At 41.1% G+C, this 72,089-nt stretch overlaps 2 protein-coding genes and 1 non-coding gene across 3 annotated transcripts; 2 read left to right on the forward strand and 1 right to left on the reverse strand.

The window, feature by feature from the left end:
- Window positions 1-20,673: 20,673 nt before the first annotated feature.
- Window positions 20,674-20,778, reverse strand: LOC143576169 (small nucleolar RNA R71). The gene has a single exon (XR_013142903.1). It is a non-coding gene; the product is annotated as a small nucleolar RNA R71 (small nucleolar RNA).
- A 1,105-nt stretch (window positions 20,779-21,883) lies between these two features.
- LOC143576154 (uncharacterized) lies at window positions 21,884-23,053 on the forward strand. The gene has a single exon (XM_077060317.1). The coding sequence runs from the start codon at window positions 21,884-21,886 to the stop codon at window positions 23,051-23,053; it is 1,170 nt and encodes a 389-aa protein (XP_076916432.1).
- A 5,614-nt stretch (window positions 23,054-28,667) lies between these two features.
- LOC143576165 (uncharacterized) lies at window positions 28,668-31,330 on the forward strand. Its single transcript, XM_077060323.1, has 3 exons — window positions 28,668-29,184; window positions 29,455-30,948; window positions 31,038-31,330. Exons 1-3 carry the CDS (start codon window positions 28,668-28,670, stop codon window positions 31,328-31,330), a joined length of 2,304 nt encoding a protein of 767 aa, XP_076916438.1.
- Window positions 31,331-72,089: the final 40,759 nt, after the last annotated feature.

Consider the following 72,089-nt stretch of genomic DNA (forward strand, 5'->3'; position numbering starts at 1 on the left):
AAAAAAAAAAGTGGGTCCACTACCTACACCATCACATGAGCGCACACACATTCATTATTTTTTCTTTTATTGAATTTCTTTTTGTTAACAGACAACACATTGTTGAAGGGTGAGCCAGTTAAAATTCACTGTCGTAACGAGTGACGTGATAGGACATGAACCATGATACACTTTTTATTAAGCCGTAACGCATAGCCTAAATATCGTATGTTGTATCTACTGTAATATTGTAACATATCAGATATAAAATAAATATACTATAAATTATCTGCTTCGGGTGATGGTAGCCATATGAATTGTGACCGATTAAAATTAGATTTTGTTTTTCAATAATGCAAACTAAAGCCAATAGGTGCCGGGTTGTGGTTGAAATTAAGGAAACTAACCTATGGGCGATGAAGAAACACTAAGTGACCCCGGCAGACTACGGATAATCTGGGGGTTAAATAGATGTTTCCCACGAGGGGTTAGGTCCGGCAAGATGGTTCTTCTTCTGATGACCTGCAAAACAGACACCGTGAGCTCGTCACTGAGAAGAGGGGGGGGGGGTACCTCCTTGTGACCACCCTCCGGCGTGAGAATCAGACTAGATTGCTCTTGAATATAAGTGTATATTAAGAGAAATGACTAGAGCAGATATCAGATAATATATGAAGATATAAGATGTGATAAGATAATGATACCGTTCCAAGGTATTGGAGTATTTATAGCCGAAGGTAGGTTTCCAAGAAGGTACAGCCGGCTGTATAGTATTCCTGTTCTACCAACTGTGGGCTACGCACGTGCCCTGCTAGTGGTTGGTGGGTAGGCAGCGGCTGATAGTGACATGGCCGGCTGTGTACTATTCCTTTTCCACCAACTGCAGGCTATGTACGTGCCACGACAGGGGTTGGTGAGTAGGCAGCGGCTGATAGTGACATTAAGTATTAGAGCGTGCTGCTCGTCGTACTGTTGTCAGTGAGCTGTCGCTGCTTCGGTCAGATCTTTTGTCCATACCTTGGCAGGTACAGTACAAAAGATCCTCCAGTAGCGTACGGACTGGCTCATTTGGGCGGGAGTTTTCCCGGCTTTGGGCGGGAGTATTCCCGGCTTGCTCATTCCTTCTTCAGGTGACATTACTGAATTATTTTGAGAGTTAGTGCCTTGTGCGTGTAGCCTTGCTGCGCGGGTAGCCTTCCCTGATGGCTAGTATCCGCAGCTGCGGGAACAGGCGGAGTACGTCGACCATTGGGAGGCTTTTCCTGCGGGAACAGCTTGCGTACTGCGCGTAAGGACGTCATCTCTCTGAGCGTGGTGGGTCCTGTAGATCCAGTTGGTCTTTGCGCAGACGTCCCTTTTTAAGGTGAGTCTTGCGGGTCCAACTGCGCAGACGTCCCTGTTTAAGGTGAGTCTTGCGGGTCAACCGCGCAGACATCCCTGTTCAAGGTGAGTCTTGCGATTCCAACTGGGCTCTGCTGGGACCTACCTCTTCAGGCAATGAAACATATTTTTAACTTAATTTAATTTGTCAATATTGATGGTTTTAAAAAGTGATAAACTTGTAGTACTTTTGAAATATAGTATGCCAACTATGAGTTTTAAATTATATTATATTAATAGAAAAATAGCAAACAAGTTAATGTATTTACAGGTTACTTTTCATTTAATGTAACTGTGATTAAAGCTAATTCCTAGATAATATTATTTAGTTTGTTACCAGCATATTTTAGTAGGTTTATAATGGTTATTAAAATATAGTTACTTACTTATATGTATATTGGGATGTTTGATACATAGCATATTTATTCACATATTTTATATGGTTTTCATAGTTTATTTATTTAACAAACTATAACCAGATATCATGGTTGTATGCATCTTCCTATCAAAGGCAAAAACAAGATGTTGGAAGCTATTATCCTCACTACTTGGTAGGTTATTTTACAGTTCCAAAAAATTTTAATGTTTAAAAACATTAATGGGACATCAAAAAACATTTTTATAGTGTTATCAATTATTCGTGTTTGTAAATACTAAATGGGATTGTAAACTATAAACAGGGGTGGCTCTTGGGACGACAAAAACAAGTTAGGTCTTTAGGTCCACACTTAATTAAGGCTCCCCAAGTCTAGAAAAAACATTATATGTAGATATATTATAATGGGTAAACTAGTAAAGTAAGCTCAAAGTAATGCATTGGCGTGGTGGTAGGCTTAGTTGTTAATAAAGTATAGGTTATCAGTTCAAAACTTGTAATAAGCAAATTTTTTTCCCTTAACAATTGTCATAAAAATGCCATAAAATCTTTTTGATTTAGGCTTCCATATTCGTTGAGCTGGTTCTGGCTGTAAAGTAAATATTTTATATTTTTATTAGTGTTGTGATTGCAAAACTCTTTATTTTTTTTTTAATATTCTTTGTTCCTTGTGACTAATCAATGTGCTATAAATATCTAGCCACTCAAATACTCAATAAAAGAAATAACAAAATCAAATAGTTTTAAAAAGTAATCACCATATTTTCTCAAATTGAAGATACAGGACTCACCTTAATTAGAAATCCACTTATTGAATCGTACGACAGCAGCTACTGGAGTTTATCCGATAACATTTTGTCGTCACATATCCAATAAACGACAAATACTACTACCAAATTATATTAGGCTGAGGGGTGTGGGGGCTTTAGTGGGGGCTCCAGCCAATAATATTATGACGTGTGGCAGAGAGAGAAACTGGATAAGGGGGTTGTTGGAGCCCCCATTGGAGCCCTGGCCCCTGGTGTGGAGGGGCTCCAACAGGGGCTCCAGCGAACATTTTTTTTTTTAATTTTTTTATAAATATATTCAAACAACGTATTATTAAAAAAACTTATAAATTATTAAAAAAACACATTAATATCTAAAATTCAAATTAAAAAAAAAAAACATACTAAAAATTAAACAAACAATAATACTTAATAATAACACTAATCTAATACAAGATCATCGGGTCGCCTCGCCCACAAATGTTCAACCAACTCATGTCGAAGATCCCCGTGTATCTCACGGCTCTTGATATTTTCTATGTTATGAAGTCTTTGTTGATCACTGATTGTGGACGGTTGTGGCGGAATGTCACCTTGGTAGTTTTGGCAGATAGCTTTGCCCTCGTCTTCTAACGTCATGTTGTGTAGGATCAGACACGTGTAGACGACGTCCGTTATCCTCTCCCGAGTCCAATAACGTATCGGGTTCGCCAGTACATAATATTGTTTTTTCAGAGCTCCAAAAGCTCTTTCAATATCTTTTCTAGCAGACTCTTGCTTCTTCGTAAAATACTTCCGTTTGTCGGCGATTGGATCTGTAAAAGCTTGAACTAACAAAGCCCATTCGTTGTAAATACCATCGACCAGATAGTACCCGTACTTGAAGAGTTCTCCATTTGCAACAAAAGATTGAGGTGGTTCAACCCCGTCGATAAGGTCGTTGATCAAATGTGACTGATCGATAACATTAAGGTCGTTATTTGACCCAGCAACACCAAAAAAAGCATGCCAAAACCAAAGATCCTACCGCCGCCTCAAGTATAAGGGTCGGCCCTTCATGATCACCACGGTGGAACTGACCTCGCCAGGCCGTTGGACACATAGCCCATCCAACATGCGTACAATCGATGCTACCTAGCATCCCAGGAAAACCATGTTTTTCTGCGTGCACCTCATATATGCGTTGGATGTCATACATTGTAGGTTTACGCAGATATCTCCGAGCGTAAATCGATATGACTCCTACGTATATAAAATAATCTATAAACATATAATATATATTACAAAATGTAATAAATATTTAATAAAAACTAAAATTAATGTTTTTTACCTTGGCAGAAAAAATGAAGGGATTCACGTGCAACCCTTTTCGACATCTGTAAATACTCATCCAAAGCGTCCGACGAGATGCCGTACGCTAATTGACAGATAGCAGCCGTGCATTTTTGAAGAGGGGTAAAACCGGGGAGACCCCTAGCATCCTCCCTTTGTTGAAAAAAGGGATACCGTGCCTCTAAATCACTTGCTATATGCATGAAAAATTGTCTGCTCATTCGGAAACGAGTTCGAAAATCCGACTCCTCGTATACCGGTTGAGGGCTAAAATAATGCCTAATCAAAGTATCGTTAGCACCCGATCGATCACGATCACGAGGTGGCGCTCTAACCCTCGGGACTCGAGGTTGATGGGCTTGATTTTGCAAAAGATCGACCACGGTTGTGGTCAAAACTCCCCCTACATGAAGAAGCAAATCATCCTCTTCGGAGGAGTCGGAATCAGACGAGTACCACGACATTTTTTTTAAAAAAAGTTGAGAAGATGAATTGATTTTGGGTGAAGGTTTGAAGTTGTGGTATAAAAATGGGATGAAATGGGGTATTATATAAGGAAAAAACGTTTTTATTTTTTAATTAAATAAGAGCCAACGGCTCTTTGAAACACTACCAACGGCTCTTTGTCCCTTCCCAAGGCACCTTTACGCTCTCCTCTGCCGCTAACCCCATCACGCCTGCTTTGTTTTTCGTGCTCGCGCCCCGCTAACGCCTGGTGGTGTGGTGGTCGCGCCTGGGGGCGCGAGCGGAGGGGCTCTAGCGCCCCCGTTGAAGCCCCACACCCCTCAGCCTTATGAACCCTCTCCTTTCCGTACGGATATTTTTTTGGCGGCTTTATTGCAGCCACCAAATCATTAACGCGTGTAAAAAGATTTAGTGTTATTTTTTTTAACACGTTTGGAATTATTGACAACTAGTATTTGCGCCGGGCAGATCGATAAATCCAAGTGTTGGTAAAACACAAGCATTATCGGTCCCAAGTGTTGAGACGGTAAGTTGACGTGGATTCGGGTAGTTTCTGTTACGTGTGTTATTGTACGAAAACTAAAACAAAAAAGTTATAAAAATTGAGATGGACCAATATGGTGTTGTCGGTCGGCAAAACTCAAGCGTTGGTAAAACCCAAGCGTTATTGATTCCTAGCGGTGAGTTTATGCAAATTCGGTTGGTTTTTACACGTTCGTTACGAAGCCGCACTAAAAAAAAGAATTGGCGTCCGGTTGGTTTCGTTATGGTACTATAACTAAAAAAATGCGGTAAGCATATGCTGTCACGTTCGTTACGGTATGTCGTTATCGGAACTAAAATAATACAAAAAACATAACAAAATAATTAGAAACATAATTATTAAACTTAAAACAAAAGGCAAAAGCAAAAAAAAAATGTATAAAACTTGGCCCAATGGCATCCTGCCAAATGGGTCAATCGCGTTTCATCGTCACTGAAGTTTTCTTTTATATATATTAGTAATAGTAATATTCGAGCGACTCCTTGTGAGACAAGATTTCGACCGTTACGCAGATTTTATAGCTTCAGGTATGACTCACTTAGGAATGTTATCAAAAAGAAAACATACCACTATAGAAAAACTTGTTCCATTAGGTTTCGAACCTGAGAGCTTAAGGATCATCGGCCTTAACCATCACCCCAATGTAACTAGACTACAAGACAAACTGCATTTTTAGTGTTACTAAGAAGTGCAGGTCACGATGTTTCTAAACAAGTGGTTAAGACCATGTGTAGTGTATGGAGCCCCTATGGGGGGGTTTTGCGCCATGTGACGCCACGCCACGCCACCATAGAGGTTTTTGACAAAAAAAGAGGTGTAGTGGATGAAGCATTTTCCAATCGTTACCTCATTATTATTATTTTTTATTTTTTAAATAAAAATAAAACAATTAAAACCAACCCACCAATCAATGATCAAGCTTTTTCCCCACCCGGCACTTGCCACAAAACACCCCAACACCAACATTTACCCCAAAGCGCCTTGGGGCCAATGTGCTCAGGCGCTATAGGGGCTTTTTTTTGGGGGGGGGGGATTTAGAGCCCACTATGTTTGGTCTAAGGGCTCGAGGCTCGAGTCATATATTGAACAAACAATGTATATTCTATGTTTCAGTTCGATACGTATGACAAATAGTCTGCATGGCAACCTACTTTTTAGACGCACACATCTATCTATTTAAGAAGTTATGACGACCATATATGAAGGGAGGGGAGGGGGTGTACAAGCATTTTACCCTCTGACCCACTGTTAGATAAGGTTAGAGGATTAAAGGAGAAACACTGAAGACTAATTTACCATTTTTTAGTTTGAAGACGTTGCAAAGTGAAGACTCATCGGTTCTACCTATTTGTCTTCATCATGCTCATGTTCTTATACACTTATATTCTTGTTTTCTTTATTATATATGTTAGGCTAAACAAGTTTGTGTCTTCTTGGTAGAAATGAACTGAGACCATGATTAATGATAACGTCTATGATTTAGTAAATAATTGATTTTCGTTCTTATGATATGTATACTTGATGTTTGAACTTTATTTATTATTTCTATAGATGTCTCGACTTTATAGTATAAGCCAGTATTGTGGAGTCAATGTCGTTATAATTGTGTTTCCAACCAAAGGCTTTACAACTCAAGTGAGTGCGAGACAAGTTATGAGTAAAAAAATTATTAATCAAATGTGTTATCTAGTAACTAAATCTGAATAAAAGTGTTTAGAAATTTGTTGGGATTTTACTATGCATTTGGACTCTTGCAAATGGCACTTTCACAAACATATGTAGGAGATACCGAGTTATAAGATAATAAATTGATTTTCAAGTGTTTGCTTATGGTTCTAAAGTCTCTGTGTTTCTACGATGTTGACATCCTTTCCAATATAGGTGCTTTAAAAAGGATCGTTGGTTCTTAATTGTAGTAAGACATGGTGCATGCGAGACTTGGATTTCTGTTAATTACTCGTCTAGCGAGGTCCTAGCGAATTCAGGAATGATTATTATAATCATCAACCAGCTATGAGAATTATTCATTAGATAAAGAGAATTTAATACCTTGATTATACATCTTTATACACATTAATTTATTATTTTTATTTATCATATCAAGCATGTACTTTTTACCTCTTAACTGTTGTCAAATGTTTATTATGATTTATTTTTTGGGGTTGAATCAATCTAATCACACAAAAATCAGCAAAAGTTTGTATACCATTACTCCCTCCACCCCGATCTCTATACCTCCACCCTTTTATACCATTTGTTATACAAATTTTTTTTTCCTTTCATACTTATGTATCACTTTCATTCTTATGTATCAACGCGGGGTCACGTCACTATCCTTCTCCATCTGTTCTGATTCTACATATTGATCGTTTTGAACTAAAAGAAAACTTTTGGGCGGAATACACACATTGTGTATAATATCTTCACTCTCAATAGTTACATACAAGTCTCTAGAACATAGAAAAGCAGGATGTCCATGACGTGTACGTGTCGGATGAACCAAATCCTCATTGAATTTGATTTTTCCATTAGAAGGGGCTCGCACATGTTCTGCAGTACCCCCTGTGAATACTCCGCCAGTATAAAAAGTTCTTAATGTTAATTGAGTGCCCGGTTCTCCAATAGATTGACCTGCAATAAAAGTTATTAAACAATGTTATACGCTTATACTCATATTTTATCTTCAAACATTCTTTTAATTTTTAATCTTGTATTAGTATAAACAATTACTTGCCTACAACCTTGGTCGGTTCGTGACATACAGTTTCTCGTTCGCAGCTTGTGTTCCAACTTGATGCTTTCGCGGGTCGTTCCGTATGCTTAATAATTTGTGCTAGTGCTTTTTGGATTCAAAGTTTTTTGGACCTTGAATCATTATGTATATATGGGCTTTTGATTTTTTTTTCCTTTTGGTACGGATAATGAATATTTTCCATTTGGACCTTGAATCATTTTTTGTATACAAGGACAAATGTTTTACGCTCAGTTAAAAGAAACAAAAGGATTAGGATAATTAACTTAATGACTCAAAATAATTATTTAATTACATAAAGATTGTTTTCTATTTTTTTTCGACGGCACATCGTCTGGTAGAATGTGTATGTAATCATGAATCGTTGTCGTTGGTCTACGTCACATCGTGTGATAGGGTGTGTTGGTTGTCTAAAATGTTCGTTGTTTGTTTGGAAATTGCTTGGAAAATGTCTGTTTGAATTCGGCTCAGTCTGGAAATGAGCCGATCGGTTAGGTTTGGTTTGAAAACGAGCCAAGCATGAGCAAAGCCTTGCTCGGTTCAGTTCAATTCGGTTGCTCGGATTAGTTTTTAGTTTATTATTTTTATACATATACACTTTTATGTGTACATATATAAATATACTAGTTTGAGACTCGTGTATTACACGGGGAATTAATGAAAATTACACTATTTAAACGTTAAACAAAATACAATCAATAACACAATTATCATATATTGTTAATACAATTACAACTTTCATTAAAATTACATGAATTACAAAACAAACATTACGCAAGTAGTCTACAAATAAGAAAATAATTCCTTGTACACTACATTTGTGGTTGTATTTGTCAGATTACCTTGTTTATCAAGAATCAGAATCTTGAGCCCAAACTTGTTTATGAGTAAACAGGCCTACAATGCCATATCTAGATATAATATATAAAAGTTTCAGAAAAACTCTCTCCATCATGGCAAGATGTTCCAGGTTGTCATGTGTTTGAAACAAATCCTCACCCTAATTGCAAAGAGGTTAATTTATTTATTTATAAATTAATATAAATAAAACAGAATTATAAATTAATATAAACAAAATAAAGTCATAACTAAATAAATAAAGCCACATCTAATCTAATCTAACCTAACTATCTAACTATACTATTAAAACAAGAAGATTTTTTCACATGACACCATTATAGAGTGTCCACATTGGATTCCACATAAGCAATTCCCTTAAATACATTTTCCTCCTAATTAATATTTAATTAACATTCATTAAAATGTATAACAATTCATTAAATGCATAAAATCCTTTATCCATTATTTTTCATTTAATTATCATTATAAAATTATATTAAGCTATTCATATAAATTTAGAAAGACTAATATTTAACCTTTTATAATTCAATATAAAATTCTTCATTAATTTTATTTTATATTCATTTAAATCAATAACAAAAGTTTGACTATATAAATCAATACAATGGCTAAAATCTTGAAAAATTACTAAATGGTGAAAATCAGGACAAATCTTTTATTTTTTTATATATATGTAATTCAATTTTAATATTTTAAATTATAATTTGATTTACATGAATATAAAATAAAAGTCATAAATAAAAATTATTATATGAAATAACTGAATTTACATATTACATAAAATAATTTTTATTTTTATTATAATTTCCACCCGTGTGGAACATGGGATCTAACCTACTATTACATTAAATAAAGACAATGCTAAATTACATGGGTTTTACTACTTTCAGCAAAAACAACAAAGGAAAAAAAAGTCAACTTTATAAACAAAACTAAAAAAAAAAGATAAATAAATAAAGAACCCCTTTCATGCACTGCACAGTCTCTTTTACATTGAAATAAGCACCTTGATTCTTCGACTTTTACTGGTCAAGAAAAAACTGACGAAACCGAAATAACCGAAAACCAATAAACTGGAAACCGATTAACCGAAAATCAGTTACGATGTTTTTTAACCCTCAGTTAACCAAATTAACTGAACCGGGCTGAAAATTACAAGTTTAAAATATATATTAACACCCATCATATAATTAACATGAACGTCAAACATAACATAAAATTAGCTTTAAGATGTATTTCACTCATTAACCAAAAACAATTTGTTTTATTTTAAACTACAACTTAAAAGAATCAAACAAAATGTGGAGAAGTCAATTTCATCAGTATTCCACATCGTTGTTCAGTGGAAAACTTCACTTGCAAATTTGCAATCACTGTTTTAAAAGAAGCCTTAGTTGCATTTAAAATAAAAAAATATAACTTAGATTTTACAGCCATTGAACTGAAGTTTCATACCTGGTAATGAGAACTCTTATTCCATGTTAATATTTAGACCTTGATTTTTTTTAGACCAAAACAAAAATTCTGTTATTAACCAAAACTGAACCGACCCAATGCCAAAAACTGATTAACCAAAAGTTTTGATTTTGGTTTTGGGTAAGGCTCAAAACTGAACAAAACCAAATCGAACAATGCATGCCCCTACGATGCTACATATTCAATCAATCAATCATGCCCAGTAAAATCCCACCGACAGCAAAGCTATAAGTAGGTTTCCTTTAATTATGAGATTAGGTAGTTTTGACAAACTTACTAATCTATGGTTATTATCTTGAAAACACCCATCATGATGTTTTGTTGTTAGTATTAGGTTTCCTTGATTGGAATTTGATATTGATGCTTAATACATAATGTTTGCCATTATCATTGTCATTTTGTCACTAAGTTTAAGTGGATGCATAGTCTAAGTAGCCTTGTTTGGATTGATTGTTAGTTGTATTTTATTTGCTTTGTTATTGTTATATGTTAGTTTAGTAATTTGAAAAATCAATTTGATTGCTTGTTTTGTTAAATTAATTACAAAGATTTATTATCAAAAGTTCGCCGCGTCCATGGATTGACACTCGGTTCTTACTGATACTTTGCTATAAATGATAGGTACACTTGCCTTTCGTGTGTGGTTTAGTTGTTGGTGAAAACCATTTTTAAAACCCGATTTGTGTGAAACTTTTATTTACATTTTTATATATATATATTCACACACGTCAGGTTTTTGGCGCCGTTACCGGGGACACGGTGTTTTACTTTTGAAAACGATACGAGTAATTGATTTGCCTTGTTGATATTTTTGCTCTGTGTTATTTTAGTCTATTTCATTTTTATTCATCTTGTTTTATTTTATTTTATTAGTTATATTTTTAGGTAGTTTTCCGTGTCTTGTTTGTTTCCATTCTGCGTTTCTTTCGGGTGATGCATGTCCACCATGTAACACCCCGACCAAAGGCGGATTATACATCGGGGCGCCACATATTGTTTCATTACTCGTGACACTATTGGGTGTCAATATTTAATAAATACATTCATTCGCGCATACGCAACGTAAACAAAAGACAACTTAAAACAACATAAATTAATATATTATAAAGCATAATATTCAAATAACATAAACTTGTCTTGTTACATTTTAAATCTAGGTCCAAAACAAAAGTAAACATCCTATGTGTCCTCAAGCTTCAAAGCAGCTACTGCAAACCTGAACATGTGTTAAAATAAACGTCAAACACTTGCGTGTTGGTGAGAAATCAAGTTTAATAGATAATCATAGATAATCATAGATAATAACAGTAAATCTGCGCGCAACATGTGTATGTCTAGAGTTTAACAAGGGTGTAATCGGATTGTGATCAAGCCTAAGATAGTTCATAGATCATAGTTCAATCCATGCTCCCAATTGAGCATAAAAACGAGAAAACATCTGTGCAAGTGTAAACAAAGAAAACCGTAAACGATAGGTCTCCCGTGTTCAACTAATGGTACCAACGGAACTGCGGAATAGGCCGAACAAAGCGGTTAATGATACACACATACAAATAAACAGCCAAGTAAACGTCCTCAACACATGGGATACTGCGCGACTAAAGTTCATAAACAGTTTAAGACTCAAGTTTGTATGAACACATGAACATCCCAAAACATTAAAAGCAAAAAGGGATTAGGTACGAGATTACTCACTTGATAAAGATGTGAAGATAGATAAAGCAAGAACCAACTTTAAACAAGCACAAGTTATCCTATAAATAAGATTATTGTTTTAATAATTTGTTTTAAGTCTAGAATATAAGTTAGCATAATTAAATAAGTAAATTATTATATATATTATATATTACCGGAAAAGCAGGAAGAACAAGGAGGAAGACGGAGGCAAGAGAGGAGGCGGCAGGAGGACAAAGGAGCAAGAGAGATAAGAGAGATTAAGTGTTTGTGTGTGATGTGTTATGAAAATATTATTATTATTTATAGGAAAACCCTAGGAGACATAATCCCTAGAAAAGGGGAAAGAATCTCAAAAAGTAAAAGAAAAGATATCAACGGTAAAAAGTTCTGAAAAGTAAAGATATAAAAAGATATGGCAGCTGCAGGGGGCAAGATAAAGCTGACAGGGAACAGTAAAAAGCATGGGCGGTTCAGATAAAGGTACTGGTCAAGCATGGCAAAAGCAGATCTCAAAAGATAATGTCAGTCACTTTATCTGCCAACCAATGGGGTTGGTGCGCATGCTGCGCCGAAAGTAACTTTTCAGACATAAGATAGGTTAGGTCAACAGCTCAGAAGATAAGACAACACAAAAGCATACAGGCTGGATAAAACAGAAGAAAAGATACAAGGGTCTGGCGCGAGAAGGCTGAGTGCGTGAGCGCGAAGGCTGGCACAACAAACCTTAGCGCACTGCGGGAAGAATCACAAATCCTTAGCGTGCTGCGTGAAGAACTAGAATTCTAAGCGCATCGCGGGAAGAACATACATTCTTAGCGCATTGCGGGAAGAACATGCATTCTTAGCGCGCTGCGAGAAGAGTTCTCTTCACGCATCGCAGGAACAAGATGTCTTCACGCAGGCTTCCATGTAAGGAGTCTGGCGCGTGGAGCTGCAGACATCCTTAGGCGGGAAGAACCAAAGGACAAGCAAAGAGAAGGAAAAGGGTTAAGCAGGAGGGCGGGACGGCGACAAGACAAAGAGGCGGGACGATAAGAACGGAAGGCGGAAAGGAATAATGACAAGCAAAGAGGGAAACAAGGCGGAGAGAGGAGAGGGACGGGTCGGCGGAAAGAAAGAAAGAGGCGGGAAGGAAAATATATATTATTATTAAAAGTAAAATATAAGTATAAATATTAAATAATAAAAGAGAGAGATCGGGTCAGAGAAACGGGTACCTGGGTCGGGTCGGATCGGGGCAGATGTCACAGTCTCCCCTACTTTAAGAAATTTCGTCCCGAAATTTATCTCGAAGTAGGTTGCGCAGAGAACATGTGCGGGTACTTGATCTTCATTTGATCTTCCCTTTCCCATGTAAACTCGGCTCCGCGCTTGGACTCCCAGCGAACTTTCACGATAGGGATACGACTGCGCTTGGTTTGCTTAACCTCGCGATCCATAATCTCAACAGGCTTCTCGATGAAATGCATGGATTCATCAACTTGAACTTCATCAAGTGGAATGTGAAGGTTCTCGTCAGCTAAACACTTCTTGAGATTGGATACATGGAACGTTGGATGCACATTACTGAGCGCGGGTGGCAGGTCAAGTCTGTAGGCAACTTTTCCCACACGCGCGAGTATCTTGAATGGACCAACATAACGAGGAGCAAGCTTACCCTTCTTCCCAAAGCGGACAACACCTTTCCAAGGCGACACTTTGAGGAGAACAAGATCACCAACTTGAAATTCGAGAGGCTTTCGCCTACGATCTGCGTAACTCTTCTGTCGGCTTCTGGCAGTCAGCAAATGATCACGGATCTTGGCGATTTTATCGGTTGTCTCTTGAACAAGTTCGGGTCCTGTGATTTGAGTTTCACCCACTTCGCTCCAACAAATCGGGGAGCGGCATTTACGACCGTAAAGTGCTTCAAATGGGGCCATACCAATACTGGAATGATAGCTGTTGTTATAAGAAAACTCGATCAAAGGCAGGTGTGAATCCCAATTACCTCCAAAATCAAGAACACAAGATCGGAGCATATCCTCAAGAGTTTGAATGGTTCGCTCAGACTGACCGTCAGTCTGAGGATGATATGCCGTACTCATGTCCAAGCGAGTTCCTAGCGCAGATTGGAGAGATTTCCAAAAGCGAGATATAAAACGGCCATCGCGATCGGATATGATGCTCAAAGGAGTACCATGGCGGCAGACAATTTCCTTGACATAAAGCTGCGCGAGCTGCTCAACACGGTAGTTTTCACGAATGGGCAGAAAATGAGCAGACTTAGTCAATCGATCCACTATTACCCAAATGCTATCATGTTTGCTTGCTGTCAAAGGTAACTTGGTAATAAAGTCCATCGCTACACATTCCCATTTCCACGTAGGAATTTCTGGTTGTTCGAGCAAACCAGATGGGCGTTGGTGTTCAGCTTTCACTTTAGAACAAGTCAGGCATTTAGCTACGAACACAGCAATATCCTTTTTCATACCGGGCCACCAATAAGTTATGCGCAAATCCTTGTACATCTTATCAGCGCCAGGATGAATAGAATACCGAGATTTGTGCGCTTCACTCAGGATATCGGCGCGAAGATTCTCATCAAAGGGAATCCAGATGCGATTAAGATAGCAGAGAATTCCACTCAGATTAGGGACAAAGTGCGCTTCCGCGCCACACGCTAACTCGGCGCGAAGGTTACCGTTACTGATGGATGCGCGCTGCGCGTCACGAATACGCGATTCAAGGTTGCTTTGAATCGGCGCGAAGTGAAGCTGGGTGCGCGGCAAGATACAGTTAAGCTGGCAGGGTTTTCGGCTGAGCGCATCGGCTACCACATTAGCCTTACCAGGATGATACCGGATCTCACAATCGTAATCGCTGATGAGTTCGTTCCATCGGCGTTGCCTCATGTTAAGTTCCTTTTGATCAAAGATATGCTGAAGGCTTTTATGGTCAGTGTAGAGGATACACTTAGTACCATAAAGGTAGTGTCTCCAGATCTTCAAGGCAAAAACAACTGCACCAAGTTCGAGGTCGTGAGTTGTATAATTCTTTTCATGAATTTTGAGTTGCCTTGATGCGTAAACGATAACCTTGCCTCGTTGCATAAGAACACAACCGAGACCTTGGTTGGAGGCATCGCAATACACGACAAAATCATCATTACCCTCAGGTAGCGCAAGAACAGGAGCTTCACACAACAAACGCTTGAGCGTCAGAAAGGCTTCTTCTTGCTTCGAGCCCCAAATATACGGTTTACCTTTGTGCGTTAGAGCTGTTAAAGGCAAAGCGATCTTTGAGAAGTTCGAAATAAATCGCCGGTAGTAACCAGCTAAGCCCAGAAAGGAACGGATCTCAGAAGGAGAGGATGGCGTAATCCAGTTCTTGATTGCTTCAATCTTGGATGGGTCGACATGAATACCCATCTTGTTTACAACATGACCAAGAAACTGTACTTCATCAGACCAAAACTCACACTTGGAAAGCTTAGCATAGAGTTGCTCGGCTCTAAGCTTTTGCAATACCAACCGAAGATGTTGCTCATGCTCGGCCTTGGTCTTAGAATACACCAGAACATCATCGATAAACACAATCACGAACTTATCCAAGAAAGGCCTACACACCCGATTCATTAGATCCATGAAAACGGCGGGTGCGTTGGTTAGACCGAAGGACATGACCAAGAATTCAAAATGGCCATAACGAGTTCGAAAAGCAGTCTTCGGAACATCTTCATTGCGGATGCGCAACTGGTGATAACCAGAGCGGAGATCAATCTTCGAGAAACAAGAGGCACCTTGGAGTTGATCAAAGAGGTCGTCAATACGCGGTAAGGGATACCGGTTCTTAATGGTGAGTTTGTTCAACTCGCGGTAATCAATACACATGCGAAACGATCCATCTTTCTTTTTAACGAACAACACCGGAGCACCCCAGGGAGAAGAGCTAGGGCGAATGAATCCTTTAGCGGTCAACTCTTGAAGTTGGCTAGCTAATTCTTGCATTTCAGCGGGTGCAAGACGATAAGGAGATTTAGCTACGGGGGAAGCACCAGGGACAAGATCAATACGGAACTCGACTTCACGAGCGGGAGGGATACCAGGAAGATCATCAGGAAAAACTTCAGGGAAATCACGCACAACAGGGATATCGCGAAGCTTCTTCTTTCCTTCATCGGGTTTAACCACATGGGCTAGAAATGCAACACACTTCTTCCGCATGAGTCTTTGGGCTTCAGCGCAAGACATAAGCTTGAGACCACTGGAGGGTTTCTCGCCAAAAATATGAAGATCACCATCTTCACGAGGGATGCGAATCAACTTCTTGGCGCAAATAACTTCGGCGCGATTCTTCGAGAGCCAGTCCATACCAATAATAACATCAAAGCTTCCAAGAGGCATGGGGATGAGGTCGATCAGAAAATCGTTTTCGTTAAGGTTAAGCGTGCAATCTTTAATTACCGAGTTTATTAAAACAGTTTCGCCATTAGCCAATTCAACTGAAAAATCTTCTTTTAAGTTATCGCGCGGTCGCGCAAGCTTCCGCTCAAAGGCGCGAGAGATAAAACTTCTATCGGCGCCAGTATCAAAAAGCATAGATGCATAAAATCCGTTAAGCAAAAATGTACCATTAACTACGTCGTTATTCGCTTGCGCTTGGTGCGCGGTTATGTTAAAAGCTCGGCCACGCGTCACTTGGTTCGAAATTTGGTTCACCGGATTCGCTTGAGTAATCTGAACTTGTAGCCTTGGGCACGCGTTCCGGAAATGACTTGGATCACCGCAGTTAAAGCACGATCTGGGTCGTGGGTTTTGGTAAGTTGGCTGTGGGTTCTGCGGGTAGGCTGGTGGTGTTGGCGCAATCGGATTGGAGGGAGGGGTTCTACAGTACTCAACGGAGTGACCTACGCGGCCACATCGGTTACATTGTCGACACGGGACTTGAGGTGGGTGATGAAGTCTACAGGTTGGGCAGAAGGGTTGGTTTCCTGTGTAAGGTTTCTTAGTTGGCGGGGCAGGAAGTGCTGGAGTGGTTAAGGCATAGTTGTGGACTGCAGGAGGTGCTGGGTAGGTTGACAGTGGGTTAGGCGCGTAAACTGGTTGATAAATTGGTTGCTGGACAATGGGCGGGTTGGTAAGCGCATAGGCTTGTCTGCGCCTACGTTTCTGGTTATGGTTTGAGGGTTCTGGTTTGGTTTCTGTGGGTTCAGGGACAGTTTTGGTGGGTTTGGTCTTCTCAGTTCCCCGCAGGAACAGGGTTCCTGCTCTGACATGGTTGTCGCTGAGCACAGCGGCCAACTCGATGGCGTCAGAGAGGGTTGCTGGGTTTCTGGCCCATACGGAGTCTTGAATTTCCATGGGGAGACCCCCAAGGAACTTCTCGATGGCTCGGCGGGTAGGGGTAACAAGGTGAGGGACCAGTAAGCTTAGCTCGTGGAAGCGCGTCGCGTACTCGCGCGCTTCACCGCTGTACTGCTTCAAGTTCCAGAATTCTTCCTCCAGGCGCTTTACTTCGTTGGGAGGGCAGAATTCTCGCATCAGGAGATCCTTAAATTCTTCCCAGAGCATGCTAGAAGCAGCTTCTGCGCCACGCGCATGAGCTACTCCATTCCACCACGTAAGCGCCCTAGATTCCAGGACACTTGAGGCATATAGGGTTCGTCTGTCTGAAGGGCATTGGGTATGGAGGAAAGTGTTTTCAATCTTCTCGAGCCACTGGAGCATCACGGTGGCTCCTTCGAGACCTGTGAACTTTGGAGGTTTACCCGCATGAAAGGATTTAATGTTGTATCCGGAGGTGTTGGAATTGTTTTGGTTTAAGGCTTGGGCTATTGCGGCGGCCATTTCCTGGGAACGTTGCTGCATACGCCTGCGCGATGCTTCTCTCTGGCGATAGCGAGCTGATAGTGGAGGCATTCTATAAAAGTTTTAGTTTTAGTTAATAACTTGGTTTTATCGCAAAGTTTTAATCTTATAAAGCTTGGTTTCACGGGGTTAGATGCTATCAAAAGTTAAAGTAAAATAAATGACTTTAAATGCAGACTTAATAAAGGTAACAAATTCGAATCAGAAATCGACAATTCATGTATCACCATGACTTTCCGAATTCCCAATTTAAATTATACGAGTAAACGAGTATTGGAGATTGACGATTCATGTATCACCATGACTTTCCAATCTTCAATATAAAATATACAAGAAAATGAGTATTGGAGGTTGACAATTCATGTATCACCATGACTTTTCAAGTCTCCAACCTCAGAACATAATCGTAAATGGAAATTGAAAATCAACTATTCATGTATCACCATGACTTTTCGGATTTTCAAATCCAACAAACGAATATGTAAGAAAAATCAATAAAAATCGAAATTCAACAAAAATCGAAATATCGCGGAATAAAACATAAAATCATATACTGCGCAAGCACGAGCATATTCATAAATAACGAGTAATTAACAATAAGCGCGCAAACATGAGATTTCTCTCATGCGCGAGAAGGGACTCTTAGGTATTCTAGGCCGTTACGTCTAACCACCTATCCTAAAGTCAACGAGCTCTGATACCAATCTGTAACACCCCGACCAAAGGCGGATTATACATCGGGGCGCCACATATTGTTTCATTACTCGTGACACTATTGGGTGTCAATATTTAATAAATACATTCATTCGCGCATACGCAACGTAAACAAAAGACAACTTAAAACAACATAAATTAATATATTATAAAGCATAATATTCAAATAACATAAACTTGTCTTGTTACATTTTAAATCTAGGTCCAAAACAAAAGTAAACATCCTATGTGTCCTCAAGCTTCAAAGCAGCTACTGCAAACCTGAACATGTGTTAAAATAAACGTCAAACACTTGCGTGTTGGTGAGAAATCAAGTTTAATAGATAATCATAGATAATCATAGATAATAACAGTAAATCTGCGCGCAACATGTGTATGTCTAGAGTTTAACAAGGGTGTAATCAGATTGTGATCAAGCCTAAGATAGTTCATAGATCATAGTTCAATCCATGCTCCCAATTGAGCATAAAAACGAGAAAACATCTGTGCAAGTGTAAACAAAGAAAACCGTAAACGATAGGTCTCCCGTGTTCAACTAATGGTACCAACGGAACTGCGGAATAGGCCGAACAAAGCGGTTAATGATACACACATACAAATAAACAGCCAAGTAAACGTCCTCAACACATGGGATACTGCGCGACTAAAGTTCATAAACAGTTTAAGACTCAAGTTTGTATGAACACATGAACATCCCAAAACATTAAAAGCAAAAAGGGATTAGGTACGAGATTACTCACTTGATAAAGATGTGAAGATAGATAAAGCAAGAACCAACTTTAAACAAGCACAAGTTATCCTATAAATAAGATTATTGTTTTAATAATTTGTTTTAAGTCTAGAATATAAGTTAGCATAATTAAATAAGTAAATTATTATATATATTATATATTACCGGAAAAGCAGGAAGAACATGGAGGAAGACGGAGGCAAGAGAGGAGGCGGCAGGAGGACAAAGGAGCAAGAGAGATAAGAGAGATTAAGTGTTTGTGTGTGATGTGTTATGAAAATATTATTATTATTTATAGGAAAACCCTAGGAGACATAATCCCTAGAAAAGGGGAAAGAATCTCAAAAAGTAAAAGAAAAGATATCAACGGTAAAAAGTTCTGAAAAGTAAAGATATAAAAAGATATGGCAGCTGCAGGGGGCAAGATAAAGCTGACAGGGAACAGTAAAAAGCATGGGCGGTTCAGATAAAGGTACTGGTCAAGCATGGCAAAAGCAGATCTCAAAAGATAATGTCAGTCACTTTATCTGCCAACCAATGGGGTTGGTGCGCATGCTGCGCCGAAAGTAACTTTTCAGACATAAGATAGGTTAGGTCAACAGCTCAGAAGATAAGACAACACAAAAGCATACAGGCTGGATAAAACAGAAGAAAAGATACAAGGGTCTGGCGCGAGAAGGCTGAGTGCGTGAGCGCGAAGGCTGGCACAACAAACCTTAGCGCACTGCGGGAAGAATCACAAATCCTTAGCGTGCTGCGTGAAGAACTAGAATTCTAAGCGCATCGCGGGAAGAACATACATTCTTAGCGCATTGCGGGAAGAACATGCATTCTTAGCGCGCTGCGAGAAGAGTTCTCTTCACGCATCGCAGGAACAAGATGTCTTCACGCAGGCTTCCATGTAAGGAGTCTGGCGCGTGGAGCTGCAGACATCCTTAGGCGGGAAGAACCAAAGGACAAGCAAAGAGAAGGAAAAGGGTTAAGCAGGAGGGCGGGACGGCGACAAGACAAAGAGGCGGGACGATAAGAACGGAAGGCGGAAAGGAATAATGACAAGCAAAGAGGGAAACAAGGCGGAGAGAGGAGAGGGACGGGTCGGCGGAAAGAAAGAAAGAGGCGGGAAGGAAAATATATATTATTATTAAAAGTAAAATATAAGTATAAATATTAAATAATAAAAGAGAGAGATCGGGTCAGAGAAACGGGTACCTGGGTCGGGTCGGATCGGGGCAGATGTCACACACCACACCCGGTCCTGATCTTGTTTCCCCCTTTCCGAACCCGAGCGACATCTTCGAGAAGGTTTGAGGAGGAGAGCACGCGAGATTGCCGAGGTCATTGAAAACGAAGTTGTGGAGGACGACACGAACCCCGAGGTTGAAGAGATGGCGGATCCGAACAATCAAGGTTGCATGGATGACTTCGCCACGCCGTCCCTCGATGGCTTCGACAGCGGTGTTACGGAGCCCGAGATTACCGTGAGTTTCGAGATCAAGTCGAGTATTATTTATATGGTCGAAAATTCCGTTTCTTTCCATGGCCTCTCGAACGAGGACCCTCATTCTCATGTTACGCATTTCCTTCGATTATGTGCGACATTCAAAATTCAAGGGTGTACGGACGACACCGTGAGACTCCGAATTTTTCTGTTCTCACTTTGCGGGGCTGCCTTGGAGTGGTTAGAGGCACTCCCTTCCGGTTCCATCACCACTTGGAACCAATTGGTTGAGCAGTTTCTTCTTCAGTACTTCCCACCCGATAAAACTGCAAGATACCGGGCAAAAATCATTGGTTTTCGTGTTGATGATGATGAGTCACTTCATGCTGCATGGGAGAGGTTCAAGGGCTTGTTGAGAAAATGCCCTCATCACGGTTTGAGTCGCGGTCTTCAGTGTCGTACGTTCTTTGATGCTTTATCCGGAGCACAGAAGCAAGCCGTTGATCAGGTTGCGGGAGGAGATTTCGGTAGGTGTACTCCCAATGAGGCGTTGGATGTCTTGGAGCGAGTTGCTAAGAAGAGTTTTGCATATAATCCGCCTCGTAGTATTCTTTCCACTAAGGGCGTTCTTCATGTCGATTCTAATACCCTTGTTTGCGCTCAGTTAGAAGCCTTACCAAAATATTTGACTAGATGCAATCACTTCTGGCTAAGTCTAGATCTCGTTGTGGGGTGTGTGACGGGAAACACCAGACCAGTCAGTGCCAGCAGGCCATGGTGGTGGAGGATGTTGACTTTGTGGGCCGCCAAAACAATGCCTACAGCAGCTCCTATAACCCGGGATGGAAAACCACCTAAATTTCAGTTGGAAAGATGGTGGTGGCAGTCAAAATCAGAATCAAAAGCCACTGGGGTTTGACCGAAATCCAAATTACCAAAGTCAACCCTAGAACCAGTCTTACCAGCAAAAGCCTCAGTTTCAGGGTCCCAGCAGTAGTGGTCAGTCTAGTGGTGGGTCTAGTGTTGAAAATCTTTTGACTCAGCTTTTGGCTAAAACCGAGACCTCAAACAAACTGGCTGAACAGAGGAACCTGAAGATTGATGAGACTCTCCAGAGACACGATCTTGAGTTGAGGAATCAGAAAGCGTCCATTCAGACCATTGAGAATCAGGTTGGACAGATTGCTCAGCTCCTCTCTGCGAGACCACAGGGTAGCCTTCCGAGTAATACCGAGACTAATCCACGAGCCGAGGCTAAGGCGATTACCCTGAGGAGTGGTAGATCCACCATTCCTGTTGATGCATCGGTTTCCACACCAAAACCGATTGCCAATGAGTTCGAGACTGAGACTCCTGGTGAGGTGCAACCGAGGTTAATCCCAGAAAGTACCGCACAGACCAGTGAGTCAGTTAGGATTTATGTTCCTCCTATTCCATACCCAGGCCGTTTGAAGAAGCAGAAGATGGAAGAGCATTACGGGAAATTCTTAGAACTTTTTAAACAGTTCACATTAATCTTCCATTTCTCGATGCGTTGAAAGAAATGCCTAAGTATGCTAAGTTTCTGAAAGAGGTCCTCTCAAATAAGAAGAAATTAGAGGAACTTTCTTGTGTGATTTTGAATGAGGAGTGTTCAGCGGTTTTTCAGAATAAACTGCCCAAAAAAATGACCGATCCGGTTAGTTTTACAATTCCATGTTTGATCGGTAGTTTGTCGGTTAGTAAAGCTTTAGCCGACCTAGGTGCTAGCATAAACTTGATGCCTTATTCTGTTTTTGCAAAGCTAGACCTAGGTGAGCCTAAGCCTACTCGCATGAGCATTCAGCTTGCCGACCGCTCAGTGAAATACCCGAGGGGTATAGTTGAGAATATGCTTGTGAAAATTGATAAATTTGTGTTTCCTGTTGATTTTGTGATCTTGGACATGGATGAGGATAAAAATGTACCACTCATCCTAGGTCGACCTTTCCTAGCCACTGCTAGAGCTCTCATTGATGTCTGCACCGGCAGACTCACTCTTAGAGTTGGAGACGAGGAGGTGACCTTCGATATTGGGAGATCCATGCGCCACCCACATGATCATGATGACGTGCTCTACATTGATAATGGTGATTCTTGCGTTTTTGAGCACATACAGGACACATGTGAGGAGTACTCTTTGGATACTCAGTTGTGTGTTGGAGGGATTTCTGACTTGGTCAGTGGACCTCTATTTGAGGAGTTGGTCTGTGGTGTGGACCACGAGCCTCCTGAGTGTTTAGAGAGGATTGAGGATGTTGATCGCGTTGCCGAGCCTAAGGCAAAACCTTCTGTTGTGGACCCACCATCTATTGAGCTTAAGGAGCTCCCGTCCCATTTGGAGTATGCCTTCTTAGAGGATGGGTCACGCCTTCCTGTTATCATTTCTGCTAGTTTGTCGAGCGAGGAGAAGGTGAAGTTTCTCACGGTTCTGAAGAGGCATAAGCACGCGATCGCCTGGAAGATCATGGATATAAAAGGGATCAGTCCATCCTTTTATACCCATAAGATCTTGATGGAGGAGGAGTACAAACCCGTGGTGCAGCACCAACGGCGTATCAACCCTAATATGCAAGACGTTGTGCAGAAAGAGGTCATCAAGCTTCTCGATGCTGGATTGATTTATCCGATCTTTGATTCCCCATGGGTGAGCCCGGTGCAGGTCGTCCCGAAAAAGGGTGGTATGACGAATTGATTCCTACACGTACCGTCACAGGATAGAGAGTTTGCATTGACTACCGAAAACTCAATGATGCCACGAGGAAAGACCATTTTCGACTCCCCTTCATTGACCAGATGTTGGAACGACTGTCGAGAAAGATGTTCTATTGCTTTCTTGACGGTTTCTCAGGATACTTTCAGATCCCCATTTCTCCCGAGGATCAAGAGAAGACGACATTCACATGTCCCTATGGCACATTCGCCTACCGGCGGATGCCCTTTGGACTGTGTAATGCCCCAGCCACGTTTCAGAGATGTATGGTGGCGATTTTTCATGATATGATCGAGGACTCCATGGAGGTTTTCATGGATGATTTTTTTGTTTTCGGGAGTTCGTTTGATCATTGTTTGAAAAACTTGGAGAGAATGTTGTCCCGTTGTGAGGAGGCAAACCTTGTTCTTAATTGGGAGAAATGTCACTTCATGGTGAAGGAGGGCATTGTGTTAGGGCATAAGATTTCACAGGCGGGGCTTGAGGTTGATCCAGCCAAAGTTGACACCATTTCGAAGCTCCCGCCACCGAATTCGGTGAAGTCTATTAGGAGTTTTCTCGGTCACGCGGGATTTTATCGGCAATTCATAAAGGACTTTTCCCAAATCGCCCGCCCGATGACGAAACTCCTAGAGAAAGATGCCCCGTTCATTTTCTCCTTCGAATGTCTTCAGGCGTTCGAGCTGTTGAAGGAGAAATTGGTGAATGCCCCTATCATGGTTGCCCCAGACTGGTCCTTGCCTTTCGAGTTGATGTGTGATGTGAGTAACTTTGCAGTCGGGGCGGTTTTAGGTCAAAGGCGGGATAAGCATTTTCATCCGATTTATTATGCGAGTAGGACACTGAATGATGCGCAGGAGCACTACACGACCATTGAAAAGGAGCTCTTTGATGTTGTCTTCGCATTCGATAAATTTTGGTCTTATCTTGTCCTTTCTAAGACCATTGTGTTCACGGATCATGCAGCCCTTCGCTATCCGTTCAGCAAACAAGATGCGAAGCCAAGACTTATTCGATGGATTTTGTTGCTGCAGGAGTTTGACATTAAGATCCATGACAAAAAGGGTGCTGAGAATGTCGCGGCCGACCATATCTCCCGTCTTAAGTGCTCAGCTTCATCGGAACAAGTGGGGGTCCACATAAATGACAATTTCCCCCACAAGTTCCTCATGCATATCAAGACACGGTATGAGGATCATCATTGGTTCGCTGACATTGCGAATTTTCTTACTAGTGGGATCGTACTTAAGGGTCTGACTCACCAGAAAAGAAAGAAATTCTTTTCTGACGTTAAGCACTACTTTTGGGAGGATCCTTACTTGTTTCGTGTTGGTGCCGATCAGCTCGTGCGTAGGTGTGTGTATGGTGACGAGGCTCGAAAGATCTTGAGACACTACCAAGAGGGCCTGACCGGAGGACACCATGGAGCCACATCCACGGCGAAGAAGGTCTTTGATGTCGGTTTCTTCTGACCAACCATCTTTCGTGATACTCATGATATGGTGCAGTCTTGTGATGCTTGCCAAAGGGCGAGCAACATCTCATCATGAGACGAGATGCCCCAGCGACCGATTCAGGTCTGGTAGGTTTTCGATGTGTGGGGCATCGACTTCATGGGACCTTTCCCGACTTCTTTCAGCTACCGTTACATCCTAGTGGCCGTTGATTATGTTTCAAAATGGGCCAAGGCGCAAGCCTTGCCCACAAATGATGCTAGGTCGGTGGTGAAATTCTTGAAGAAGTTGTTCTCCCGCTTTGGTGCCCCCAAAGCACTGATTAGTGACCGAGGGACACATTTCTGTAATGCCCGGTTGGAGAAGGCATTGTCCCGGTATGGTGTCCATCATCGCTTCTCTACACCATATCACCCGCAGACGAGCGGGCAGGTCGAGGTCACGAATCGGGGCATCAAAAGGATCTTGGAGAAAACGGTTAGTCAGAACCGTAAGGATTGGTCCGAGAAATTAGATGACGCACTGTGGGCTTTCCGTACAGTCTACAATACACCGATTGGTATGACACCTTTTAAATTGGTGTACGGGAAAGCGTATCATCTCCCTGTTGAACTCGAGCATAAGGCATATTGGGCATTGAAAAGTGTGAATCTTGATCTAGCATGCGCGGGTAAAAACAGGATGGGTCAGTTGCATGAGCTTGAGGAGTTGAGAGGCCAAGCTTATGAGAATTCACGAATTTACAAGGAGAGGATCAAAACGCTTCATGACGCCCGGTTGAAGAACCATAAACAATTCCAAGCGGGCGATCGTGTTTTGCTTTATAATTCTCGCCTTCGTTTATTCCCCGGGAAGTTGAAATCCCAATGGTCATGAGGATGGACGCATCTTCAAGGTGAACGGTCACCGTTTAAAACACTATTTGAGATTGGCCATGAGGATGGACGCATCTTCAAGGTGAACGGTCACCGTTTGAAACACTATTTGGGGAGCCGGTCGAGACAGTTTTGGAGGTTGTTGATCTCCACCCCATGACTTAAGTGTGGGGAGTGTGAGTCTAGCTATCGAATCCGTCAAAATTTAGCATGTTTAGGACTTTGTAGATTTTACGTGTTTGTTTTATTCTTGTTTGTTTTCGAAGAGTTAAGCTATCTTTGTAGATTTTGTGATTTTATTTATGTTTGATTTGTGTAGACTTTTTTTATGACTTTGGTTTGTGATGGATGTTATTTGGAATGATGATATAGATTGTGTTTGTGTATTATGTTGTTTGGTGTGGCTTGTTTTGTCTTGCTCTATTGCATGTGCATGTTGTGGATGTTTATTTGCACGGTTGTCGTTGCCAGGTCTTCCCTGTTGACCCTCCCGGGTCTCTTGTCTGGCAGCCTTGCGGTTTTCAAGGGAGTTTTCTGTTCTCTCTTTTGCACTTACTTTTATAGTTGTTTGTTGTGCAACGAGGGCGTTGCACAATTCAAGTGTGGGGAGGGAATTTTTGGAATTTTATGAATTTTGTTTGTCCAAATGTTAATTTTTTTGCAAAACTCCTAAGAAAATTTTTGTAGCAAATAATAACCACTAAGCAATTTTAATTCAACTTTAATTGTTTTGTCAAAGCATAAATCTTTAAGACATTCAAGCCGAAAATCTTTAAAAAGACATACCTTTAAGCATGACAAACAAGATTCACATTCTTAACTTGCAAAAGTTGCCCATTTTGCCCGTTTCCGTGAGTTGGCCTCATCATTATTTTTTCTCATGTTTTTGCAGGCAATTGAGTTAGCCGGGTGATTATTGTAAGGTAGAACTTGTTTTGGGATTGCATTTTAAAACCATATACATATACATGGCATAAACCATTGAGGAATTTAGGATAAACCCTTTGTCTAGCCATTTTTCCACTTATATTTTCCTTACACACATTATCCGCTTAGTAGCCCATGTTTGGCCTTTTCCCGTGTTTTTATTATTTCGCCATATTTTTATCGCCACTTAGCCATATAGCCTTTTATATTTTCACCCATTTTTGGTTAGAAATCCGGTTCGGCTAAGTTAGTTATTTTTTGTATTTCATTTTTGTTGTATTTTATTCACTTGGGAACTTTAGAAGCACAATGCTTTCTCCCAATGTGAAAAGTTTGTATGTAAATATTCATTACTTGTGGCAAAAAAAAAAATCTTTGCAAGAAAAGAAGAGAAGTTATGAAGTTAGTTCATCATATATTAGGTGAAACTTGATTTCAAAGAGCAATTTTTGGTTCGTTAGCTCTTGGCCCGTTTAAACCATTTGGTTTAGTTAGTTAGATTTCGTTTTTGTAGCTAACTTAGTTCTGGATTTTCTAGCCGTTTAGCCACTTTTCCCAAAAATTCCTCATCCTAACCCTAAGCCAAGTTACAACCCTCGAGTACTCGTGTTTTATGCCATGTATGTGTCGGTTTGATTTGACCCTTAAACAAGCCTATGCCTTGCTTAGTCATCGTCTTGGCATCGAGTGTTCTCAACATGCACTATTACACGCATGATCACTAAATATAGCCGAGTGTATGAGTGAACATTGTGAGGATTGCAAGGTGGGAATGTGATGACAATTTGTAATGTTCTCTAGATTATGTCTTCATTCTTATTAGGCATGTTTAGACATATATACAATGCTTTCTTGATCTATTAAAGATTTGAATGATTATTGCTTGTAGGTTATTATTGCTAATGTGGAGTTTGTTTCATTTGCTTGAGGACAAGCGAAGTTCAAGTACCTTAAAGAAAATGATGAAGATGATCAAGAATGTTGGAATTCTACACAAGAGAGAATGTGTTATTTTTGTGTGTTTTGTGTGTCTACAACCAAGGAGCTCCCTTGGTATTTATACTAGTAGAAAGTTGAAAATCATTCAACCGTCATTAATGAAAAAAATTGAAACACTCCAATCAACATTAACCAAGGGATTTAAGTTTGGACCAAAACTTAATGACATGTTGAATGGTATTGACTAAATCAATGGTGTTTCAACTAATCATATAATAAAATAAAAGAATTCACAATTAAAATATATTTTATTTACACAAAATTTTCCAACAGTCATTACCTATGATCAGGGACACCGTCCGTGATCGACCCCGTGCTCTAGCGGTCTTCCTTATTTTCATAATAACTTTCATCCGCTATCATAACTTGCTCCACTCGATACTATAAAACAACATTTGTTAAAATATCTAACTATAACATTAACAAGTCAAACTAAATTGATTTTCGTAAAACTAAATAGCATAGTCATTTACCAAAGAATTAGCCTTCTCAATCCCACCATCATCATCATCATCATCATCATCATCATCATCATCAAGTGAATACAACTTTGTTGTTTATTGCATGACCCATTATAAACAACCTAGAACGTTATTTTTGTATTACTTTAAGTCTCGGGTAGCTTTCCTCAAGTTGGGCCCATATGGTACATTGCTTTCGTTTCAAACCTCTATAGCCTTCTCGTCCTACCTTAGGCACATTTTTGTTCTTGGAAACACTAGCTTTTGCTTTTTCTCTTTTTGCCTTCACATAAATCAACAAACCATCATTAATAACATGTAAACATATACATGTAATAGTAAGGGTTTGAAGATAATAGAAGATGGTAATAATGCTTTCATCATCAAACCTTAAGTATATTATTAAAGCATTATTACCATCTTCTATTATCTTCAAATTATTAACCAAAACTTTATGTAACATTTGAAAGTCAGAATGCTATAAATCTGTTTGTTTGTGATGGAATTTGTTAAAAAGACAACAAAGTGACCATTACGCTATCTGAACTCTTAATTGCTCTGGTGTTTGTGAATTGTATTACGTAAGATGACAGATTAATTTTTTACTAGGACCACCGTTGAGACAGTCCAACTACAACATTGACTCAACCCTTAAAAGGGGTTAGAAATTTTTGGAAAAAAGACATGTTGTCCAACTCCAACATTGACTCAACCCTTAAAAGGGGTTAGAAATTTTTGGAAAAAAGACATGTTGACTAAAGGTTCCTTTCTGTAGTTGACTTCCAAAGTTATATATTATATGTCCAATAACACTTAGAGAATCCATAAAGCAACATTCGTTCAGTTTATAGATAAACAAGCAATAAATAATAATTATATAATGTGGCATACTAACACTAATACTATTGCTCATCTGCTTCTTACGATCCTGTTTTTCATGTTATCGCAAACCACTGCCACTCATTTCAACAATTCATCATTAGAAGGAAAAGCCTTGGTTGCAACCAATTGGTGGCCACAATATGTAAATGCTTCTAATCATTGTACTTGGGATGGAATCTTATGCAATGAAGCAGGAAGTGTCATTGAGATATTCTTATACGATCATGATAAGCTTGAAGGTAATCTTGGAAGCCTTGACTTCTCTTCATTTCCAAACCTTGATACCCTTGAAATTGATAAATGCGGTCTTGAAGGAAGCATCCCAGAGCAGATTGGTTTGCTCTCAAATCTCACCCAACTTTCACTTTGGGGGAATCGACTCTCAGGTAACTTACCTCTTTCCCTCACCAATCTCACCCATTTAGAATACCTTTATCTTTCTGGTAACAGTTTCAGTGGTGAGTTACCTGTTTGGCTCACCAAGCTCACCCATTTAGAATACCTTGATCTTTCTGGTAACAGTTTCAGTGGTGAGTTACCTGCTGCCCTCGCCAGTCTCGTCAATTTGAAATCCCTTTATCTTTCTAGCAACAATTTCAGTGGTGAGTTACCTGTTTGGCTCACCAAGCTCACCCATTTAGAATACCTTGATCTTTCTGGTAACAGTTTCAGTGGTGAGTTACCTGCTGCCCTCGCCAGTCTCGTCAATTTGAAATCCCTTTATCTTTCTATGAACAATTTCAGTGGTGAGTTACCTGCTGCCCTCGCCAATCTCACCCATTTAGAATACCTTTATCTTTCTATGAACAATTTCAGTGGTGAGTTACCTGCTGCCCTCGCCAATCTCACCCATTTAGAATACCTTTCTCTTTCTAGCAACAATTTCAGTGGTGAGTTACCTGTTTGGCTCACCAAGCTCACCCATTTAGAATCCCTTTATCTCGAGAATAACCAACTTAGGGGTCCAATCCCACCATCTTATGGTTCCATGCTCAATCTCACAGACCTATACTTGGGCACAAACCATCTCAATGCATCCATCCCACACGAAATTGGTAATTTGCAAAACCTGAAATGGTTGAACCTGGGTGACAACAATTTTGACGGCCCAATTCCCTCAAGTTTTGGTAACCTAAGCCAGTTATATTATCTAAACCTTGGCATGAATGCCATAAGTGGAGACATACCTCTAGATATAGCGAATTTGATAAACCTACAAAATCTCTACCTTAATCATAACAGTCTTGTGGGTCATGTTCTTGGGAACCTGTCTAGGCTTTCTTACCTAGATGTTTCATCAAACCAGTTGTCAGGTAATTTGTCCTTCCAGAAACCATGTAGTCTACAACATCTAGACGTCTCTATGAATCATATCACTGGAGCTTTCGAAAGTTTTCGTGTTTGCCAACACCTACAGTACCTGGACCTTAGTAGTAATAATTTTGTTGGAAGAGAACTTGAGGAATTTGACTTTCCGGTTTTAGAGTTCTTAAATCAGTCTCTGAATCAAAATCTCGCTGCATTCAGCCCCAATCTGAATAGAGAACATATGCCAAGAAACAAACTGGTCTATCTGATCATTTTTCTTCCCATCATCTTGGGATTTTGTTTGTTGCTTCTTACTTACGTGTGTTACACTAATCACAAGGCTACCTTAAAAAATATCAAGACGGAAACACAAAAGCATGGAAATGTTTGTTCAATGCTGAATTATGACGGAACAATTGCGTACGAAGACTTCATCACTGCTACTGAGGATTTTGACCTCAAATACTGCATTGGAACTGGTGGCTATGGTAGTGTTTATGAAGCAAAACTACCTAATGGTCAAATATTTGCTTTAAAGAAACTACATCGTTTTGAAGCTGAGCAACCTGCGTTCGACCAGAGTTTCAAGAATGAAGTCCAAATGTTGATCAACCTAAGACACAAAAGCATTGTCAGACTGTACGGTTTTTGTTTGCATAACAAATGCAACTTCCTTGTATACGAATACATGGAAAAGGGGAGCCTATTTTGCACCTTGAGCAACAGTGAACTGGCTGTTGAAGTGGACTGGATGAAGAGGGTGAGCATTATCAAGGATGTAGCCCAAGCTTTGGCATACATGCATCATGATTGCAGCCCGCCTATCGTTCATAGAGACATATCAACCAACAACATTCTCTTGAACTCAAAAATGGAAGGATTTATTGGTGACTTTGGCGCAGCCAGATTGCTCGATCCTGATTCCTCCAATCGAACGCTAATCGTAGGAACTTTGGGATACATTGCTCCAGGTATATCTACCTAATATTGCACTTCTTTTATGCTTATTAACAGTTACAAATATTCTAATAATCCTTTGTTGTATATACTCGTCATGTAGAGCTTGCATATAACATGATTGTAACAGAGAAATGTGACGTCTATAGCTTTGGGGTGGTGGCACTTGAGACAATTGGAGGGAAGCATCCTGGAGACCTCCTGTCTTCGCTGAACCATTCGACTAGTCATGGCATAATGCTGGAAAATATATTGGACAAGCGACTCCCTTATCCAACCAACAGGTCAATCGAAAAGGAAATCATGCGTGTTTGTAATGTAGCATTTGCATGCATTCTCACAGATCCAAAATGCCGACCGACAATGAGAAACGTGTCTCAGGAAATATCATGTTAAGGGTATTGATCATTAACTATATATAATTTTATCACGAATGCATGCCTACTCTATCTATCACGTTCCATATTTAGCAGATTATAGGGCCCAAATATATGTATGATATAGAAACAACGTTATGGTAGCAGTTTGTAGAATCAGAAAAACATCGAACAGGGGCTCACAGAAAGCTGATATAACTTATTATGTGCTGAAGCATGCTAAAATGTCAATTTATGTTAAGTGGGCCTGATATTTTCTTTAAATTATGCTCGTACCTGTTGCACTTCAATATTGAGGGTTTACTATTTGCTGCAAAATCTGTAGTATTACTATCCAGGATGAGAACTAAGTAGATTAAATGCTATAAGAAACTTAAACAGATATTTTGAAAAATTCTGAATGAACTGAAGCTTTGGTATATATGCAAATATTTTGAAGTCCAAATTTGAACCCATATAGTGGAACCCAGCTTATATAAGCTATAATTTTTAAAACATGGATGATCATATACTTGTAACTGCACACATATTACATATTTTACAAATCAAAATTACTTCAATTTTAGTTTTGGTTGGAATGTAGGTTTAAAACTAATTACTTCAATTTTAGTATGGAGTTGATTTCCAAAAGCGTCCATAAATGGTTTCTAGGGAACATTCGTTTAGAATTGGAATCAACTTCCTCGTTCGTGTTGATCAAATGAGCAACTTATACTATGACTTTCAATAGCAAAAGTGTAAAACCAATAACCTTATTGTTACTGTAATATAGAAGCAGGACAAGAAAACCTGCTATAGCAAAATAGATTAAGCGAATACTTGGTCAAATAGAAATGAGAAGAAGGTGTTCCATACACTTTTTATTATTTTTTTGAATGTCGGATTTATTTTAATCCTTGTTTATGAGACTTGAACTCAAGACCTCTCCCTCTCCCTCATAAACCCAGGTGTTTAAAGGCATTGCCTTTGTCAATGGGCCACCACCCCATTAGTTGTTCGATGAACTTACCTTTTCGTTAGGTTAGGGTGGAGAGGCGCTGAAAAGAGCACCAATGTTCGTATTTTACACAAGTAAAGGAATATTTTGTTCTGCATGTGTATCCGTGAATCCTTTGAGTAGTTAAAAAAAAAGTAAAAGCTTAGGAATAATAGTGATGAGTGAATGCAAAAGCCAGGAAACAGTGCAATAAAAATGATTTCTGTATGGTATCATTGCTATTACTGGCTTTAGCCCACAGCGACATCACTTAAGACCGTAATCAGACCGTAATCCATCCCAAACGAAATTGGTAATTTGCAAAACCTGAAACGGTTGAACCTGGGTGACAACAATTTTGACGGCCCAATTCCCTCAAGTTTTGGTAACCTAAGCCAGTTATATTATCTAAACCTAGGCATGAATTCCATAAGTGGTCCCATACCTCTAGATATAGCAAATATGATAAGCTTAGAACATCTCGACCTTAATAATAACAGTCTTGTGGGTCATGTTCATCCAAAATTTGGAAACCTATCTTACCTTGATTTTTCATCAAACCGGTTGACGGGAAACGTGTCGTTTCAGTATCCCTGTCGTCTACTGCATCTAGACCTCTCCATGAATCTGATGACAGGAGATATCACCAATCTAAGTAACGGCTGCGTTGACTTGAACTACTTAGACATTAGTATGAACAAACTTACTGGTCCAATACCTCACTCTTTTGGTTCTATAGTCAATCTAACTGTCCTCAACTTGAGCACAAATCAATTGAATGGATCCATCCCAAAGGAGATCACTAATTTACAAAAGCTAGAAATGTTGAATCTGGGTGTCAACAATGTTGACGGTCCACTTCCCTCAAACATTGGTAATCTAAGCCAATTGAAAATTTTAAACCTTGCCATGAACTCTATAAGTGGCCAGATACCTCTGGATATAGCAAGTTTAATGAACTTAGAACATGTCGATCTTAATCATAATAGTCTTGTGGGTCCTGTTCATCCTAAATTTGGAAAATCTTCAAGACTTTCTCATCTTGATTTTTCATCAAACCAGTTGTCATGGAATGTATCGTTTCAGTGCAATGCTTGTTATTTAAGGTATCTAAACCTCTCTATGAATCATATGACTGGAGCTATCACAAGTTTGCTTGTTTGCACTGACTTAGACTACTTGGACCTTAGTAGTAAAAATTTTGTCGGAGAAGAACTTGATAATCGGGAGTTCCCACATTTGAAGTTCTTAAATCTGTCTCTGAATAATTTGACTGCAATCATGCCCAATCGCTCTTCAGTACATGACCCAAAAATTGGCTGGTCATGCAATGCTTTTAGTGTATCAACCTCCGAAGAGCATATGCTAAAAAACAAACAAGTCCACCATTTGACCACTTTTGTTCCCATAATCGTGGGACTTTGCTTATTGCTTCTTGTTTGTGTTTGCTACAAAATCTATATGGCTAGCGGAAATAATATCCAGCCAAAAGGAAAGAAACATGGAAATGTTTGTTCAATATTGAATTATGACGGTACGATTGCGTATGAAGACTTCATCACTGCTACTGAGGATTTTGACCTGAAATACTGCATTGGAACCGGTGGCTATATGTAGTGTTTATGAAGCCAAACTGCCTGACCTGAAATACTGCAATAGAAACGATGAGTCAAAGATCGGTGCATAAGTAAAGTCAACCGAATAAGCGTGTGTCTTCAACAATAATGCAAAAACCGAAGGATTTGATGATGAACAGAGGTAGGTGACGACTAGGGTTAGTATATTAGAGTATGAGGAAGTTTGTGATAGGAGAATTATGATATGTTTATATAGAGATTACAAAACGAACCATATTTGAAAGATTTACTCTGTTTAAGTAACAAAATACGGTTTTAATGAGAAAAACCGATATAATATCATTGAGAATTCGTTCTTGATCACTAATCTAAGAGTATGGACTTGAATTTGGTTATAATCCTTTTCTTGGACCTTAATTTACTTGATTTATGCCAAAAATAAGCGATTTGGATGCTAAAAACAAATTAGGAAACAAAATAAGCTATTTAATGAAAAAATCTAGTACAATAACTAACAAAATTTTGCTTGGACACCAAGAAAACGAAATTGGACCAGCTATAACATTTCTTGGAGTTTAAGTTTCGTTAACTTAATCGAAAATAGGAAAGAATTGACAAAACTAGTCCCTGTAGTTCCCGAAAATGCGATTTTTAGCCGTTTTAAGCGATTTTAAAGGTTTCTAAGGTCTATTTGGCATAATTGAAAGTTATGAAATTATAAAATAAGTTAAACCAGGTTAAATACTAATAAATACAAGTTTTAAATAGTTTGGAAGATCCAAATTACGTTCCCGGGTCGGGTTAAAATAATACGGGTTTGAAAAATCCTAGATGTTACACCATCCTTCAACTCAAACAACCTACATATGCGTAGAAAATGGAGTTTTGTCAACAAACATGTTGAGTGAGTTTACCACCAGTTTTGCAATAAAATAAGGATAATATAATAAATATGATATAGTATGATAAATAAGCAAAACGTAATAATGCGGTAAAGAAATCAAACCATGAACAAGTAAGTTGTCGATTAAACCATTGCCAAGCGAATCGGGGGCCGGTAAATCAACCATGAGCAAATAATGAGAATAAGACCGTTGCCAAGCGAATTGGGTGGTGGTCAATAGTATGAGAACCCTCTCCAAGGGGATATGTCAAGCGATTGCATACAAAGACAAGTAAACACATAGCATGCATATTTGATTAATCATACACAATTATACGTTTGCTATTTTTGATATATATATATATATATATATATATATATATATATATATATATATATATATATAGTATTGTATACACCTATGTCCCCAAAACATTTTAGAAAAACTGAGTAAAATAGGGGAATGATAAAACTCACCTGATCGAATAAGCCAAACGGAAATGACTACGACAAGAAAGCGGAAATCACGCTCTTCGAGAATTAACGACAAGAATCCTAATTAAATAATATAATATTATGAACGAATTATAAATGATGTAATGCGTATAATGAATTTAGAATTTCGATGTGGATTGAGTTAAAATTATGATTGGTATGTTATGGATTGAACGATTGATCTCTACTAATTATTGTTATCGTTTAATTATAAAAGTCATTGTTCATTGTATAATCGAACTTACAAATAATAATTAGTTTGAATAAATATAAGTTGAAATCTATTATAATAATACACGTTTAAATATATAATTATCATAAAATTTATATTTTAGAATCCTTAACGAAACCAACGATAAAAATATAATTATACTTTTAATACGTTTAATATGTTTATTATGGTTTTGTTTTAAAAATAATACATACATGTATTTACATACATATTTATATATAGGTTTAATAATATGAGTACAATGATAAAGATATTTTAACAACGATAAGCCTTAAATATTAGTGTCGGTTTTTAAATAAAATAATGATGATTTGTTATTAATAAAGTGTGTGTGTATACACACACACACACATATATACACGAAAACTCATAACGAAGCCAATTGACACAAAACGTTTGACTTTATGACGTCGGTTTAAATAAAATATTGTTTATTTAATAATTAATATTAATTATAATATATCATATATCATTAAAACAATAAAGACCAAAAAAAATAACCAAAAATACGGCCGGCCGAACTCGAACCCGCGACCCAGCCGGCATACTGGATTGAACACACACACACCAGCCATGTGTGTTGATGTGTCAGTTGTTTAAGAATTAGAAGCAATGTATTATATACAAAACCTGAAAAATCCCATATTGATCATAACCCTAGATTACCCAATTGATTAATCCGTTCATTGTTTATTGAATAAAAGTTAGGGTTATTGTTAAACGCATCAAAACAAACTGATTACATGTTTTTGTTACCTTGATTGATGACTATTCACGGGTTTAATTGGAAGTAGCAGCGCCGGGCAAGGGTGGACGATGAATAGGGTATTACAGACTTCGGAAATCAAATTAACTATAGGGGTTTGTTTTGCTGGATTATGAAGGAGGTGCAGACACGAATAATTGGATTATGATGAAGCCTAGGTTATATAATAGATTTTAAGGTTAAGTCGGTTCATAATATATCAATTTGTATCCGATTCTGTTCTCGTTTCCTAATTGTTGATGTTAGTTAGGCCGAATATAGTATGAGAAATGATAAACGGGATTCGATTCCTAATTTAGATGATTAATTTAAGCTCAAGTAATCTATATGGGTCAAGGTTTCGGGTTAATGGGTTACAGATCATGGGTTATGGATCATGGGTTATGGATACAGGTCTGGTTATGGGTTATAAGGTAATAAGCAGAATTTGCATTTTAGTCCTTGGAGATTGAAGATGGGATCAAATAAGGATAAAAGTTTAGTTTTGGGTTAAAATTGTATATCTTCCAAAGTTTAATATATATTAAATAAATATAATCAACAAATATAAATGTTAATAAAATTTCTTGATAAACGTGATTATTTAAAATTATAAATTTCCCGAACATAAAATGGGTCGGGTTCGAATCAGTATGTGGAAAAACCGAGTTGTTACACTCGTCATTTCCCATCTCTCCTTTATGTTACAGGGTAATTTGTCTTCATGAAAAACGTTTATTTTTTTCTAACAAACAAAAGACCTCCATCAGTTTTACTAATTGATGGAGTTTTGTCAGTCAATTTCTCTCCGGCCCGTTTTAAGGCATAATAGTCAAAATATTTGACTATCGGATTTCTCTATCTTCTGATCAGAATTAGCTTTTGGGCTAGAAGACTTTGATGTTTTTTTTTTTTGAAATTTTGAGTGTACTGATCAGAACCCAACTCTCGAATTGGAGTTCGGATTCTGAACAGTACCAGCTCGCTTAAATATTAAAAACCTCATAACTTAAGTTTTACACATCTGTTTGATCTGATTCTATGGCTATGTTCTTGTTTTTAATTCTACTTTACTGTCTCAAAGTTGCATGTCAATTCGTGTCAGATTAGTCGGCTCGCTTAAGGCTCGGGACTTGGTTATTATTCTAATTTTATTATTTAGCTCACCAAATACTAAGGTGAGTATCACTCCCCTATTTAACTGCTTTTAAAACCATTTTTGGGACTTTATGCGTACCGATATTAATTTATTTCATTTAAACTAGCAAATCATGACTTGTTGTGATGAACGGTTAAATGCTAATTGTTTATTTGATTACCTGTTTATTTTATGGCATTCGAAGGGGTCCATCACAATATATATTAGTAAGTATGATCATACGCCGTCTTAGTAGTCAAAATCCTATCGCTAGACAATGGTCAACCGACATCTTATTTGTATTTATTATGTCTTAGTAGCCAAAGTCTAATTCGTTAGGCAATAACCAACCGACACCAATTATTTGCTCATTATTTGTTTAATATTTAATTGTTGACACTCAAAATATTGATTTGATTATTTATTATTATATATTATATTATTACAATTAAAAAATCTGGTGATTATTTACTCAACGTGTGTCGTTGACAAATATATATATTTTATACGCATATTGCAGTTTATTCTTTGATGGTTGAAGTGTTTGAAGATATTTAGAAAAGACTTTAGGTTATTAATCAAAAAGACAAGATATTATTATTTTAATTGTTTTGGTTTTATTTATAATTGATTGAGACTTGTGTACTTGGTTGAATTTAAATAAATAAATTACATATTGTCATAACTTTTGCATGATAGTGTCTTGTGAGCTGTGAACCAACAGTTCGCGCCCCGGCATTTCCGCCGTAGGTTGGGGTGTGGCACCGTTGGTAGCGGTGTATGGTGATGCGCTACGGCCAAGAACCAAGGGGAAGGGTGGCGGCCAATGGTGCATCAAGGTGGTTAAGGTGATCAGTGATGAGATGGATGAGGAAGATGATAGTGAAGAAGTGAAGAGAGAGAGAGATGTTTGATTGAAATTCTTCTCTAAAGACGAAATTTACGTGAAATTCGTCTGATCAAACTAATTTAAAGAAAAAAACAAATTTCAACCTTTTCTGAAAACTCACAGAGGAGATGAAAACAGGACCAAACATCACGGAGGATATGGTTTTTACAGAGACGTTTTTTATACCAAAAATAATGGAGGAGATGAATTTGATCAGAAAACAATCGGGTGGGGTCAGCATCTTTATACATGTCACAGTTTTATTGGTGGACGAAAACCATCGGCGGGAAACCAAGCATCGCCGCCATGAGTTTTCTTGGGACTGTTATTGGAATTTTTTTAATTTGATTGACTATTTTGAGACTCCCTCTCTTTTAATGGGCCTATTTTAAAATTTTACCTAAAATAAAATGAAGATTATCATGCTGTAAATAACCTGTTAGTGATCTAAGCAGCCATTAAAAAAAAAAAAAACTTGTCTGGATGAAGAGGACTAGAGGAGTGAAAACAAACACACGGGATACATGTCGCCATAAAGGCGGGGACCGTACGATCCGATTGGAGATACAATCACGTGACCAGCAGGCTGATCGGTGGCTAGGGATACACGTGGAGAGTTATTAGTGGCTTGAGCCCACAGTAATCTCCAAATCATATGAAGATCACAATGACTCTGACCTTTTGAATTTAATAAGTTCATTGTTTTATTACCACTCAATTTTCCACGTCATCGTCTCTATCCACATTCGGATAACGTTGTCAGCACAGTTGCTTATTCCTTTGACTTTCTACGGTTCCTCCAACTTATATAACTTTAAAATTTTAATATATAAGTTGCAATATTTCCATTAATTACGGGAAAACTTATTAAAGAAAGTCATCTCCTCTGGTCCACTCGGACCACTCAGTTACCGCATCGGTTTCATTGGCTTGTTCGGTAACACTGATGCAATTGGCTCGGTTTGTGAAATCGGCAAATAAATTCGGATTAACGAAACCAAAGAAGAGTGCTTGTTGGGATTCTCGGTTAGTTTTGTGCATGCCAAACACTACCCCTAATTGGTTAGTTGTGAAACCAAAGGTGAATGATTAGTCGTTACGTGGCTTGCTCGTATTAACCCCTGGTACCCTTAGAGATATTAGTTAACCAAGTACTAATTAAGACATCTTTTTTCGCGGCAAACTCACTCACCCCAACATGTACTTCTAAATTTATATCATTTGCTTACAATGAGACTTTAATCCTTACCAATTTAGAGACGCGCTATATTCATGCTTTGTTACAACTGGCTACATGCCATTTGGTCGTGTCGTCTCTTCTCTAAACTAAAGTCAATGCATTGCCCGTGGTTAACGTATATAGTAGTTATTTCAAATTTAATATGGTAGAACTTTACGGGATTATCTTTACAAATTAGTAGTTATTTCAAATTTGCGGGGTTATCTTTACAAATTTACGGGGTTCAATGCATTACAAATTAGTAGTTATTTCAAATTTAATATGGTAGAAATTTACGGGATTATCTTTAAAAAATTTAACATAGTCAATTTATGAACTAAAATACATTCAACTTATACCAATTTACCAATTTATGAAGTTCCTCAGAAACGAGTACACAATCAACACTCAACATAGTTCTAACTGTTTCCAAATGAATACTATTAAAACTTTTATCATCAACTTTATATTTAAAGCTGAGATGATTGAAACATGGTGACAAAAAGGCTTAATCAGTGAATTTAAGCCACTAGACAATCTTTTGAATGTTAAATATATATTATCTACATAGCCTTAAAAGGGATGCCCTTTAGATTTTTTGTTTTCTATTGATCATAGATGAGTTTTGCTACTTTGCACTAATTTATGTTTTCACCTTTTAGTACATGATTCATACATGTGAATTATCTTAATAGAACTGCTGTTTTAAGTTTAACTGAACTTCATCATATCATCATCATCATCTTGTTGGCACTAAATTTTAATATACATAAATAATCACGATATAAGGTAACTTATCTATAACTAATTTTTCACCTTTTGTCATTGTATTTAACATATCCAATCAATAGGTGTTGCCATTAAAGTAAATAACGTACACATATAAATTAATGAGTAAAGTGCCATTTTTGTTACTGTGGTTTGGCAAATAATGCGAATTTAGTCCAAAAATTTTATTTTTGCATATGAACCATTCACGTTTCTCAATTCTTGCCAATTACATACAAATCACTAACCCCGTTAAATTGAATTGTTAAGTCAGGAGTAGATATATCTTTTTTACTTTCTTTATTATATGAGTACAATGCCAAAATCGTTCCTGAAGTTTGGTCATGTAAGGCCCCGAACCCCGGGAACCCCACAGTTGGTATTCATCCGTAACACTTGAGAAAATAATTAAACTAGAAAACGGTTTCTTCCATTAAAACAAACATCTCAAAGTATAATTCAGTGGAAAACATAAATAATAAAATAAGTTCCCAAAACCCGGGAATTTTGCCCAAAATCAACATAGTTATCTTTAAATAAAAACTTTTAAGAATAAATGTTTAATAGTAAAACTCCGGTTCCCGTATGCCCTTCACCGTCCTAGTAGCTTCGTGCACGTCCAAGCGATAATGCATCCTCTTCCTAACCTGAAACTCACACTAACATGCACACAAAGTCAGCTTGAGCTGAATGAGTTCAAGTTTTATGTAAATGACATCAGTAGTAATAGATAAAATAGTCAAACCAAAAGTTTTAAAAGTAAAAGGGGGTACATCCATCAAGTCCTCATTACCTAGAACTAAACATCCTCATACATACATATGCAAAAGGCATATGTAAACATTCTTTCAATTACATCTCTATATATATCACAGTATATATATATATAACATCCACGTATAACATCAGGGTCGAGCAAACGTACAACCCAAACACGTAACATCAGTGCATGCAAACACAAAGTAGGCATGCACAACATCAGTAGTCGAAACGACTACAACATCGCCAGATATAGACCAAGAAATAATGTATATACATATATATATATATATATTTAACATCCCAAGGCCTACCATATACTAGCAAGCCTATATAAATTCGTTTAAAATCATTTCATCATGTAAGAAAACACTTAGGTGTGCATGCTAGCCCAAAAGTAAAAAGAGTAAAAAGGGCATCATGAACTCACCTGAAATCAATCGAACACCTGCAACGGGCTAGGAAATCCCTAAGTGCACAATCACAAGCAAGGGCCTATAAATTATACACAACACGTTACTAAACTAGACCGTAAGAACACTTTTGCCTAATGGGCCGCCCAAGGCCCAACATTTGGCCCAAGGCCCATCAACTTGGCCCAAGGCCCAACACTTGGCCCAAGGCCCAAAGATAGTCAAATCGGGTCGAATGCGCGTGCAATAAACCTTAAAACCATTTATTAACGAACCAGCCCCGAATGGACCAAATTCCATTTTAACTCTTTTCATTCATCAAGATTATGGCACCCGAGTTGATAGGGTTGACGGTTCCTTTTTTAAAACTCTTACTTTAACGTTTAAACGAAATTTCGCGCACCGCCGACTCGATTGACGAAGCCCTAACCCCAACAGCCCCGAGCATCAAAAAAATAATTTTTCCACAACCCTTAAACCCCCCTAGGGCTGTACAAACTGATTCGGTCGGTCACCCGATCAATTAACGCATCAAACTCAACAATTTGCAATTCTACACCCGATAAACCCTAGTTTTCGAACTAAAATCGATTGACCGACCTAAACACCTCCATTGGCCATGAAATTATAATATGATGTACATGTCATACCTAGCGGGATGTTGCTGCAAAAACCTCACTCGAAACAGCCCCGGAAAAGCTCAATTGGGCAGCCACCCGGTTAGCCTACAACACGACGTTTTTCGATCAATACGCGCAGTATAAGGATCAATCAACGTGTAAAAGACTTGGGGAATCGTAGTACATACCTTGAATTGAAGTTCTAAGGCTTAGAATTGGCTACAAAAAAGAAAATCTTGGGGCTGCTCCTACCTGCCGATCGCAGAAAGAGATGGGGCTAGGGTTAGGTTGTGTTATAACATAATATTTTACACTCTAGCCCCTCCAGATTGAAGTGTAAGGCAAAATGGAAGGAATAGTTAGGTTCTTTAACGCACGGGGATAACGTAAAGGCTTCCGAAAAACGTCGGTTAAGTCCCGAGAGTTATACATACTCTACAAGCTTTAATTCTTGAAACCGGAATTAACGGGTGTTACAGGTCACATTTGCGAATTTCATCCTAAAATAGTTTTTTTTGCAATTAGACCCTCGATGTTTCCCAACCGTTACCAATTTCATCCAAATTATTAACTTGGTCCAAATTCAACATTAACTCAGTGGTGCTACTGTCATTTTACATGTTTGTTTCATTATTATTATTATTATTATTATTATTACACTGAGCTAAACCATTTAAATGACTAAAAATAAAGAAGAATACACAAATGGATACTATATTGGATTCAAACATAGGAATCCAGAAATGTTTTATATGTCATTGAGCAAACACATAATAATAATAATAATAATAATAATAATAATAATAATAATATTAAAACAATATGTTTTGCTTGTTTTCTATTGGTCCATTTGATTACCCTTCCATATATACAATGCATTCTTAGAATTTGTTGATAATAAAATAATTCAAAAATAAATTACATTCAACATAACATAATTGAATTCTCTAGACCCTTTAAATTTTAAAAAAATGTTTGACAATTAATAACAATAATAATTACATAAATTATACGGTTCAACTCTCAAATTTTTATTACATCTTTATGAAATCATTTTTACATTAAAAACTGTTCTGACCATTAATAACAATATTAATTAGATTAACTATATGTTTCAACTTTTCTATTTTTGTTGCATATTTTAAATTTCAATTTTATGTGTAAACCGATTACTTTGAATGAAATTGAGAATAACATTCATTTTTAAATTAGCTAACAAAAAATATTTATGTTATTACCCTCTCTATATACTTTCAGTTTTACACAAGAAATTTCACACTACACCTTTTCAACTATCAAATTCTGCAATTTCGCGTTTCTTTGTGGGGTTCATTTGTATTACTCAAATTATTTCATTCATTCATATTGTTATATTGTTCATATATTTTAATTATTATTAATTTAATACTTTGTTTGTATTCTTATTATTTTATTACAAATAACACAATTGAGCCAAAAAAAAAACATAGCCATGTTTAATGAGTTGGATATGCTTAAGAATGATTGTTTTCTCAAGATTCGTATATTGAAGTTATTGCGTCTAAAGGCCAATAACAAATCCGATGAATATTGATGAAGGGGTGATGTTTGGCATCTCAAAGGTTGATATGTGATGGACGTTGGTGGCTCAAAATAAATGCAACATTTGAAGACATTTTTTTTTTGCCTTTTAGTTTGAGTATGTGTTGTTTTTTCTAAGACAATTTCTTCATTTGTACAATTTTGTTTGATTTGTGTTGGATTTTTATATATCGTATGAATATATGGTTTGTTTTATAATTTGGTATTTTATATTCTAAGGTAATATGTCAATATCTAAGTCTTTAACATACCTGGTGTTTGGAAAATAAATATTTTTTTGAATTTGTTACACGTAATTGTTTTAATTCTCTTACTTTTCAAAACATACTTTTATAACATTTACATTTTGTTGTCTTCTTCATGTGTTAAAAATTAGATCATTTACCCATGGTATATGATTTTCCAAATCATTAATAATATTAAACATTTTATTGAAGTTAATAGGGTGATTACCTCGATAATTTGTACTCAACATGTTATCTACTATTTATTAATCAACAAAAAAAATTTTATACTCACAAAAACCGTGAGTAACGAAAATAGATTATTTATCAACTATAAGGTGTGATGCTCATAACAAATTTTTAATTACATGTCCGTATGGCACGTTTGCGTACCGTCGCATGCCGTTTGGACTATGTAACGCTCCGGCTACCTTTCAGCATTGTATGGTGGCCATCTTTCAGGATATGATAGAGACGTCCATGGAGGTGTTTATGGACGATTTTTCGGTTTACGGTAATTCTTTTGATCAGTGTCTGGCTAATCTTGAGAAGATGTTGAAGAGATGCATTGAAACGAAGTTAATGTTGAATTGGGAAAAGGGTCATTTTATGGTGACGGAAGGGATTGTGCTGGGTCATAAGATCTCGAGAGATGGTATTGAGGTGGATCGGGCAAAGATTGATATTATAAGTAGACTTCCTCCACCGACGAATGTGAAAGCAATTAGGAGTTTCTTGGGTCATGCGGGATTTTATCGGCGATTTATCAAAGATTTTTCAAAAATTACCTGACCGATGACTCGACTCCTTGAGAAAGATGTACCGTTTGTGTTTGATGATGAGTGTTTGAAGGCGTTCATGTATTTGAAAGAAAAGCTTGTAAGTGCTCCCATTCTTTGTTCTTCCGATTGGAGTTTGCCGTTCGAGCTCATGTGTGATGCTAGTGATTATGTGGTTGGAGGGGTTTTGGGGCAAAGGCGAGATAAGCATTTTCACCCCATCTATTATGCTAGCAAGACGCTAAATGATGCTCAAGAGAACTACATCACCACCGAGAAGGAACTTCTAGCTGTTGTGTTTGCATTTGATAAGTTCCGCTCGTACCTCGTACTTTCGAAGACCACCGTTTTTACCGATCATGCAGCCTTGCGTTTTCTCTTTCAGAAGAAAGACGCGAAGCCTCGTCTTATACGGTGGATTCTTCTACTTTCTGAGTTTGACATCGAGATCAAATATAAGAGGGGTGCGGAAAACGTAGCGGCCGATCATCTATCCCGCTTAGAAGACCCGAGGAGAGAGGAGTTGCGTGAGGAGGAGATTGGAGATACATTCCCTCACGAGTTGATCGATTTTGTCGTGGCTGAGAAGCAAAGTATGCCATGGTTCACTGATTTTGCTAATTATTTAGCTAATGGTTTTATTTTGGAGGGTATGACTACGCAACAAAAGAGGAAGTTTTTCCGAGATGTTAATAGGTATGTGTGGGATGACCCGTTCTTGTTTAAGATTGGTGGTGATTGGATTCTTAAGAGATGTGTGACGAAAGAGGAAGGTTGGGATATTCTCAAGCATGTTCACTAGGGGTTGACTGGAGGTCATCATGGTGCGCATGCGACCGAGCAAAAAGTGTTTGATAGTGGGTTCTTTTGGAAACGAAATTCTTCCATGCGAAATTCTATGACCCACGTTAGTTGAGGGTTTCATTAGCATAGATATAAGAGATACTAGTAACAGATGATTGACACGCGTAATGTATTGTACAGTTAGCCGTGCACAACTAAGGAAGGGCATTACCATTGACGGCGAGAGAAACCGACTCCAGGTGAGTTTCTAGCCCTTTATCTATTATGTTTTAGGGGCTGTGTGCATACCCAATGTGATAGTTGTTAATACACTTACCTTAAGTGGTGAGTGTATGATACGCGTATGATATGTGTATGATATATGTATGATTAAGTATTGAATGTTATGATAGAATGTTTATAAGAATGAATATGTATGTATGTGTGTGTGTATATATATATATATATTTATATACATGATTAGAAGATATGTATAGTATGCACGTATGAAAATGAATGTATGAAAGAGTGAAGAGACAGGTATGGTTGTATGGTTAGTTGAGACAGAGAGACCAGACCCTAATAATATCTGAGACAGAATGGACCAGGCGCTAATAATATCTGAGACAAAAGGGAACAGGCCCTAATAAGATCTGAGACAAAAGGGATCAGACCCTAATAATATCTGAGACAGAAGGGACCAGACCCTAAAAATATCTGTGATGGTAGAGATGGTGTAGCCTATGTTATACCATAGGGGATTAAGAAAGAAAGTATGAGAGCACGAATGAATGTATGTAGGTATGTAAAGCAAGTATGAAAGAAGTAATAGTAAATAAAGTCCGAAATACGTATCTCCAGACACATATGAGTAAGAACATGAATGTATTGTATGTTAATTGATTAACTAGAACTCACTCAGCGTAGTTGACTTTTAGTATGCACGCAGGTGAATAGGATGCGACGGGTTGCTTGAGGGAAGACACGTGGCAACAAAGTGAAGACTGGCATCGAAGAAAAGAAGATTCACGTGTCGTTTACGTTACCTTTTAAGACTTAATGTATTTTGTTTAAAAAACAAGCACTTATGTTATGTAAGAATGTTTAATATTATGTATTCCGCGAAAAGTTTTTAATTAATCTGATTTTAGAACTGTATTTATGAGTAAATCCAACGCCAAAGTAGGGCTTCCGGGAATGAGGCCTTACATTATTTGTAAACTTGGTAAAGAGAGAGGACTAAAATGCCAAATACTAAAGTTGTTTTAACCCAAAACTTAAAAGAATCACGTTCACATTAGCCGCCTCTCTCTGCCTCCTTTAATCATTCCGGCGCCACTTCAACGGTTCCGGTAGAAATTGCAGCGTTGCGTCAGAATTTTCTGTCGTAAATCCCTATGAGGTCAATATATGGTAGCCAATTAACATCTTGTTGGAGAAATCATAGTTATATCAGCGATCCAGGTAAGTAAAAACATAAAAAAATGGTCCGACTGAGAAAATCAGTGATATAGCCGATATTGTTGAAGCAAAATATCGGTGATATATCGGTCATTATCGCCGATAATATCAGGACCGATATTATAACCGATATTTTGCACCGATATAGTATCAGAGGTCCGATAACTGATATATCGGTGATATATCACCGATATATCGCCGATATTAACTGCATAGGTTAAACATAATCTAAAATTTAGCACAAGCATAAAGCACATAATTTGTAATTTACTCAAAAATATTATTTTGAGGTTGAACTAACTTGTTGGTGTTCATGTGAAAAATTCACACACTAGTGTTGAGGTTAGCCCAATTAAAAAGAAAACTAAATAAGGTAAAGAAATCGTACCAATAATTAAAAAGATTTCAGTATATTATAATTGAAGAGGTATGTACCCGCCTCAACACTGAGCGAGGCGGGTCAACCCACAAAGATACAGACAAGTAACTTGAAATCAAGACATTATGAAGGCACAAAGCCAAAACCTATGCGCATGGCGCATATCACATATGCTCAGGCATCATATGCCCAGGCACCACATATGCTCACGCATATCACATATGCGCGTGGCGCATCCGCGCGTGGCGCATATAACATGCTCGTGCATATCACATCTGCGCATGAAACATCTGCGCGTGAGAATAACGAGAAGACCGAGCGCATCCTCAGGATGGGCGCATATCACACATGCACATAATCAACCTCGTCCTTATCCAAATCAGGATTAGGGCAACCTTGATTGTGCACGTCAGACAACCATCCAGAAGGCATCTTTTTAAGGAATAAGGATATGCTGATGTTGACAGCTGCTAAATGAAAGGTGGACAGCTCAGCATGACTCATGGGTTACCACGTGATTATAACCAATGAAAAAGCACCAGGTGTCTCCAAGGACACGTGGCGCAAATCGATTGGAGGAGGCCAACAAGGCTGAGCCCAATCAATGGAAACCCTAGCACTATAAATACAGCATCAACTCCACAAGGAAAGATCATCCAAGAGCTGACAGTTACAGCCAGTATTTATTCACATTCAATCATATTCAATCACATTCACTCACAAAACAGTTACATCCAGTAACACCATAAGAGAGAGGGTTCAGCTATTCAGCAGAGGCTCCAGATTGGATACACAGAGAAACACAATCACATAATCATAGAGAGTAACATACAGTATTCAGCAATTAAGCCATACTCTCCAAATTCCCTTACTCTCACATTATCATCTTCTCCTACATATACTTATTCTCACGCCGGAGGGTTACCCCAAAGAGGACCCCTCTGTCCCTTTCTGAGGGGTAAGTAACGGCGCTGTTCATTTTGTAGGTGGAAGACCACTGATCCAGAAGAACCATCGGTGAAATAGTATAATCACACCCGAGGAAAGTAGATCTGCTACCAGTGAGTAGATCCACGTTTCTTCATTGGCGCCATCCACTGTTACAAACGGCAATCAGATCTCATCAGATCTACAAAAAAAAAAAAATCAATCACCATGGTTTCTGGCGTTCATAACGTTGATCAAGTTCTGGAGGATATTGAACGTGGGGATGTTAATGAGGGACAGCAGTTCCTGAGGGGGCCGCGTGATTCTACGCGCCCCACCAGTAACCGTCCCTTCATCACAACTCCTCACGGGCAGATTGAAACTCCTCCAGACGATCTCACGTTACACAATCTTGCCGGCGCAAAACAAAAAGGACCAATGGGTCCAGAAGATGAAGCGAATGATCCTAAAGAATGGCTCATAAGCGAGCAGCGGCGTCTAATGGACAAGTATAATGAGATGGTCAAGCAGAAAAACCTAGCCGATATAACACAAAGGCAAGCGTTTGATAAGCAGACTACAAAAAGGCCGCGCGCGCCGGAAGAAGGACATTCTGTTCACACTGCACACACTGAGTTCAGTGATGAAGAAGTGCATAGCATGAGGAAGACGCGAGATACTCATGCAGGAGGCTCACAACTCCGCGCGCCTGTGAACATGGCGCCTGCAGCCAGAGCAGATCTGGATCTGCACATGCCGTACAGCCCGCCAGTGAGGGGGCAAGTAGACGTAACCACGCCGTACAGGCCGGCCATCTTAGTGAAGCACTCAAAATTTACTGAGCGCATCGCTAAGGCCCCCATCCAGCACAAGACCAAGATGCCAAGTGGTCTGGGCAAATATGATGGCACAACAGATCCAGATGACTTTTTGCAAGGTTTCTATAACACGGGAAACCTAGAGAGCTGGACGATGCCAACATGGTGTCACATGTTTGCCCGCTGCCTTACGGGCGCGGCGCGGGTCTGGTTCGAGAGCTTGCCGACTGGGCAAATTGATGGGTTTGAGGAACTATTGGAAAAATTCCAAGCCCACTTCGTACAGCAGCGCAGACACACGCGCGATCCTGATGACATCATGCACTGCGTGCGCAGAAATGATGAAACGATTGAAGACTACCTCACTCGTTTCAATCAGGAGTCCCTGGCAATCGGGGGTATAACTGAGCAGCTCCTGCGCGTGGCCTTTATTCAAGGCGTGCGCAGTGATCAACTCCGCCGAGCTCTCGTAAGCAAAGATGGTATGCCCACCACTTGGGCAAAACTAATGGAAGCATCGCGAGTCTTCGCGAGAAATGAAAAACAGATTGCCCAAGATAGGGCAAGAGAAAGAGCGCATCAGGCTGAATCACCGCGCAGCAAAGAGAAGAGGGCCAAACAGAACTCTGTATGGTCCAGGTTGCAGCCAACAAGTTTTTCTTCCGCAGAAAAACAAGCGCAACCAAGCTCACCCCAGCCCCAAAAAGATGTTCGAAATCGCGGGGAGGGTGACAAGAGGGAGGGCGACAGAGATCCTAGCAGACCTCTGCCAAGAATATGGACTTCCCTCACTAAAACACCTTCACAGGTGTTAAGTACTGAGAATGTCCAATTCAAGCTCCCCAAGCAACTACACTACAAGGGACCGCAAAACAGTGGCAAATATTGTGAATTTCACAGGTCCCCGGGCCACAACACCGACGCATGCCATCATTTAAAGGATGCGATCGAGAAAGATGTAAAATCAGGCAGGCTGGCTCACTTGGTGAAAAACCCAAGAATAGAAGATGAGCAACCGGAAGGAGCCTCTGCCAGCAAGAAATACAAAAGAATCTGTGTGGCTGAGGGGGGACGACAAGGGCAGGCGTCAAAAAAGAGAAGCGCGCAAATCAACGGAGATTGGCGCGAGCAGCAAGTTATCTTCCCAAGAATCAGGGGAGGCCCTTCAATAAGCAGTCCTCTCGTCATCACCACACACATTGCTCATTACGAAGTGTCAAAAGTCCTGGTGGACACTGGAAGCGAATCTGACATTATGTATGAGCAATGTTTCAGAAAGTTAGACCCGGCAGACCAAGCGCGGCTAGAAATTGTGAACGCACCAATCTGTGGTGTTTCAAATGAAATCATCCATCCCCTAGGTCAGATTCAGTTTGAACTAACTATGGGGGATGATGAGCACAAGCGAGCCGAAATTGTCAACTTCTTGGTCTTGCCCACCACGTCATGCCACAATATGATCCTGGGTAGGGGAACGATTGCCCAATTTAATGCTATACCGTCGCCGGCGCACGGCGCATTAGGGTTCCCTACACCAACAGGCGTAACATTTGTTTACCGCGATCATTTGTGCGTAGTGACAAGTACGCCGCGGGAAGGGAGAATGAAACTTCCAATGGCGGACAATGCGCCAGAGAAGTGGATTTTAAACCCAAAATTCCCAGACCAAACGGTCACAATTGGCGCTACCATTTCAGACGAAACGAGATTGAGAATGAAAAGGTTGCTCACAAAATACACGTCGGTCTTCGCGTGGCAACACTCCGATATGACTGGGGTCCCGCGAGACTTGGCGCAACATTCTCTTAACACGTTCAAGTCGGTGGAGCCAATTGCTCAGAAAAAGAGAATCATTGAGGATGAAAAGGCGAAGGCCATGAATGAGCAAGTCGAGGACCTGTTGCGCGCAAACATCATCCGCCCGATCCGATACCAGACGTGGGTAGCCAATCCTGTGATGGTAAAGAAAAGCAACGGGTCATGGAGGATGTGTATTGACTTCAAGGACCTCAACAAAGCATGTCCGAAAGACTGTTACCCCCTCCCAAACATCGACGCAAAGGTGGACTCCGTGGCGCCATTCAAGCTCAAATGTTTCCTGGATGCCTACAAAGGTTATCACCAGATTCAAATGGCACCACAAGACGAAGACAAGACTGCCTTCAGAACCGACAAGGGTGTTTTTTGTTACACAAAAATGCCCTTTGGTTTAAAGAATGCGGGCGCCACCTATCAGAGACTTATGGATTCGGTTTTCAGTGAACAAATCGGAAGAAATCTAGAAGTCTACGTGGATGATTTGGTGATCAAGAGCAGGGAGGAGATACAAATGCTCAAAGACATCGAGGAAACTCTTCAGCGCCTAACGGAAGTTAACATGAAGCTCAACCCGAGCAAATGTACTTTCGGCGCGGAAGAGGGGAAATTTCTTGGTGTAATGGTCACTAAGGATGGTTTCAAGGTGAACCCTGAAAAAGTGGAAGCCATCCTTGACATGCCTTCACCATCCACCATGAAAGAGGTTCAGAAGCTGAATGGTAGATTGGTGCCAATCAACAGGTTCCTAGCGAACCACGCCAGCAAATCTACTCCATTCGTTAACACTTTGAGGAACTGCTTGAAGAAGATCCAATTCAAGTGGACGCCTGAGGCTGAGCAAGCTTTCAGTGAGATAAAAGAATGCCTCATAAAAATGCCCGCGCTCACAGCTCCACTTCCTGGCTAAACCCTTACATTGTACTTGTCAGCTGGAGACCGCGCCATCGGCGCAGTATTATTGGTGGATCGCAAGGGGATCCAAACGCCAATATACTATGTGAGTCGGGTGCTGACAGATCCTGAGACGCGCTACTCCATCATGGAAAAGTTAGTTTTGTCACTAACACACGCGTCGCGCAAGCTTCATAGATATTTCAATGGTCATCCCATTGAAGTTCTGACTGGTTACAACATCCAGCAAGTCTTGCGCCGTCCCGCGCTCTCAGGAAGGCTGACAAAGTGGGCACTGGAATTAGGAGAGCACACGATCTCCTATAAGCCCCGACCAGCAATAAAGGGACAAGTCTTGGCTGATTTCATTGCCGAGGTCCCCGAAGGAAAAATTGAAGAGGCTCAGCGCGAGGTAGACCCCCCGCGAGCCAATGATGAGGAAAATGTTTGGAGATTGTTCACTGACGGAGCTTCAAACAATGAAGGGTCCGGCGCAGGCCTCAAACTGTTAGATCCAGAGAATCATGAATATACTTACGCCATCAGGTTGGACTTCAAAAGCACCAACAATGAGGCTGAGTATGAAGCCCTGCTGGCTGGCCTGCGCATCGCGCACAAATTCGGGGTAAAAAAGCTAGAGGCCCATGTTGATTCGTACTTGGTAGCAGCACAGGTCAATGGCCTTTATGATGCCAAGGAGAACACCATGCCTCTATATCTAGAGCAGGCGAAAAAGCTCACCGAGCAATTTGACAGCTTCAGAATCATTCATATTACGCGCAGTGAAAACAAATCTGCAGACGCGCTGAGTAAGATGGCATCAACCAGTTTTGATCACTTTGGCAAAGATGTCAGGGTGGAAGTGATGAGCAGCCCGTCAGTGCAAATGCAATCTGTCCTTGTAATTCATACAACCCCTTCATCCTGGATAACTCCAATAATGGAATTCCTGAAGGAGGGGAAGTTACCGGACGATCGCGCACAGGCGAGGAAGATAAGACACAAGGCGCAGAACTATGAACTACTTGATGGTACATTATATCGACGCTCTTATCTTGGACCGCTCATGAAATGCCTGGATGCTGAAGAAGCAAGCTATGTGATTAGGGAGATTCACGAAGGAATCTGTGGAATACACGCTGGCCCGCGCATGGTGGTTGCCAAGGCAATGAGCTCAGGCTACTATTGGCCAGGCATGTACTTGGATGCGCTAAAAGAAATCCAAAAATGCAAGGCATGTCAGAGCTACGCGCCAAACACCATGCGGCCAAAGAACAACTTGATTCCAGTGACCTCCGCATGGCCTTTCCACAAATGGGCCATTGATATTGTGGGGCCCCTGCCGCAAGCGCAAGGGCGAGTGAAATTTTTGGTAGTGGCGGTAGACTATTTCACAAAATGGGTTGAGGCCAAGCCGCTAGCAAAAATCACAGCTGAGGCGATGAAGCAATTTATCTGGAGCCACATCATTTGCCGTTTTGGCCTTCCTATGGAAATTGTGAGCGACAATGGCAAACAATTCACTGACAGGAAGATATCCAGCTGGCTCAAAGAATTGCACATCAACCAAATCTTCACTTCGGTCTACCACCCTCAGGGGAATGGCCAAGTGGAGCGCGCGAATCAAAGTTTGTTAAATGGGTTGAAGAAAAGGTTGGAGGGAGAATCCCATTCTTGGGTCGAAATGTTACCTAATGTCCTGTGGGCGCATAGGACATTAAGCAAAACTAGCAATGGCGAATCCCCGTTCAGCCTAACCTATGGGACAGAGGCTATGATCCCAGCGGAAATTGGGTGCCCATCCCATAGGGTACTCATGATGAGCAAGACTGATAACGAGCGCGAAAGAAGATTGGACCTCAACTTGCTTGAAGGGCGCAGAGAAGCGGCTATCATCAATGAAGCCAAATACAAGAAAAAGCTGGAAAAATATTATAATCAGCGCGTTAAAGAATGCCACTTCAAGAAAAATGATTTTGTCCTTCGAAACAATGAAGCTAGCCGCGCAATATTCCCAGGAAAAATGTCCCCCAATTGGGAAGGACCTTATCAAATCTCAGAAGAATTGGGGAAAGGCGCGTACACTTTAAAAGATTTGAATGGAAAAAAAATACCGCGCGCGTGGAACGCAGCACAGCTTAGAAAATGCTTCATGTAAAAATTCAAATATGTAATCAAGGCTTTTAAGCCATCATGAATGATGATTCGCGCTATCTTTCAATATTTGTTCTATTACCTTTGCATACATGTTTCACACTTCCTTTATTAATTTGGAGCAATATGACAACACTATATTGACTTCAAAACAAAATAAAACGAAGTAAACCTACATGCGCGAGCCTTAGCTCAAACGCGTTAACGAGTCTTAACTCTAAAACGTCAGGGCCTTAGCCCAAAACAAAGAGCCTTAGCTCAAAACACTCACAAACATTCATCTATCATCCCGCGCAGCCTGATCATAAAAATCCCTAAACACAACTAAGGCAAAATACATGCCAAATCATAGTTGTTAAGGTCTCAGGTCGTGGTCGCACGCGGAATCATAGTGGATATCTGAGTAACACATGCTGGCATGTAATGGCTAAAACTCATAATTCCATATAAAAAACGCGCGACAATGACGCGCAAAAAAGGAATAGTGAAAAGTCATCGCGCGTGTCAGCATAAACAAGATACTGCGAAACCACTTACAAAATAGGACTATGGTTAAGTAAATAATTTCCTTACAACCTTGTTCTTATTTTAACGTGCAAGCATATCTTATATCTATACAAGCAAACATGAAGATATGAATGGAAATGCGCAAGATGTGAAAAAGGGAAAACAAATTTCATTCCATAGCATTGAAATTTACAAGTGTGATGAGTTACAAATTACAAGTATAACAAAAAACAAAAAACAAAAAAAAAATTAGAAAGATGAAGGGCTTCTCAAGTCTCCACGTCGACGTCAGCCACTTCATCACCCTCATCATCTCCTGCAGCATCTGGCGCGCCCCGCTCCTCATCTCCAAACTGACCATAGTCAAGTTCTTCCTCCTCATTGGAGTCTTCTATCACGACGGTGTCAGGAGCAGATTCTTTCGCCGCGCCAGAGCCGCTGGCAGGGGCAACATCCCCCGCGCCAACATCATCGCCAACAGCCCCCTCGCATTCATCGAGCAACTTCTTTAGCGCGCCGAGGTCGGGCTGGTCAGCAAGTGCAGCTATCTGCAAATCATTAGAAAAGTATTGAGTACAAAACACTTGGAAAATTAATCAAGAAAAACTCATTAAGGTCAAGGTACCTGCACAAGGATGGGGATGGGAGTATTCATATACTTCTCCCCCACCGCGGCCATGTCCGCGCAGGCCGCGTCGCTCTTGTAAGGGTAGTCGGATGGGTTCTTCTTCAACATGCCATATTCATACCCATCCGTAAACCCTTCAGCTCGACCCACCAAGCGCGCGGCAGCATTGCAGTCCATCACAAGGGCTTGAAACTCGGCAGAATATTTCATCGCCAAAGCGCAACGAGTCATGCCCTGTGACACCAGCCATTGGCGATCCTGCGCGAGGCCAGCAACAGACGTCTCGAGGGCAGGAACCTGGGAGTTTAATAACTCAACAGTTTCCTTGGTCTTTTTTAGCTCCTCTTTATCAGACGCTGCTGCCGCAAAAAATTTTTCTTTCTCCGCCTGCGCAGCATCAAGTGCTTCCTGGCTAGACGCTGCCGTCGCCAAGGCCTCATCCCTATCGGCCTGCGCGGCCGCCAACTCCTTCTTCAGGCGCGCAACCTCACTCTCCAGTGATGATTTCTCAGTGATACTCTGGACGATAGCTTGGTCACGCGCCTCCGCCTGCTGTTCCAAGACACGCACTCTCCGCGCGTACTTGGCAACTTCGCCCTCCGCCATCTGCTGCTTCTCCCGCGCAGCTTGGAGCTCATGCCCGCGCTTAATAAAGGCGGTGTTGGCACTTGCTCGGTTTTCGCTGAGCTCCGCCTGGAGTTTCTCAGCTCGTGCGCGAGCATCAGAAAGGTTCCAGGCGGCCACCTTAACCTCTTGCTGGGCTGCCACAAGAGCATCGCGAACTTTAATATAATCACGACGTAGCTCTTGGGAGGCAGCAAAGAAAGCCGACCCAGCGAAAATGTGATCGTTGAGCAAGTCAGCGCGGGTGCGCCCCTCCTGATACCTCCTTTCAGTAGGAGGCACGGCATGAGCCCAGAAGTCCTCGCATAAGCCCATGGATTGGAAGGAACTGTCTTCATTAATATTCCATCTCGGGCGGTAAACGTGGTCACCTTCCTGCAAAACACAAGAAATGTTCTAAGTCATAAAACATACTTATATGGAGGTACGCGCAGCGGAGCAACAAATTAAAACATACCTGCGGGGATGAAGCAGAAAAGTCAGCGCCAGCCCCACCAGAAGTCTGCGCTGCGAAGTCTTGTGGCATCGCAGGGCTGGCGCGGTCTCCCAAGGAGTCTTCAGCTTGAGCCCCCTCATCCTCCTCATCTTCTTCAATAGGCCTCTTCTCCTGCGACCTGGAGGGCTCCAAACCAGTCTCGCGGGGAGGGCTGCGTGTAGGAGGAGGCGAGGGAGGTCTCGACGCCGCCAGTTCGGCGCGCAATACGGTTTCCTGCTCCTTTGTAATCCCAATAAGGGGAGACTCAACACTAGCAGGAGCAGGAGCAGAACCAGCGGCGCCGGCAACGGCGCCAGGAGTGTCACCAGCAGCTTGTACGCCAGCTACAACTCCTATGAACAAATCAACAACAAAAAATGGTTTATGACTTGATCAAAACAAAAACTTCAGAAGACAATGGCGCAAAACATACCTTGGCGCAATTCTGTTCGCGCGGCGAACATCGCCATAAAGTTCATTCTACCCTTTTCTGAGGGTAGAACAGGGGACTTCGAGGCAGTCCCCGGCGCAGCCTCAGCACCTTGTTGCGCCTGAGGCTGATCTGCTACCGTCGCCGGTCCTGCAAACATTCAAATGCAAAAAGATTTAATAATAATTCAATCAGAATCGCCCTCATTGAACCATTATGGGTAAGCAAAGTATACCTTTCGCAGGCGCGGCACTGCTTCTCTTTTCAGCAGCGCGAAGGGAGGAGGTCACGCCACCATACCTCAAGTGGACAGGAGGTCTGCCCACTTTCATAGGCAGGGAAGCTAAAGAAACCTTGGTGGTAAACACCTGGGTTTCCTCAGGTCCTTTCCTTTGAGCATGGGGATGAGCGACAGGGGTGTCATCTTTCTTCTGTTTCTTACTGGCCCCTGCGCCAGATTTCCCCTTAGCTTTGCGTTTTAATAGGGGCGCCTCCTCTTCCTCCTCCTCCTCTTCCGCGAGCTCCAGCTCGTAGTTTTCGAGCGCATCTACAAATACAAGCAACAGAACTGTTAATAAACTTTGGTATTCTAAAGGAATAAGCATAAGTGCGAAGGCTTACCAGGCGCGTCGCTATCAAAGTCAAATTCCAGATCCACAGGGATGAACATGTCATTGAAGCGATCTGGGAAACCAACCTCCCCAGCGCCAAGCGCGACGGAGCCACCTTCCACTTGATCATCATAAGCGGCGTGGATATAATCCTTGGTGACTGCGCGAAAACAAGTCAAGTGATATCAGCAAAAAGAATTATGTTCGCACAGAAAAAGAAATAAAGCAATGAAATAAACTTACACAACCCGTCGACTTGGATAACGGGCTCAAGCGCGCTGTCGGCCCACAGCCTACTCATGCCGACCCCCACCAGCGCCTCCTCGCGAATTTTCTTGGCGGGGGATGGTTCGGCGGTCAGTTTCTTAACCCAGGCGCCGGTTGGGTTCTTAATAACATCCGCATCCGCGGGCGCAGAATCGATCGCGCGCATCGTCATGCGGATGGGGATTACACCAGCCCTGATGTAGAAGAACCTCTCAGACCAGTCATGAAGGCTCTTGAATGACACGGTGCTGCACTTAACCTTCTGACTGCGAGGAATAAAGGAGATCCAAGATTGGGCTTGTAAAAAAATTGAAAGCGCCGAGGGGTGGGCTCCTCGCGCTGTGATTTGCACATGAACTCGAAATGAGTCATGCGCACAAGTCCAAACGGATGGACTTGGGATATATGAATCCCGAAAAAACGTAACACCGCGCCTACAAACCTTGTCATCGGAAGACGAAGGTTGCAGTGGGTGAAAAAATGGGTGTACAGTGAAATATAGCCGGGAGGCGGGTCCGCCGCCGTTTGCCCGGCCACAGGCAACATGCAGCCAAACACAGGGAGAAAACCCTGTGACGAGATGAGGCTGTCGAGATCGGCCTGCCTCAATTTGCAGGGGATTTCATTCCACCTTTTCGTGGCCTTGGTCCTCCCTACTTCCTCCGATGTGGTCTCAACAACCCTCTTCCCCTTGCCCTTTTGCTTCAATGTCGACATCACCACAGATTTCACACGGCGTCTTCGAGAGGCAATAGAGGTGATTGAGGGGTTAGAGGAGTCTGAACTATCAGACATACAATTGCAGCAGCAGATAATCGAAGATTCGAAAACAATGAATACACTCAAATCAGAATATGAAAGGCAGAAATTCGAAAATTAGCAACAATGAAGATGAAGATAAAAATTTTTTCTTAAGGGCCTGCTTTTATAGGCCGAGGAGAGAGAAATTTGGCAACTAATCGGATTTCACGCGCCCCCACTCGCAGCTGTAAGCCAACGTGGTCGCGGCACGTGTCCTTGACACTGTTGAGGGGACATAAAAACGTCACGGAACTGCCACGGAGCAGAGACGCGCCCCCACTCGCAGGTGCAAACCAATGAGAGCGCGACACGTGTTCCAGACAGCTGTGCGAGGGGACATGAAAGGCACTGTAGCACCTCGAGCACACGAAACGTCTGACACGTTTCCGGCGCACGTCACCACCAACCAACGACGTGTTTGGACCTTTCGTTTTAACCAAATGGATAGAACTTCGCGCAACGATGGAAACAACCAAGAAAACGACAAAACCCCATTAAAAGACCAAATCAGTAAGTCTAATATCTATCTTACCGCGCTCGCGCGAGATAAGACACACATTAGACTGGGGGGGCTTGAAGAGGTATGTACCCGCCTCAACACTGAGCGAGGCGGGTCAACCCACAAAGATACAGACAAGTAACTTGAAATCAAGACATTATGAAGGCATAAAGCCAAAACCTATGCGCATGGCGCATATCACATATGCTCAGGCATCATATGCCCAGGCACCACATATGCTCACGCATATCACATATGCGCGTGGCGCATCCGCGCGTGGCGCATATAACATGCTCGTGCATATCACATCTGCGCATGAAACATCTGCGCGTGAGAATAAAGAGAAGACCGAGCGCATCCTCAGGATGGGCGCATATCACACATGCACATAATCAACCTCGTCCTTATCCAAATCAGGATTAGGGCAACCTTGATTGTGCACGTCAGACAACCTTCCAGAAGGCATCTTTTTAAGGAATAAGGATATGCTGATGTTGACAGCTGCTAAATGAAAGGTGGACAGCTCAGCATGACTCATGGGTTACCACGTGATTATAACCAATGAAAAAGCACCAGGTGTCTCCAAGGACACGTGGCGCAAATCGATTGGAGGAGGCCAACAAGGCTGAGCCCAATCAATGGAAACCCTAGCACTATAAATACAGCATCAACTCCACAAGGAAAGATCATCCAAGAGCTGACAGTTACAGCCAGTATTTATTCACATTCAATCATATTCAATCACATTCACTCACAAAACAGTTACATCCAGTAACACCATAAGAGAGAGGGTTCAGCTATTCAGCAGAGGCTCCAGATTGGATACACAGAGAAACACAATCACATAATCATAGAGAGTAACATACAGTATTCAGCAATTAAGCCATACTCTCCAAATTCCCTTACTCTCACATTATCATCTTCTCCTACATATACTTATTCTCACGCCGGAGGGTTACCCCAAAGAGGACCCCTCTGTCCCTTTCTGAGGGGTAAGTAACGGCGCTGTTCATTTTGTAGGTGGAAGAACACTGATCCAGAAGAACCATCGGTGAAATAGTATAATCACACCCGAGGAAAGTAGATCTGCTACCAGTGAGTAGATCCACGTTTCTTCAATAATTATAAAAAATCCAAAGGAAACACTGTTAGGAAATAAGAGAGAAGAAAACCGGCTTCATAATTAATTTCTATAGATACGTGCAGGTTTTCAATGTGATGAGGTCTGATATGAAACCCAGTATTAAATTTAAACTCGAACCCAAGATACGAAGGGAAGGAGACAAAAACCTCACAGTAGGAGTACGAGAAAGAATGTTAGGGTGAAAACCAACAAAATAGCGGCATGTGCATACACGTGCCCCATGCGTGGATCCGTCAAGACCCCCATGCAGGGTGTGACATTCGTCAGTTTCGGTTTATTTGTTTACCTGGCACGGAGTGGGGACCAAGTGACCCTGGTGAAGAGGTAGGTCCCAGCAGAGCCCAGTTGGACCCGCAAGACTCACCTTGAACAGGGACGCCTGCGCAGAAACCAACTGGATCCGCAGGACCAACCATGCTCAGAGACGTGACGTCCTTACGCGCAGTACGCAAGCTGTTCCCGCAGGAAATGCCTCCCAATGGCGAAGGACTCCGCCTGTCCCCGCAGCCTCGGATACAAGCCATCAGGGAAGGCCACCCGCGCAGCAAGGCTACACGCACAAGGTACTTAGCTCTCAAATCATTCAGTGTCACCTGAAGGAATGAGCGAAGCCGGGAACAATCCCGCACAAGGGCGGGAGGGGGAATACTCCCGCCCAAATAAGCCAGTCCGTACGATACGGGAAGATCTTCTGTACTGTACCTGACGAGGTATGGGAAAAAGATCTGACTAAAGATACGACAGCTTATTGACAACAGTATGGCGAGCAGCATGCTCTTGTACTGTATGTCACTATTAGCCGCTGCCTACTCACCAACTCCTGTCATACCACGTGCGTAGCCGGCAGTTGGTGGAAAAGGAATAGTATACAGCAGGCCTGGTCACTATCAGCCGCTGCCTACCCACCAACTACCAGCAGGGCACGTGCGTAGGCTACTGTTGGTTGAACAGGAACACTGTTGCAGCCGGCCACACCTCCTTGGAAACCTACCTTCGGCTATAAATACCACAAATGGTATGACCATCTCATCTTATCTATTATCATCATATCTTACCATATTATACCTGATATCTGCTCTAGCAATCTCTTAATATACATTTATATTTAAAGAGCAATCTAGTCTGATTCTCACGCCGGAGGGTGGTCACAAGGAGGAACCCCCCCCCTTCTCAGTGACAAGCTCACGGTGTCTGTTTTGCAGGTTATCAGAAGAACCATCTTCTCTGGGTCTAACCCCTCGTGGGAAACATCTATCTAACCCCCAGGTTATCCGTAATCTGCCCGGGGTCCGGTTAGTGTTTCTTCATTGGCGCCATCTGTGCATAAAGCTAGAACATTTCTCCAGTTTTTTCAAACTTTTAAAAAGATAGTTAAAGAAACTCCGGTAACCACAACCCCAGCTACTGGGGGGAATACCGGCTACGCAGTTTTTACAAACACTACCCCGGTTACCCAAGCTGGGGCAAGTGAAGTAAATTTTACGAACACTACCCCAGTTACACAAGCTGGGGCAAGTGCAGTAAATAATCGCTCACTGGGATTCACCGATACCCAGTTTGAGAAACGAACAAGACTCCCCCGCCAAACCCTCGATGAAGTTAAGGCATGGGCGGAGGCACGACAAAAGGAATTCCAAGCTGAGTTGGACGAACGCTTGCGTTCCGTCCAACAGGCCGACGAATTCGAAGAATACTTGGACGATGACTCGGAGGAATCCGACTCCGACGCGAACCCTCGCCATAGGGCAAAAGGGAAGCGTAAGGAAACGGACTCCCAACCAAGAAGGCATTTTGGACAAGCCTTCAAACCAAAAAGCACAGGAGGAAGTCCACGAGACTTCTCCAAAACATTCAGACCAAACGTTGCAAATGCGGGAACGTCCAAATTTGCAAGGGACATTGCGGAAGCAATCGCCCCAAAAAGTGCCAAACAGATGTCCAACATCGGCACTTATGATGGTATATCTGATCCAGACGATCATTTGAACAGATTCATAGCGGGGGCAACCGTCAGTAGTTGGACGAAACCTACGTGGTGTTACATGTTCCAAATGACGCTTGTGGGGGCTGCTAGAGCGTGGTTCGATCGTCTACCGGTCAACCACATCTACGACTGGGAAGACTTCCAACAGAAGTTTAGCCAACACTTCAGCCAACAAAGAAAGTATACCGAGGAGCAATGGACAATCCTCAAATGCATTCGAGAGAAAGATGAATCTCTGCTAGACTTCATCACTCGCTTCAACTCGAAGAAGCTAAGTCTGGGTAACATTAGTGAAGATCTTGTTCGCGCTGCTTTCATCCAGGGCGCAAACGACCCAGAGCTCATCCGCACTTTAACGGGTAAAGATGGCATGCCATCCACATGGGATGCCATCATGACAGCAGCAAAACGCTTTGCGGAAACTGAGAAGCAACTGGGTAGAGATCTCCCACAGAGCACAAACCTCTACACCCAGAAAACAAGGGAAGACAACGTCCTTACCGCCCGATTAAACAAAAAGCGAAAGCTAGGCATTTGGCAGTCAAGGGTAAACTTTGACACCTCATCCGGCTTGCAACATAGGTTAGGCGGAAGGGATAACATACGATCGACCCAGAACTCCAGATGGACGCCGCTCACCAAAAGCGTCACCGAGATATTCGCCACCGAGGAGCTCCCATGGCCAAAGCCTCAAATAATCCGACATCGTCACAATGCTGATCGGAGTAAATACTGTGACTTTCACAGGACAAAAGGCCACAACACCGAAGAATGCATAGACGTAAAGGACATGGTCGAAGCATTTGTCAGAGATGGGACGCTCGCGCACCTCGTGGCGCAATGAACGCTGAGCAGGCTGATGCGTGTAGAACCCCAGCTGGGGAAAACACGAATAAAATTCCAGCTTCGATATGGAGACTACATGCTGCGTAAAGAACGAGATCCCGAACCAGGTGCGTATCGGCTCGATGGCACTCCCATCCCAACAACATGGAAGGGAGCTCATTTACACAGTTTGCATGTAAATCAATTCCAAATTTGTAAAGAAAAGGCCAAGAGCCACTTCTAATGGAAATGATTCTCCTTAATACATCGATGCTGATGATTTTACATTTATACTTTATGAACTATCAACACGGATATGCCGGTTTTCACCGCATACATAAGTGTGAGTCGTTGCATGGGGAAGGCGGCAAAACCCGCATAAACCCAAAAAACGACAAACCTTCACGCAGGTCAGTTGAAGGGGAAAAGTTCGGTCATCCTACTAAATGAAAGTGCCGGTCTATCCGCATGAATCATGAGAGGAAACTGAACACTAACCTATTAACAACCGCGCGTCGAACGGTTAATTTATTCAACACTAATATGCCGGTTTTCACCGCATAATTACGTGGAAAGTCGTTGCATGGGGAAGGCGGCAAAACCCGCATAAACCCAAAAAACGACAAACCTTCACACAGGTCAGTTGAAGGGGAAAAGTTCAGTCATCCTACTAAATGAAAGTGCCGGTCTATCCGCATGAATCATGAGGAAACTGAACACTAACCTATTGACAACCGCGCGTCGAACGGTTCAAAACAGAATTTCTAACAAAAGGATGAGGAAAACCTACACGCAGGTCAGATATAGGTAAAGTTTAGCCATCCTACTAAGTGCAAGTGACGGTCCTACCCGCACAATCACGAAAGAGGAAGCAAAACTTCACACCTATTATCTACCACGTTCAAAGGTTAACTTATCCTCAAAAAGGATGAGGAAAACCTACACGCAGGTAAGATATGGGTAAAGTTTAGCCATCCTAAGTGCAAGTGACGGTCCTACCCGCACAATCACGAAAGAGGAAGCAAAACTTCACACCTATTATCTACCACGTTCAAAGGTTAACTTATCCTCAAAAAGGATGAGGAAAACCTACACGCAGGTAAGATATGGGTAAAGTTTAGCCATCCTACTAAGTGCAAGTGACGGTCCTACCCGCACAATCACGAAAGAGGAAGCAAAACTTCACACCTATTATCTACCACGTTCAAAGGTTAACTTATCCTCAAAAAAGATGAGGAAAACCTACACGCAGGTTAGACGCAGGTAAAGTTTAGCCATCCTACTAAGTGCAAGTGATGGTCTTACCCGCACAATCACGAAAGAGGAAGCAAAACTTCAACCTATTATCTACCACGTTCAAAGGTTAACTTATTCTACACTTGGAAAATTGCTAATTTAAACTAAAGTATGAAAGTCATATAACGTTTATAAAGCAAGGAATCCAAAGAAAATAGCGGTCTTACCCGCACAAAGATTTATATTTCATAATGATTCATTACAAGAATGGCCGGGTAACTACCCGCCTACAAGAAAATAAATCTATACAAGCTAAATCTATCCTAGCAGTGGGAAGGGATCTTCAGGATCAGGCTTCAGGGCCACTTCCACTTGGACCAGCCCCATCAGTAGAGCGTGGCAGTTCAAGGAAAGCTTTGAGGATAGCTAGCCCATCATCAGCAGCAGCGACTTCGTTTACCTTCTCCACCACCGGATGCGGGAAGGCGGCGTATTGATTTACTGCTTGGTCGTATACAGCTTCAGTATCTACATCGAATAAAGGGAAGTTGGAAGGCGGGATGCCTTTCTCAACGAACCCTAGACCAAGCAGGAAGCCGGCCTTTTCCCCATCCTCGTGAGAAGCGTTGAGGGCTGCGCTCATAGCATCGTCATAAGATGTCTCTGAAAAGACCCGATGCACAACCTACAAAAGAAAATATACAAGTGTCAAACCTTTTCTATTTACAAAGAAAAGCGTGAAGACATGAAAACATACCTGAGACAACGCTTCTCGAAGAAGCCATTCCTTGGCAACCAGAGCTTCTTGGAGGGCAGCTTGAGCTTCGTTACGGGCGCGTTCGGCTTCACTCTTGTTGAGGTTGGCAAGCAACACTTCTTTAGCCGCAGCCTCTTCGACGCCCTTTAGCTTACGCTTGGTATGGTCAAGCACCCCCCTCTGGTCCAGGATTTCTTGAAGCTTCTTAGCGTCCTCCATCGCCAAGGCATCATGAGCCTGCTGGAGAGCCTCTAATTTGGCTTTAAGCTCTTCATTCTCCACGCGTAGAGGCTCAGCAACAGCTTCAGCCTTGGTGGCCCTCTAGGTTGCGTTCCTCGCAGTTTCCTTAGCCAGCCGAAGCTGTTCATTAACAGCTTGGGCAGCCTTGGAACGGGCCTCGAGTCGAGCCTGAACTTCAACCTCGAGGGCCTTGAAGGCCTTCTCCTTTTCCGCAGCCACTGCGGAAAGCCTTTGGTTCTCCTCCCGGACAGCCCGCGCCTGAGCCACTTCTTTAAGGCGAGCTGCTTTTAACTTGTCGTTTTCACGACAAAGCAGCTCGACGCGCGGCTGCATCCGGGCCAGGAGAACCCGAAGCTCATTGCTTAGCCTACCCTCCTGGTAGCTAGCCATGGCTTCCCCCAACGCACCACTGGGAGCAGCGTGACGAGCCCATTCCACGCACTCCACAGGGGTGCGAAGGGTTGTTCCTCGGCGAATGTTCCATCGTGGAACATACACTTCATTGGAATCCGACACTGCAAAAAACATAAAGCAGTTAGGAAAAGATGATAAAGAAAATATATGAAGATAAAAGCTAAAGCTAAAGGAAGTTGTACTTACGGGTTTTCTTGAGCCTGAAAGTACGGACGGGCGGGGATGAACCCGATGGAGCCGGCCTCTTCACGCCGGTCACCGTCGTCATCCTGGGCTCTTCGGTGACAGTTGTCACAGCCTCCGGAATGGTGATCTTATCACCACCGGGATTCCCCGCCACCTCTTCGCTCTCGGTCTCCGAGTCAGACCGAGGCACCGGATCGGCAGTGGAGGCCACCTTCTCCTTTCCCTTCCCGCCGGCAGCCTTCTTCTTCCGCACCAACGGAGGACCATCTGCGGATTCCTCATCAGAACATACGATTAGAGGAATTCCAGCAGAGGTTTCAACATTGAGGGGTCGAGGGTTGAAGAGCGCCTTACCTGGCCGCCTGGCGCTCAGGATCTCATGGCCTTGCGGATAGACCTCCACGAACCGATCCGCCGTTTGTTCTAGGATGGGCAACTCGTTCTCGTCTAGAGCACGAGTACCCATCCGAGCAGGACCGTCAGCCTCCCGCGGGTTTAGGAGCGACTGCAAGTCGTTCCCCTCTGAAATAAACAGGAAAAAAGTTAGAAGAAATTCAGAATCAACAAAAAGAAACAAAGCATACCTTAAGGAACAGAGTTCGAACCGTATTCTAGGACGATCGGAACCTTTTGCGCATCCGCCGCCTTCCACACCCGGCTCATCCCCAACATCACCATCCCGGACTCCGCAAACCGGTAAACCGGAGATTGGACCCGGGAAATCCTCGAAAACCATTCCGCCTCCTCGTAGTTGGAGGCGTGAAGGCTGGGAAGAGCTTGCCCGTTCTTAAACTTCATGGCAAGGGGGATGGCGCGAGCGGATATGAAGAAGAACTCCCTCTTCCACGCGCGAAGACTGCGCTCGGTCGCGCAAATCTTCAAACCCTTAACCCGGGTTATCAACGTGTACCACCCCTGGATGCACCTCCAAGTGTAGAAGGTCATCAGGCGGTCAACATAGGGCTCAATGCCCAAAATCCGGCACACCCACTCGAAGTGGCGAATCTTGGCGATCGCCATGGGGTGCAACTCGGTCAAATGAACGCCGTGCCTCTCAAGGACACGGTAAACAAACTTTGTCAATGGGAACCTAAGATTCCCATAGACAAAGAATGCTGCATAAACCCCGATCTTGCCTCTGGGGGCATCGTACACCGTCTGGTGGGGTTCAGGAAACTCAGGCTCGAGAGACTCGAGCATGAACTTCCTGACGACGTACCGATACAGATCGCCAGGTAGAGCACACTGGCACTCGCCAGCAGTACTCTTGTCGTCAGCCGTAGATTCGAGATCACGAGACATCTTGTAAAAGAAAGAAAACGATTTCGAGGGAATGCTTGCCTGAAAAGGTGAGTATTCGCCGGAAATCGCTTAGAAGATGAAGAGAAGAGTGAAAGTGTGGATTACAAAGAACCCTCTCCCCCTTTATATACTAATCGCAATTAATGCGATGAAATTAATGCGGAAGAGAGAGAAAACGAAGGTGCAATGAAACTATGACACGTGGCAAAGAGCAAGCTGGCAACAGCTGTTGACAGGACGCGTACCATTAATTTCGCGGCCACGCGCCCGAAAAATCGCGCCCACGCGCCTGAAAAAGCGTCTGGAATGACCATGTACTGTCACGTCACCATAACTTCCTGCACGTCCTGACACAGTCAGAAGAAACCGTCGCACGACGTTTCAGAGGTTTGGACTGTTCTTATCTTTCCACCAACTCTTCGAATTTCAAAATTCAAAATTCAAAAAGATTCAAAAGTAAGCGGGAAAATACCCCTTACCTTGGCAAACAAGTAACCGTAAGACGGGTGCGGGTACAGTGTAAAGGCAAAACCCTTCACATACCTAGCACCCGCAGGGAATTGAAGCCAAGTAAACCTTGGCAAACAAGTAACCGTAAGACGGATGCGGGTACAGTGTAAAGGCAAAACCCTTCACATACTTAGCACCCGCAGGGAATTGAAGCCAAGTATACCTCGGCAAACAAGTAACCGTAAGACGGATGCGGGTACAGTGTAAAGGCAAAACCCTTCACATACCTAGCACCCGCAGGGAATTGAAGCCAAGTAAACCTTGGCAAACAAGTAACCGTAAGACGGATGCGGGTACAGTGTAAAGGCAAAACCCTTCACATACCTAGCACCTGCAGGGAATTGAAGCCAAGTATACCTCGGCAACCAAGTAACTATAAGACGGGTGCGGGTACAGTGTAAAGGCAAAACCCTTCACATACCTAGCACCCGCAGGGAATTGACGCCAGGAATTCCTTGGAAGTAAAGTAACCGTAAGACGAGCGCTGGTACAGTGTTAAGGCAAAACCCTTCACATACCTAGCGCTCCGCTGGGAATTGAAACCAAGAAGGATCTTCTGGGCAATGCTTGCGGAAACGGAAATAACATCCCCGCATAGCGGGAACGTCGAGAACTACGTTGTTTGAAGCTCCAGGATGGAATTGGTGGTTTTAACATAATTGATCACTATGTTCAAAACTACCAAAACCTCATGGAGAATCCACACAAGTGGGACTCAACGCTCCTGACTTGCGAGGAGGTTACAGACCTACCCGCATCATACCCAAAGACCAAGCAGGAAACTCGGGAATTTCTACAAGTGACAAGGACTTCCGCGGGAAGAATCCCCATGGAAAACCTTAAAAAACCCTTTTCAAAACCCTTTGCTTAAGTCCAAAAGTTCACCTCACTTTATTAAACACGCATGAGAAGAACATTGGACTGGGGGGGCTTGAAGAGGTAGGTCCCAGCAGAGCCCAGTTGGACCCGCAAGACTCACCTTGAACAGGGACGTCTGCGCAGAAACCAACTGGATCCGCAGGACCAACCATGCTCAGAGACGTGACGTCCTTACGCGCAGTACGCAAGCTGTTCCCGCAGGAAATGCCTCCCAATGGCGAAGGACTCCGCCTGTCCCCGCAGCCTCGGATACAAGCCATCAGGGAAGGCCACCCGCGCAGCAAGGCTACACGCACAAGGTACTTAGCTTTCAAATCATTCAGTGTCACCTGAAGGAATGAGCGAAGCCGGGAACAATCCCGCACAAGGGCGGGAGGGGGAATACTCCCGCCCAAATAAGCCAGTCCGTACGATACGGGAAGATCTTCTGTACTGTACCTGACGAGGTATGGGAAAAAGATCTGACTAAAGATACGACAGCTTATTGACAACAGTATGGCGAGCAGCATGCTCCTGTACTGTATGTCACTATTAGCCGCTGCCTACTCACCAACTCCTGTCATACCACGTGCGTAGCCGGCAATTGGTGGAAAAGGAATAGTATACAGCAGGCCTGGTCACTATCAGCCGCTGCCTACCCACCAACTACCAGCAGGGCACGTGCGTAGGCTACTGTTGGTTGAACAGGAACACTGTTGCAGCCGGCCACACCTCCTTGGAAACCTACCTTCGGCTATAAATACCACAAATGGTATGACCATCTCATCTTATCTATTATCATCATATCTTACCATATTATACCTGATATCTGCTCTAGCAATCTCTTAATATACATTTATATTTAAAGAGCAATCTAGTCTGATTCTCACGCCGGAGGGTGGTCACAAGGAGGAACCCCCCCCCCCCCTTCTCAGTGACAAGCTCACGGTGTCTGTTTTGCAGGTTATCAGAAGAACCATCTTCTCTGGGTCTAACCCCTCGTGGGAAACATCTATCTAACCCCCAGGTTATCCGTAATCTGCCCGGGGTCCGGTTAGTGTTTCTTCACCTGGGGACCAAAAGTATCACGGAGTGGGACCAACACAAATGGGCATCCACGATCTCCACCATGGCTTCAATAGTAGGATACGTCCTGCCCAACTTCAACACATGGTCAAATGGCAGATCTCCACCACCGTACATATTCGACTATAAAAGGGCCTCACATCCATACGGTAAGGTACGCTCAAAATCTCCATCACACCACACTCTCGTGATGCTTACATTTATGCACAGAGAGACCTTGATGAAGGCGATGATGATTCTTGGTCGAGCTGAGAGCATCTCTAGCTTCTAATCCACACCCACAGTTCATTTCTTGTAGCATTTTGCAAGTAATCCACTTACCACCCGCTGGGTTCCAAGCTCAGACGACTACCACCCATTGAAAGACCCGTTCGGTTCAGATTGAACTCGTGTTTCTTCATATGGAGTTCGTAATTACAAAGCCTTTGATTGGAATTTTGGTGTATTCCGGCCCTAGCAAGGCGATAAGGTCGATGTGGGTGTGATTAGGGGTTTTCTAAGTTTTAAACATTTATAATTGTGATTTAATATAAGGAAACTAAGTTTCAAAATGATAATTGATCAAATAGTATCTTGATGTGTTATAAGAGTAGTAATTGATCAAATACTCTTCCACAAAGATCGAAAATATAAGTATCGTGATGGATTTAGGTGTAGTATTATTAAGAGTAGATTAGATTGTCATTCTAAAAATAATAATAAGAATTGTTAGTAATATTATGATAACAAGCCTTTTTAATTAATCTTCTTAATCTTTTATTTAATTACGAAAACGCCAATATTGTTTTTAGACTATTAATCAAATAATATAAGGGTTATGATGAGATTTTAACTTGTTACAAAATTTGAGGGGTTTGAAATGATGCTTCTCGTATATTGGCCCACTTTTGCACAAAGCATACTCTTGTTAACGAAAAAATGTTTATATGATAATTTTCTCCGGTTAGTGGTCACTATGATAACATATTATTGTAAAACAATTAAATTTTAAATTTTTTTGTTGTTGCTCATTATTTGCATCTTAGAGAGAAATAAAAGCGTTATAACTTTGTTATAAAATTATGAGAACGAGGCTATAGTTAAGAAAATTGAAGGTTAAGTCATCAGTTTATATATGTATGCCACAAGCTTTTCTATTGGGTTCTCGATCAGGTAAATCCAATAACTGTATACTATTAAAAGATGGAAAACATCAATGCTCTAGGATTTAATTTTCTATTTTAACCTATTTTGATCAAATAGTGATTAATCAGCAACTAGTCGGAATTTTTACAACCATGGATAAGAAGATGTTGGTAAATCCTTTGAGAGAGACATCGCTGTCATCAAGCATATGCCGCTCGAAAAAATTAATTTACAGTAAAATGTCATTTTCGTTCTTATGGTTTGGCAAATAATGCGAATTTAGTCCAAAAATTTTATTTTTTACATATGGACAATCCACGTTTTCCAATTCCTGCCAATTACATTCAATCACAAATCCCGTTAAATTTAATCGTTAAGTCAGGGGTAGACATGTCTTTTCACTATTTCTTTACTATATGAGTAAAGTGTCAAAATCATCACTGAGTTTGCCACATTTGTGAATTTCGTTCAAATATATTTTTTTTCGCAATTAGACCCTCGCTTTTTTCAGTCGTTGCCAATTTAGTCCAAATTGTTAACTTGGTCTAAATTCAACGTTAACTCAGGGTGTTACTGTCCTTTTACATGTTTGTTTACATTATTATTACTAGATCAAGTACCCGTGTACTACACGGGTTGATTAAACATAAAATTTATAAGTTCTAGATGTGTAATAAAAAAATAATAATTACAAATGTAAGCGTGTGTATCTATAAATATAAAAACAAACTTTACATGTTAGACGTGTAACTTGTGATGGAAATTAACCTTGTTATATTACAATGTGTGATGTAAAGTGAAAATTTAACCAATATACATACCACAATTACTATCATTACAGAGACAAATTTTGTGGATCCAATTCATACACAACATACTATTATCATTAGTACATAATGAGCATAATGCTCTATTCTTCTAATGGATAGATGGGCTTATGATTAGCTTTTCAAGAAATTTTCAAGAGAACAATTTCAATGAAGTCTTTCCATTTCTTATTTTACTATGGTCAACTCTATATATTCCTCTACCTGTAAAGTCTCTCTTATTCGTATTAACAACCACTATAATTGTAGCTTCAGTTTAAGCTAAAGAATTGTTACCGAAAATGCCCCTTTTCTTAACAATTTGATTAGAAACAATATGTGTAGCGCTCTCACTCAATTAATGACTCGTATGAACTATCAACTGAGTCATAGTAAGTTAGTAACTTGCATTCTGTATGAATTATCATTGAAATTTCATAAATTTTTTCATGAAATATCAGGTCATGTTATTGATCCCAAATAATTTTGAAATAAACCATAACGTAGTAACTTGCAAATATTGCAGATTGCACGAGATATTACAGAAATTTGTTGTAATAACTTGCTACAATTTAATTATCAGTTGAGTCAAAATTTGCAGATCAATTTGAAAGGGTACTTTAAAGGATTTTCTAGAAATATTTTGTTAAAATTGATTGCATAGCATATAGGCAAAAGATAATCTAAAACAGCTTAGCAAACATTATGCTATAAATGTAACTAAATACCTCCAATCAAAATGTTGTCACTTCTAAGATGATTATGCTCCTATAGCAAAAGAATGGAAAAAAAAAGGGGGGGGGGGGGGGGGGATGCCTATGCCACTCCTATAACAGAAGAAAAAAAAAAGCATAACAAATCTTATTTAAGATGAATGTATTGTATACATATTACAACTGAATGATTGTATGATACAAAAGAAAAGTACCTTAAG

Source organism: Bidens hawaiensis, unplaced genomic scaffold (assembly GCF_021521415.1).
Source record: "Bidens hawaiensis isolate Kalapana, Puna unplaced genomic scaffold, B.hawaiensis_p1.1 tig00028006_1, whole genome shotgun sequence".
Taxonomy (NCBI): domain Eukaryota; kingdom Viridiplantae; phylum Streptophyta; class Magnoliopsida; order Asterales; family Asteraceae; genus Bidens; species Bidens hawaiensis.

Bases quoted from the DNA above. Each gene is read 5' to 3' on its own strand.
- LOC143576154 (XM_077060317.1), top strand. From the start codon at position 21,884: ATGCCTAAGTATGCTAAGTTTCTGAAAGAGGTCCTCTCAAATAAGAAG.
- LOC143576165 (XM_077060323.1), top strand. From the start codon at position 28,668: ATGTGGCATACTAACACTAATACTATTGCTCATCTGCTTCTTACGATC. The intron at 29,185-29,454 runs GTAACAGTTTCA...TCACCCATTTAG, and splicing joins AGAATACCTTGATCTTTCTG to AATACCTTTATCTTTCTATG. The intron at 30,949-31,037 runs GTATATCTACCT...CTCGTCATGTAG, and splicing joins TTTGGGATACATTGCTCCAG to AGCTTGCATATAACATGATT.